The 72,089-nt window shown below is 38.5% G+C and overlaps 2 protein-coding genes and 1 long non-coding RNA gene across 5 annotated transcripts in view; 2 read left to right on the top strand and 1 right to left on the bottom strand.

Moving 5' to 3' along the window:
- The first annotated feature begins 3,170 nt into the window (after positions 1-3,170).
- On the top strand, positions 3,171-3,974 carry LOC125138554. The gene is made up of 4 exons (XR_007137773.1): positions 3,171-3,242; positions 3,352-3,442; positions 3,521-3,629; positions 3,780-3,974. It is a non-coding gene; the product is annotated as an uncharacterized LOC125138554 (long non-coding RNA).
- Positions 3,975-13,639: 9,665 nt separating this feature from the next.
- On the top strand, positions 13,640-50,898 carry LOC113645869 (anthrax toxin receptor 1-like). Of its 3 annotated transcripts, XR_007137767.1 has the most exons (20): positions 13,640-13,801; positions 14,022-14,179; positions 20,298-20,369; positions 21,004-21,075; positions 23,407-23,488; positions 23,708-23,741; positions 23,831-23,910; positions 25,233-25,301; positions 25,435-25,515; positions 26,028-26,088; positions 28,252-28,350; positions 31,375-31,444; positions 31,550-31,628; positions 32,068-32,163; positions 35,059-35,100; positions 38,330-38,425; positions 38,873-39,040; positions 42,205-42,348; positions 42,482-42,562; positions 48,906-48,946. XR_007137767.1 is itself a non-coding variant. In XM_027151801.2 (19 exons), the coding sequence occupies exons 1-19, from the start codon at positions 13,718-13,720 to the stop codon at positions 49,242-49,244; spliced, it is 1,863 nt and encodes a 620-aa protein (XP_027007602.2). In that variant the 5' UTR covers positions 13,644-13,717; the 3' UTR covers positions 49,245-50,898. The 3 variants fall into 3 exon arrangements, 2 of the variants coding, with proteins under 2 accessions (XP_027007603.2, XP_027007602.2); XM_027151801.2 differs by lacking the exon at positions 42,205-42,348 and having other exon boundaries at positions 13,644-13,801; positions 48,906-50,898; XM_027151802.2 differs by lacking the exon at positions 42,205-42,348 and having other exon boundaries at positions 13,641-14,179; positions 48,906-50,898.
- A 6,185-nt stretch (positions 50,899-57,083) lies between these two features.
- Positions 57,084-72,089, bottom strand: part of gfpt1 (glutamine--fructose-6-phosphate transaminase 1) — a 20,355-nt gene continuing 5,349 nt past the window's right edge. The window contains exons 6-19 of the mRNA XM_027151334.2: positions 70,821-70,955; positions 70,645-70,706; positions 70,424-70,503; positions 69,654-69,765; positions 68,757-68,920; positions 67,151-67,246; positions 66,953-67,050; positions 66,721-66,841; positions 66,257-66,414; positions 64,103-64,217; positions 61,492-61,619; positions 60,484-60,651; positions 59,567-59,728; positions 57,084-59,096 (exon numbers count right to left, since the gene is read on the bottom strand). Coding sequence (XP_027007135.1) covers positions 59,052-59,096; positions 59,567-59,728; positions 60,484-60,651; positions 61,492-61,619; positions 64,103-64,217; positions 66,257-66,414; positions 66,721-66,841; positions 66,953-67,050; positions 67,151-67,246; positions 68,757-68,920; positions 69,654-69,765; positions 70,424-70,503; positions 70,645-70,706; positions 70,821-70,955 — 1,644 coding nt within the window. The 3' untranslated portion in view covers positions 57,084-59,051. The remainder of the gene's footprint in view (positions 59,097-59,566; positions 59,729-60,483; positions 60,652-61,491; positions 61,620-64,102; positions 64,218-66,256; positions 66,415-66,720; positions 66,842-66,952; positions 67,051-67,150; positions 67,247-68,756; positions 68,921-69,653; positions 69,766-70,423; positions 70,504-70,644; positions 70,707-70,820; positions 70,956-72,089) is intronic.

The raw sequence follows: 72,089 nt of genomic DNA on the forward strand, positions 1-72,089 counted from the left end.
CCGTTCCTCCCAGCGTATGGCTCAATACGCTGGGGGTCACTAGTTTTCCGACAGCCCAGAGGGTTCTCTAACTGGTTCCCCCCATGAGTATCCGGACCAGTATCACAGTACCGAGCAATATGCCCAGGTCGGTTACATTTAATACAAATTGGTCTACCATCCGGTGCAAGCTTAAATCGATTGTTCTGACCAGAAGGTTTACTAATAGCAGGAGCGAGGTGCTTTACCAACAAGTCCAACTGTGCCTGTTGTTTCAGGACTATATTCTTAAGTTCTATCAACTCTGTAGAAGACTGAACACAAAGAGCCTCACATCTAGGTGTAACATGTGTCTCGTAAGTATATGGGGTAGAGCGTACCTGCTTGTCTCTGTTAGGTTGCCTTTCGCCAACCCACTGGACAGCCTCCCGTCGTACTTCTAAAAGTGACATAGTCTCTCTACTTCGTACCAACCTTTTCAGCTCCCTGCGAAGCATAGAGTCACGCACATTTTCACAAAACTGATCTCTAACAACAGTCTCGGTATTGGGTATAGCACCTGGCTTGCACTGCTCTACCCGTTCCATTAGAGCCAACAGGGCATGTGAAAACTCGTATAATGATTCCCCATCCCTCTGCTTTCGATCAAAAAACCTTTGCTAAAAACCTATGATTTTGAACATCTATACACTTCTTTTAAAACCTCAAAAATTTGTTCAGAATTTTCCCTCACTCCCTGAGGCCGATATTTAATTTCATTACGGGCCTCTCCTTCTAGATGATCCAAAAGAAAGAGAGCTTTGTCCCATTCAATACAACTCTGAGCCTCCTCTATCCATTCTTCAACAGACAATGCCCCAACAGCTGAAAATCCAGAAAACTTTGAGCATTTACGTTCTCTGGGAAAATACACAGCTTGTTCTCTGCGTGATGAAGAAACATCCCCCCCACTAGCTTGTCCTTCCCCCACATTCCCACCTTGACTTGGCCCCAAGAGTCTTTGATTTTCCGACGTAAGCTGCTCCACTTGAGCACGTAGTCGTCGCAGCTCCTCTTCCATTTTGAAGGCTTGCCGAGCGACCAGACGGTGATGCAGAAGAGGAGGCTGATCTTTCTAGCCGCTGTTCTCTAGCTTATAAAAAAAAAATCTAAAAAACAAAAAGCAAACAACTGAACTGCTCCCAAAAACACAAATCTGCAAAATAATCGCAGCCCTGCTCACAGCGCCAAAATGTAGCAACCCGAATGCCCAGGGAACTCAGGTGCATACAAAGAAAATCCACCACAGTAAGCATAAAATAGAAAACACATTAAACTTTATTTAACAGAACATAAAAATAATTTGGGTCGTTCACCCTGACCGGACACAGTCCCCCAGAGCAGCCTCCTTCAGATGGTATACTCAGCAGACAAAAGATAATAGAGCTTCCTACAGGGAAGAGTAGTTTCACTGCAAACTGTATGAGCACAGCAATCTCCGCCCCATAAACCCACCACAAATCATTAATAATGCACCCTCAATATCAATACATCACACAATTAAGCACACAAAACCTGTTGGGGCTCTATCAATCCCCGTCTCTGATTCCCCACAAATTGGTGGGAAGCTACCCAAGGGGTATACCCAAAAGGGTACAGGAAGACACAGAAAATCAAATGTACTTAAAAAGAGAAAGGAAAAATAAAAATAAAAACAAAATCCCCTAGCCAACCATTAAACCAAATTACACAAACTTAATAATTCGAAAAGAAACAAAACACCAGCTGGCTAGGGATTTAACATACATTCACCACAGGGAGCAGTCAATTGTACAAAAAAGAAAACCCAAAAGAGAACAGCGACTAGTCACTATCATCCAACAACCTATAACAAAATAGGTCATTTAATTATTACCAGTCACACTCTAATAAACAAACCAAATAAAAATTAAACGTACCTTAACGAAACGAAACCAACCAGCCAACTGCACGGTGGTCCCGAACATCAAACCCACATTCTAAATAAATTAAATCATTTGCATACATCACTTATAACCAAACACACAAACAAAGCAAATAAAAACAAACAAAACATACCTTGGCAAAACAAATCCACAATGATCCTGAGTTTCAAACTATCACATGCTAAAAACAGTAAAATACTTATACCGGGGGAAATATACCGGGACTCACGGTCCCACACAGCTACAAGCCGAGCACTGGGCAATTGCTAACAGGACCCTTCACTTTCGCCTGTCCTTTAAATAAGCGTGGCTTATTGGCAATCCGTAATAGGGTTAGAGACCCCGCCCCTCTTTGTTACCTTGCTACATAAAGCCATTGAAGTACTTTGTAATGAAGTACAATGTACTGTTACTCTGTTAAATACATTGCTTCACAAAGACTATAATACACTTGAGCTACAAGTCAAATCAAGGAGCTTTTATTGTCATTTCAACCATATATAATTGTTGCAGTACACAGTGAAATGAGACAACGTTTCTCCAGGATTGTGGTGCTGCATGAAAGCAAAGACAGAGCTAAGGACGTAGTAAGTACGTCTTAGCCATATAAAGTGCAATTGTGCAAAGTGGGGCAAAATTGCAGCCCAATACAAATAAGACAAACTAGACAGTGCAGGACAAAGGACAGTGCAGACAAAAAATTACAAGACAAGACAAGAAAGACAATACACAGAACAGCGAATGCTGAACTAAAGTCTATGAACAGCATTCGTACATAAGTGTCTTTATTGTCCAGGTGGGTGAGGGCTAAATAAAGGGCTGTGGCAATAACATCGTCCGTGGAGCGGTTTGGACAATATGCAAACTGTAGGGGGTCCAGTGAGGGTGGTAACTGGGTCTTGATGTGCCTCATAACGAGCTTCTTGAAGCACTTCATAACGATGGGTTTGAGTGCGACAGGACGAGAGTCATTGAGGCAGGAAACTGTACATTTTTCTCAGCATGGAGTATGGCTTGGGGATGTCACATCTCAGAGTAATGCATGTGCTGTAGGCCGCCTTGTTTCAAATGATAAAGGATAGTGTTCCCACCAAGCCCCATCCACCTAGTTCCCTTTTTCTAAACAATTTAATTGGGCAAACATGTGGTTTATTACCAGTATAGACAAACAAAGACCAACTCCTTATATAAACATTATAATTAGACTAACAAAGTCATATTAACATATGCATGTCACAGCCCCCTTTTCTGCTGTATATAAAGACAGATTTCAGTTGCAGATTTTGGAGTATCGGATCATCCAGACTTAACTTCGAAACAGTGAGTGTGCATTCCAACATTATTGGGATTGTTTGTGATTCTGCTCTATATATATTTACATGTCATGCTGATATAATTATTTACTTTATTTACTTGTTTTGTTGGACAGTCCATGATGAAGAAGGCCATGCTTTTGTGTTTTGTCCTGTTTGCGGTCATTTCTGTGACCGCCGCTGCTCAATGCACGCAACAGCGAACAGGTAAATAAACACATGTAGATGTCATGCTGTGCTCATGTCTGTTCATACTGAGATGCCATAATGTTTTTCTTTTTTCAGCTCTCATTTGTGCCGATGAAAAGAAAGTGTACAGTCCTGGACAGAAGTGGGTGAACAGCAAATGTCAGTTTTGCACATGCATGCCTGGAACTATGAAATGCTGTATGGGGTAATTAAACACAACAGACATTATACAAGCACAGGATGACCATTTCTAGTATATTGTATAACTGTTTTAAACACACAATTATCTACAAATCCTCTGACATTCTCTTTTTTGTTAAGTTCTTTGTCTGTTTTCTCATATATTTATTTACAGAACACGAGATGCAGCTGGAAAGTGCAAGAAACCTGAATAGCAGCACCGCTGGAAAATAAATCCAGAAATTTACAATGACGGATTTGAGTCTCCATGTTGTTCAACTGTGATTAATCAAATGATGAGACTCATTTTATACAATGTCATGAAATAAATAATGAAGATAAATAAAGCAACAATGCATTATGCAAATTATGCAGTTTTTTTGTTTTCTTTTTGGGCAGCAGCAGCTACCTATAATTTATTAATAAAATGAAAGGAAACGCACATTAGAAGACATTAAAAGAACAAAAATCCTGATTGGGATAATAAATGACATTAAAGATGAGGGGAAAAGGCGTCGACTTCTACGGTGAAGGGAAGCACACACAGACTCAAAACACTTCACTACAACTAGCTAGGAGCACAATTTTGCAGTCTAACGTCTGTATTATTTAAAGGGTGTGATTTCAAACTGATGTTTCATGGGTGCTGTGGTGTAGTGGTGAATCCTGGGAAGTGGAATCCAAGGTGGAAACTGGCAGTGACATGACATTTTCATGTCCATAAATGTTATCCAGCCTTGTTTTTTTAAAGTATAAGAAAACATTAAATAAAATAATTAAAATTATGTAAATTTTTATAGATGCTCTATCACTTGATCTGCCTGCTAGTGATGCTAGTGAAATGTCTTCTGTGCATACAGTACATAGAGTCTGAGTGTGCTGTATATTTTAAGTGATAAAAACTAAAAAAACACCCACATGCAGACAACCCCATTTTCCTTTCATTTAACAAACCTCAGTCATTGCCCAAGAACTAGTGAATGAAAGACAAAGCAGTAACAAAAGAAAAACAAGATACATACACAACAAATGCTACAGCATATTTTGAGATTCTGAAGATACTATTCCAGCAAAACCATGCGCAAGAGTTCAGAAAAGAAACTCAGTGTTTACTCAGTTTACTTAAATTTATCTTAAATGTAATTTAATTTCTGACAGATAAACTATTTAAGCTAGCAGATTATTATACCAATGATTGAAAAATAACTTTGACGCTTGTTGGCTGTCAAACTCTAGGTCAGAATTAAACCTTGCCTTTATCTTTGGTATTCTTGAAATGGTTCGACAGTCTATTTTTAGTTCAACAGTCAAACTTTACTTGCACAGCAGTCACATAAACGATATCTTTCAATCAAGTGTAAGGCCTCATCACAATACAGAGATAGTGCTGCTTAAAGTGGTAAATGATCAACAACTAACTGCGCTCTGATTACGATTGTACTGTATCTCTTGCTTGTATTGCTTCATCTTAGTATAGTTTGGCTGTCATGGGTACCAATGTTCATCTAAATATATTAGAAAAGTTTGGGGTTATACAAACTACATTATTAGACAAGTATTACCCATTCACCAGTGGACAGCTTTACTACGATACAGAAAAAATTGAAGATTAATATTTCTTCTGCAATCATGAAAGACCCTGATGATCTTACCGAAGATGTCAAAATCTTACACAATACAAAATGTTATTCATGTATTATGTTTTTATCATTACAGTGATGTCCGTAATCATTTTAATAGAAACATGCTCAACAATCAGGAGCAGGTATTGTAATAAATCTGCTGGATAACCAGCTCTGAGCTGAAGGATATCTAGGTGACAGCCTATGAAATACTGGAGGCTTATCACAGGAGGATGAGAAGAATCTGGTTTTGTAAGGTGAAATATTATTTCCTATATTTCATGGTCCTTGTGCCATTATAATTATGATGAGAGTGTTGAAGAGACATCTGGGCAAGGTACACACATGGCCAATTTAGAGACATCAACAAGCTCACAGCAAATATCTTTCGACTGGTTCAAAATCAAATAATATACAGAGTATACAGAGGAAACCCCTGAAGCACAGGGAAATCAAACAAACTCTGCATACATAGGGTGAAGGTGAGAATCCCAACACTAGAGGTGCAAGGCAAATATGCTATCAAATAAATTACTGTGCCTTCTGGATAAAATATATAAATATATGTTTATCATCATTATGTGGATTTAAGGATAAATGTTTATGAATATTCAGGAAATAATTATCTGTCCACCCTGAATAGTTGGTATGTTTACATTAAACCTATGCATTTCTTTACTGGGAAAGATTTTCAGAATGAAGTTCTGTGTTCTAAAGTAATTGAAATACTTTGTAATGAAGTACGATGTACTCTGTTACTCTGTTTAGTACATTACTTCACAAAGACTATAATACACATGAGGGTCAAGTCAATTCAAGAAGCTTTTATTGTCATTTCAACCATATATAGCTGTAGGCACAGCGTCTGATTCCTCATTGTCTTCTTCTAGTCACTCATATTTAAGTCATTCAACTCTTAAACCAAGTCTTCAACCTTTTGTATTTTTACATAGATTTTTCTTTGTCTTTTTGTCTTATGTTTCTTTGTCCCAGGTTGGTGGAGAGCTCCTGCCTCAAGTGGAGGAGTTTAAGTATCTTGGGGTCTCGTTCACGAGTGAGGGAAGGATGGAGTGGAAGATCGACAGGCGGATCGGTGCAGTGATGTGGTCGATATACCGGTCTGTTGTGGTGAAGAACAAGCTGAGCCGCAAGGGGAAGCTCTCTATTTATCAGTCGATCTACGTTCCTACCCTCACTTATGGTCATGAGCTTTGGGTCATGACCGAAAGGACAAGATACAGGCGGCCGAAATGAGTTTCCTCCGCAGGGTGGCTGGGCGCTCCCTTAGAGATAGTGTGAGGAGCTTGGTCACTCGGGAGGAGCTCAGAGTAGAGTCGCTGCTCCTCCACATCGAGAGGAGTCAGCTGAGGTGGCTCGGGCATATGTTTCGGATGCCTCCTGGATGCCTCCCTGGGGAGGTATTCCGGGCCTGTCCAACCCGGAGGAGGCCCCGGGGAAGACCTAGGACACGCTGGAGGGACATTACTTTTAATACATACTGCAACTGAAATTCAAACAACGTTAATGTTAGGAAAATATACTTATTATCTCAAGCTCACATAATAGTGATATTGTACCAAGGTTCACATACCACAGTTAATTAATTGAGAGAAGAGGAGCATTTTTCTTTAATCTCAGAGCCTTTGCAGTGTAATCTGGAGAACATGTTAATTTACAGTCTGATGGTGAACTCTTGGGACTGTGTTGTACAGTGTGACAAATACCATCAGTTTCAACCTTACGAGGACTTTGAAGAGAAAAACCTCTTAATCAATACACAAAACAACCTTCATAATAACCTCTGAATTCAAATACTACAAATGTCATAAAACATTTCAGTTAAAATAGCATATGCAGAAATTGTCTTCTTCTTGGTCATGTAAAACAAATTAAATGGAAATTGTACCTACAAAGACCCACCCACAACCCACTCCCGTTTTCTAGCCAGTTTAATTTGGCATACATGGTATGTTACCAGTATAGACAAACAAAGACCAACTCCTTATATAAACATTATAATTAGACTAACAAAGTCATATTAACATGCATGTTACAGCCCCCTATTCTGCTGTATATAAAGACAGATTTCAGTTGCAGACTTTGGAGTATCGGATCATCCAGACTTAACTTCGAAACAGTGAGTGTGCATTCCAACATTATTGGGATTGTTTGTGATTCTGATCTATATATATTTACATGTCATGCTGATATTTATTTACTTTATTTACTTGTTTTGTTGGACAGTCCATGATGAAGAAGGCCATGCTCTTGTGTTTTGTCCTGTTTGCAGTCATTTCTGTGACCAACGCTGCAGGTAAATAAACACATGTAGATGTCATGCTGTGATCATGTCTGTTCATATTGAGCTGCCATAACTTCTTTCTTTTTTCAGTTTTCTTCGCTTGTCGTGATAGTATTGATAATAAAGTGTACGGTCCTGGACAAACCTGGGTGAACAGCAAATGTCACTTTTGCAAATGCCAGCCTGGTCCTAAGTCCTGCTCTATGGGGTAATTAAACACAACAGTGATAATACAAGCACAGGATGACCATTTCTAGTATATTGTATAATTGTTTTAAACACACAATCATCTACAAATCCTCTGACATTCTCTTTTGTGTTAAATTGTTTGTCTGTTTTCTCATATATTTATATTCAGAACAAGAGATGCAGCAGGAAATTGCAAACGAACTTGAATAGCAGCACAGCTGGAAAATAAATCCAGAAATTTACAATGACGGATTTGAGTCTTCATGTTGTTCAACTGTGATTAATCAAATGATGAAACTCATTTTATACAATGTCATGAAATAAATAATGAAGATAAATAAAGCAACAATGTTTTTTGCAAATTATGCAGTTTTTTGTTTTCTTTTCAGCAGCAGCAGCTACCTATAATTTATTAATAATATTATTATAAAATGAAAGGAAAAGCACATTAGAAGACATTAAAAGAACAAAAATCCTGATTGGGATAATAAATGACATTAAGGATGAGGAAAAAAGGCGTCGACTTCTACGGTGAAGGGAAGCACACGCAGACACAAAACACTTCACTACAACTAGCTAGGAGCACAATTTTGCAGTATAAAGTCTGTATTATTTAAAGGGAGTGATTTCAAACTGGTGTTTCATGGGTGCTGTGGTGTAGTGGTGAATCCCGGGAAGTGGAGTCCAGGTGGTAATCGGCAGTGACGACATTTTCATGCCTATAAAAGTTATCTAGCCTTTGTTTTTTAAAGTATAAGAAAACATTAAATAAAATAAAATTATGTAATTTTTTATAGATGCTCTATCACTTGATCTGCCTGCTAGTGATGCTAGTGAAATGTCTTCTGTGCATACAGTATGTAGAGTCTGAGTTGGAAGGGTGTTTTTGTATTTAGATCCCAAACTTTGAAATAACCTTCCAGGCAGTTTTTAGGGCTCAGACACACTTTCCCAGTTTAAATGTAAATTAAAATGCTATGTGCAAGCATACAAGCATACATATAACACTTCCCATAATCCTGTGCTCTAGTACATGCACATTATCATCTAGTGCGTGCAAATGTTATCAACAGCAGTTACTCTCTTCCTACCCATCCCGAGGCATCCAGAAATTGTACCAGCTCTGATTGTCTTCCATGTTATGAAGATTTTGGACCTTCACTGAGATGAGGCCAACCATGTGAGGATCCTGAGACATTTAGAGATGTACCAGCTCCAGAGAGACAAACAGTGGAGAGGGATTAACATACAGTAGCTACTCTTCATAATATTAGCAAGCACTAGATGATAATGTGCATGTGGTCAGATGTATTAAAGCACAATATTATGGAAAATATTAAGTGTACGCCTGACTAAAGAGATAAGATTTTAATCTACATTTAAACTGGGAAAGTGTGTCTGAGCCCCAAACACTATCAGGAAGACTTTTCCAAAGTTTGGGAGCTAAATACAAAAACGCTCTACGACCTTTAGTAGACTTAGATATTCTGGGAACTACCAGACGTCCTGAGTTTTGTGATCTCGGAGACCATGAAGGATTGTAACATAAGTAGCAGCAGTTTGTAATCATTTCTATACAGTATATACCAGGTAGCCATGGTAAAGAGGATAAAATTGGGGTTATATGATAATATTTTCTTGTCCTGGTTAGAACTCTGGCAGCTGCATTTTGGACTAACTGTAGCCTATTTATTAAAGATGCAGGACAACCACCTAGTAATGCATTACAGTAGACAAGTCTAGAGGGCATGAATGCATGAACTAACATCTCAGCATCAGTCTCTGGAGTATTAGTCGTTTCCGGACTGCAGTTTCCATAATCCCCGCACCAGGGCTAATTACGCCGCCAGCTGTTTCTGATTTCCAACGCTATGTAAGCTGAACTTGAACTTTACCCCAGTGCGAAGTCTCGATCAGCCATTGCGGTCATTCTGAGCATTTACCTGTTTGTCTCTAGTTTCTGTCTTTGGTTTATTGATTGTTTGCCGCCTGCCCTGACCTTCTGCCCTGACCTTCTGCCTGCCTATATTGTGTTTGCCTTCTTTGACCTGTGCCTGTTGTTTACGAGATTGGTCATTATAAGCTGCAAATGGATCATCAGCCTTACGATGCGTCATTACATCAGCTAAAGATAGGATGTTTCTTAGCTTGCCAATATTTCTAAGGTGGAAGAAGGCTGGTTTTGCAATTTGGGTGATATGATTTTCAAAAGACAAGTTTACATCCTCTAAATGGAAGTTGAAGTGTCAGAGCTTCTATGTACTGGTTTTTGGACCGATAAGTTTTTGGACCGATAAGTAGCATTTCTGTCTTATCAGAGAAAATTACATGTCATGTTAATCTTGATTTTTTTGTATTATATTAATCTTTATATTTACCTTTTGTTTCATGTTTATGTTCTGTAAAGCTGCTTTGTGACATTGTCTATTGTTAAAAGTGCTATACAAATACATTTGTATTTGGTTCAAAATCAAATAATATACAGAGTATACAGAAGAAACCCCTGAAGCACAGGGATATGAAACAGACTCTGCATACATAGGGTGGAGGCAGGAATCCCAACAATAAAGGTGCAAGGCAAATATGCTATCCAATAAGCTACTGTGCCTTCTGGGTAAAATATATAAATATGTGTCAATCCTTATCATGTGCATATAAGCATGAATATTTATGAATATTTGGGAAATAATTTGTCTATAACAAAACTAGTTAAAAGCAGAATAGTTGGTATATTTACATTAGACCTATGCATTTGCTTATACTGTGTAAGATTTTCAGAATAAAGTTCTGTGTTCTAAAGGTTTGGAAGGGAACCGATCCTCATTTGGGTGACACTCTACAGTAAATAATGTCCTTTCTACAACAGTTTATAATAGAGCCTATGATGACCTGTTAGTTCCTTAGGAGCTTTTGGTTGCACTGAGTTCAGCACAGACCTGATTATAAAGACCAGACCATACAACATTGGTTCCAAAGAAGGCATGACAGTCTCTGGGTGGCTTCATCCACAACAATCCCATGAGACACTGGCTGACCATGCAGATTAATGCCTGGCTGCCTGCTGAAGGACTGCTGGAACAGACGTACCAGAAAGGACATGCTCAGCTAAGCTAAATCTCGACATATACTGCGGGGAAAGGGTATCTGCATTTTTGTTATTGCGGCCCAACCTATACTCGATTTCAAAATTAAAGGCCAGGTGGATATAACTAAGTGGGCTGTTATCAGTGAAAACCACACACTTATGACCCAACAAATCTTCACAAAAAATTCTTGGTCATGGCCCACTTGAGTGCCAAAAACTCCAACTTCATGAAGCTATAGTCATGGTCATGTTGTGCTCAGTGGGCCATAGGCTGCTGACATAAGCCATGGGTTTAATTCTACCACCCTGCTCCTAGGAAGGAACATCTCTGAGACCCTTGGTAACTCACATCCACCTTCAGAATGAAAAGGAAGGTGAAATCAGCATAGGCCAACACCAACCGCCGGTAATAGCTAGCAAACCCAAGAAAAGACCAGGGTTCTGACACATGGCAAGGACGCTGCCACTTAGTAAAGGCTTCAATCTTTGAGGGGTCAGTTGAGACCCCCTCTTTGGAGATAACATGACCCAAGTAACTAACCTTCTGTTGGAAAAACACACACTTCTCCAACTTCACCTTAAGCCCCGCTGACTGCAACCGAATTAAGACCACTTCCAGCCACTGAAGATGCTGTGTAACAGAGGTAGAAATCACAATATCATCGAGCTACAGTAGATGCCACTTCTCTGCGACTTTTGCTGTAATAGGCCTCACCTCCTGAACACCCGGAAATAAAGTAACCACCTGAACTTTATGAACCCAGGCCAATACAAGTATAAAGCATGTCTGTGGTCCCAACATTAACTACCGGAACATAGGTTGTACCTCGGACAACCTATGACCAGGCATGAGGTGGCCACCAATCCATCCTCTGGTGGCTCAAATATCATGGCTGAATCAGCAAGCCAGTTAGAGCTTACCGGCAACAAATTTCATCACCCCACCGGGTATACACACCAGTACCACCTACCATCACCATGCCAACACGAACTCCCTGAGGTCTAACAGCTGATTGATGACACTTATCTAGAGCCTTCTTAACCAAACCAGGAGCCTGGGACACAACTGCCAACTTAAAAAGGGAGTTGCAATAAGTATCAAACAGTTCCTGGTAACAATATGACCAATAACATTCATCCCAAAAACACCTGGAGTACAGGATAAAACTTCTGGGGGTCCTTTACAACCAAAATCCCACATCAGGGAATCTGGCATAATTTTTTAACACAACACCACATGCAACTCCAAGAATTTCCAAGCCATTGGCAGCACAAAGTTGCAGCCACTGACATGTGTAGAGGATTGGGACCCAAGTTTCAAACTGCTCTAAAAATAAACTTATGGTTGACACCAAAGACGTAGTATCAAACAGGGAACCATGGCTCCACCAATCAACACTGGCCGACTGGTGGACAGGCCAACATTAAGCTTGACAACTTACCCATCTGTGAGCCAGTCATTACCCCACCTGAACCGTGGCTAAAGGGCTCAGTGGGCTTTAGGTTTCCAGCGGCTGTAAAGAGCATGGCACCCTGGCAACCTTATGGGACAGAACGGTAACAGAACTGGCACGAGCATGAAACCTAACCCGTTCACCCTTACTCTCTAGTGAAATGACCTGGCTGTTGACATCAATGACAAAGTACCGATTTCTTACATGAAGGCCGACTATATGCTTTAGGGCCCTGCAAAGACGCCACTGTCCGAGAGAGTTGGTTAAACTGTTCCCCCAGATAGACCTTCCCTTTCCCACCGGTTGGCCTCCCCTCGCACTGTCAGCAAGGTAGCTGTGGGTTGTTGAGGGACAATCTGCTTCAGCTCCCTACGGAGTGCACCATCTAACACATGCTCAAACTGGTCACGAAGCAAGCCCTCTGCGTTGGACATAACATCAGGTGCTCCACTGTTTTACATGCTTCATCAAAGCCGTAGTGGCCAAGGAAAACTAATGTAAACCCTCTCCTTAATGAGCATAATCCAGATAGAGTTACGGCACTGGAAAAAAATGGTGTTCTACCGACAAACATAAAATAGCATACCAGTTAAGTAACGTCGCGCCACTATCGGAACCCAACTCCCCCAGAAGAGGTTATGTCATGACATAATTCTATACAACAATAAAGCAATAATGGATTACAGAAATCCCGCAAAGATTTTTTTATTTGTTTGAAAGTCCGTATTTTTTAAAGGACAATTGTGATTTCGAACTGGTGTTTCATGAGTCATGAGAAGTGCAGTTCAAGGTGGAAACCAACAGCGACGTGAAATTTTTACAATTATACATTTTTAAAAAAGTTATTCAGGTTTTTTCTTATGCAGATATATACCAACCTCATTAGGGAAAAAGTAACAAGGTGTATGTGCTTCATGATTTTAAACTTGTACAGGAAATTTCTTTGGAATGGTTGAAAATGATTTTATATATACTGATAATTTTTAGTCCGACCAAACGGTTTTTGTTTATACACACACACACACACACACACACACACACACACACACACACACACACACACACAGAGAGAGAGAGAGAGAGAGAGAGAGAGAGAGAGAGAGAGAGAGAGAGAGAGAGAGAGAGAGAGAGAGAGAGAGAGAGAGAGTCAGCCATTGCTGCTCTCTGGCATTAGGTGGCACTAGCACTACACACCCAGTACATTTTCACTCTTATAGACAAACTTTTTTTTCTATCTGTTTTGGAAAGAAGATGGAAAATGTGGGGATACTGACTGAAAGACAGTGATGAACAATCATACACACACTCCCACCTCGTCCTCTCTCTCTCTCTCTCTCTCTCTCTCTCTCTCTCTCTCTCTCTCTCTCTCTCTCTCTCTCATTCCTACTAATGCTGAATGCTGAGAAACTGGGTCAGTGAGGTGCTTGATTCCGTCCAGTACATGTCTGTGTTTATTTGTGCATGCAAAAAAGTTTTTTTTTTTCCTTTTTTAAAACAACCGGTTATCTTAGCTCACATTCCTGGACCACATTCCTGCATCATCTGGTAAATTGTCGTTGTGCTTTTGTTTTGTTTTGTTTTGTTTTGTTTTTTATCCATTACTTAAGCATCCTTAATTGCTTCTGGAACTTTAAAGACACGCAAAACTATTCCCAGGATGGTTTGACCCAATCTCAGGTTGCAGTGTGGAGTACCTGCAGTGAAAAAGACATCATTCTCAGACTTATGCTTCAAGATTTCCTTTCTTTTGTTTTGTCATATCAAGACCATGGCTCACACTAAGTGGAAGATATGGTGGATAGAGTTGTTGCTGTGTTTCTTGCTGGTGTGGATTGCTGATGGGAATGTGGGTTTATCTCCAGATGAAGGAGTAGCAACACCGTCCTGCTATGGAGGTTTTGACCTCTACTTCGTCTTGGATAAGTAAGTTTTCTTTGCAACTCAAATAATGATAGACGATTAAAGGAAAGCCAAGCAGAATCCTGATGATCTGATGAATGCTGGGATCTTTTTTCCAAATCTCCCTCCATCTTTCTTTCTATCTTTCTTTCTTTCTTTCTTTCTTTCTTTCTTTCTTAATTTCCTTCTTTCTTTCTCAATTACTTTCTTTCTTTACAGTCTCCCTCCACTCTTTCTTTCTTTCTTTCTTTCTTTCTTTCTTTCTTTCTTTCTTTCTTTCTTTCTTTCTTTCTTTCTTAATTTCCTTCTTTCTCAATTACTTTCTTTCTTTACAGTCTCCCTCCACTCTTTCTTTCTTTCTTTCTTTCTTTCTTTCTTTCTTTCTTTCTTTCTTTCTTTCTTTCTTTCTTTCTTTCTTTACAGTCTCCCTCCATCCATCCTTTCGTTCTTTCTTTTTCTTTCTTCCTTTCTTAAGAATATATTGTGACTGAACTCCTACTTCATGGTTGAGATCAGCAGTGATTAGGAGTAATCAGTAAATGTAGGAGGAGTTTGGTGTCAAAGGAAAGCTGAATTGCTGGTAGCTAATATGGTTGCGGGTCATGGTTGTTGTTGAGTAGGTTGGTGGTTCAAGCCCCAGCACCACCAAGCTGTCACTGTTGGATAAAAGATGAAGGCTTCTTCTTAAAAATGCATTTTGTTATTCTCACCTGATGAAACAATTACTTCCTGTTAACCACTTCCTCTTTGCCATATTTACTGCATCCTAAAACTGTGATGCCTTGTATGAGACAGTGCAGTCATACTGAATTCTACGTGCCAGTGCCCGCTATAGCTTACAATAAAAAATATCAACTTTCCATGCAATGACATGCACTTACAGCAAGGGTTTTAAATCCTCTTGGATCCAGGGGTCTCATAATGAGCATTGTTTATTCATTTCTAATCAATAATCATAAATATAATACATTTGATATGTGGTTTATGATTCCTTAAAACCAATAAAAAATGTACTGACCCACAGGCTACGCTTCATGGATCTCATTTCCATCTTCTGATCCAATAAAGGTTCTTTGTCATGACATATGGCTCTATGAAGGACCTTAAACATCCTTACAATAATTAATATCCAAATATATATATATATATATATATATATATATATATATATATATATATATATATATATATATATATATATATATATATATAATTTTCCATTCTTTCTATTGGAGAAAAGTTTCTTCAGATAATAAAATTCAGACAATAAAATTCTTTATGGCACTATGAAAAACTGGTTCTTTTAAGCACCATTCATTGAAAAACTCTTTGGGGAACCAAACCTGTTTCTTCTTAGGTGTCTTTATGAAAAGCCCCTTTTTTGGTTCTTCCTGGCAGCTTCATTTTTAAGGGAATGGGGTTAATACTACAAAGCTCCAGGATCCAAGGTTCAATTCTGGGTATACCTCCATTTTCCTCCCACCTCACCAACACAAATAATTTACATTTACATTTACAGCATTTGGCAGAAACCCTTATCCAGAGTGACGTACAAAATTTCTTTGAAGTCTTTATCAATGAATACTTTATCTCTGGTTCACTGGGTTACAGATTTAGGATGCCATCAACCTATATCTTATAACCAGGGTTTTATTTTTATTAATATACACATAAACTATTGATGGACTGCTGTATTCCTGGTTCATTCCTAGGATCCACTGCAACTTTGACCATGATTAAGTTTGCTGCTGCTGCTTCTTCGGATGCTGCTGCTGCTGCTGCTGCTGATGATGATGATGATGATGATGATGATGATGATGATGATGATCTATGCTATGCATATCGCCCTTACTCTTTCTGATTCTTGATGTTACTCAGCATGACAAGCATACAGTTGCTAGGGAAATTAAAGGATCAAAACTATACATAAGAGTTACAGGAAGAAAGTTAACCAATATTTGTTTGGCCAAACCTTTACACCCAAGAGTTAAATTGGTGGTGCTTCTCCAACTTTGCTTGACATGAATATACTATAATCTAAATTTGCATTTCTTTGGTGAATCAATTCAACTGAAATTTATTTGTATAGTACTTTTAACAGTAGAATTGTACAATTACATAAAGTTAAAAAGTATGAAATATCTTGGACAGGTGTTCGGTAATAAAGAGTGGGTAATAAAATGTACAGTCCTGGGATGAGCAAACAACAGACTTTATGATTACAGCAGCATTTTTTTTTAGTATAGTCTTGTCCAGTGTTTAACACATCTTTGCCAGAAAAAAATGTCACTAACAAACTAACAAACCTACTGCAAACCAAATTGCGGTCTGTTATGTAAGACTTATAATATAGGATTAAATTTTAATTAATGTTGAAAACCGAATATAGAAATAAATATCATTTATTTATTTAACAACTCTTCTGTTCCTGGTGATGAACAAACCAACCGCTTTAGGTAATCCATGGAAGAATGAAGAACAATCTGTATTTTAGCTATGCATGCTGTTTAACGTTTAGTGCTCTTATTCTATGTGAATATTAAGAAAACATCATCAAAGGGTTGCAATGCCTTTGGACTAGTATATAAAAAAACTTTTACAAAAAGTAAAAGCCTTATTACTTCCCAATAGACAAAAATGTTATTCTTTCTTTTTCCTTTCTCTTTATTTTACACACTCCCTCTTCATCATGCTAACTAAGAAAATATTTACTAGCCTATTCATTTGAAAAATACTGGATTTAGTCAGATTTAATAACACATTTTTGCGTTAAAGCTTTGAATTATCCTGCTGAGATAACATCTTGATTTCATTATAAGGTTGATTGTTAATTGTATAAGAACGTTAAGAAACCAAAGGATTAGTGCAGGGGTCCGAGCCAGGACCAGAGACAGGCTGAATTAATGGATAGACAAATGGAACAGCATCTGGTTATAATTGCAGTAGCTGCTTGGAGGCAGTCAACGTTTTACGCTGCAACGCTTTTGGTTCTGTATCAGACATAAGTGGATCGCATTTCAACCAGATATTCGTAAAAAAAAAAAACAGTATTAGCAGTATTGTTTTGTTGTTTCTGAGGTAAGCGCATGCTCACAACTCGCGCCACTTATCTGCATGGTAAAAAAATACATTTGACGAATTTTGTAGGCCAAACATATACTGTATAACACATATTATTGAAGTCCTTACCTCGCCTTTAAGCAAAATAATTAAAAAATATATATACATTTTGTATCATATTTGTAAAGTCATGGAATTTTACCTGTCTTTTTTTTTTTTTTTACTGAGCACAAACTTATCATTGTATTTGAAACATTTCAAAGATTTATTTTGGTTTGGTTCTTTTTTTGTCCAGATAGGAACCTTTATACAACCTTTTTATTTCACCTTATGGAAGGCAAAAACAGTTTTTGTCCTTTTTTAGGCACGGATGGACTTTACAATCCTACAGTAGAGATGTGGGATGTAGATAAATGTCCCAAATTGATGTAGAGGTACAGCTGGTGTTATAGGGATATTATACTGTAAATGTTGTTAAATTGAATCTGATTGGTCAGAAGATGGTGATTCATTTTCTATAATAGTGGCTCTGACAGCTCTCTGGTTTACTTCACATGTTTATATTAAAGTGCTTGTTGTAATCTCATTGTTTCTATACATATTTATGAACAGTACTGAGTGTAATTGTCCAAACCATGACTTAGTTTAAATCGTTATACTGTAATTAGCTCAACAGTTACAATGAAAGGACTGAAGTTCATTAAACACTACACTTGCATGTCATACTGTATATATGTTGATGCGGTGTATGCTGCTGCATCACAACTCCACTGTTTCTGAGCCTGAGTACAAATTTGAGTACAAAAAAAGTTATTTTTTCTCCATGTTGTTTTGCTGTGAGTTCTGGGCTCCTTGTAGAGGAGTTGTTGTTTGGAATGGGCCTTAAATGAGAGAGAGAGAGAGAGAGAGAGAGAGAGAGAGAGAGAGAGAGAGAGAGAGAGAGAGAGAGAGAGAGAGAGAGAGAGATAAAAACTTGTGTTTGTGTGTGTGCATGCATGTGTGTGTGTGTGTGTGTGTGTGTGTGTGTGTGCATGCATGTGTGTGTGCATGCGTGTGTGTGCATGCATGTGTGTTTGTGTGTGTGTCTCTGTCTGTCAAAGCCTCTGTGTCCCATTAACAGCAGCTCTGTATCTCCACCTAGCACCTGGTGTTCCTGTTGTATCCACTACCACCCTGACATTAATAAAGCACTAGAAGATCAATGAATGAATGAATGAATAAATGAATGGTCGGATGAATGAATGAAAAACGTGGCCATTTAGAAAACAAGCACCATGTAACAATATGTTCCGCAGTAGCATTTTCAGGAAAATGCTCCAAAACTTCAAAAACATTGAAAACTACTGTATACTCTTCATACTATGTTTTTGACACCCAGTTCTTCACCAGATCTCACAGAGGTCAACACTATATCAATTACGTTACATAACGTTAAAAATAGTCCAGTTTTTTGCTTCTTTATGGCAGATATATAAACTTATACACATACTTTAGCTTGGTTATGTTTCACATAATCTGGACATACTGAATGCTTTCTTTTGTCCAGTTGTGACTGACAACTTGTTTGTGTTCATCTTTACACTTGCATTTATTTCTCATTCTCTTTTCTCCTAGTTTTCATTTCTACTTTTCTTGAGCCCGTTTCACCATGAGATCCAGATGTTCCAAAGTGTTGGCCCTTTTTTTGGCAGCTGGCTCTGCATAGGGACGCAGTTGTATCTTAGTAACAAAGGAAAACAGCAGAATGAGTTGGTGCATCTGTTTGTAACCATTTTGTCACTTTTTCTGACCACACCAGTTTTTTTCTAAACTTTGACTTGTGAGCACTTTATGTCTTTGCTGGTTATTTTAGATGGAGAAACAGAAAGGAATATTAAACTCTGTAGATTCTTATGGACCCGAAATGCTTGAGAAAAAAAAAAACACCTTTTAAGTGTGTATATTTGTGTAATAATTTTTTATTGATGAACAGCACAAACCCGTTGATTGAGATCATACGTTATCCTTCTGTCTACCATTAAGACCAGCTGATAGAACATGTAATTTATCTTATAAAAAATAAAGTAAATAAAAATGTCCTCTCTGACCCAGCCTGAGAAGTCATTCATGCCTGGGAAATCATGACATGACTCAGTCGAATAGGTAAAGCACTCTTCTTGGGATAAATTCGATGCTATGAAGACATTTCACATTAGATGTCACTTGGACAGATGCCAAGAGACACATCAGGACTAAATGTCATGTCATGTCACGTGTGTGTCTTATACTGTATGTTGAATGTATCACATTTTATCTTCACATCTGGATCAGAGATCGGTCCATTCATCAGACTGGTTTCTGTAATTTCTAAAAGGAAAAAAAAAAACATGAACCACAATAATGAGATCATGAGCTCATGGCAATTATCTTTTTTTTTTTTTTTCTTTTCATTAAGTGACTTTTTGCTCAGACACTTCAGCCACACAAACATTCACCATGGTACAGCCAGAAGGCTGAGCTTTGGGTTTAAGCATATGGTTGCATTATAGCACATGCTCTTTGAATCATTTTAAAAGGTTTTTTTTTTAAAAGAAAAACATTTTTTTTTGCTGTGGGAGACATGCTTGGTGCAAAAATAAATGGCCCAATAGGTTTGGAGCCATTTTTTTGTTTTTAATAAGAAAACTGATTACTTTCATCAATGCAATTCAGTGGGGATTTAGAAATTTCCAGAGGACTTGAATTCGATAAAATTTTAGTTGTATAGCACATTAGACTTACAATAGACTTTGTCTTAAAGCAGCTTGACAGAAATATAAAACGTCAGAATTTAAAATGCCTGAATTTCAAATTAAATTTATATTTAACCCAAAAGGGAAAAAAATACCAGTTGTTTCATATCAAAGCTAGAAAAGATGTCTAATTAATGACTCTGTAAAAATGAGACTAGAATATACAATAAGACTAATTTAGTCCCTGTCTTATTTATTATTATTATTACATACTCATGATTTGATACAATGTCTTTGAATATACTGTGATATTTTTTTATGTGACACTACTACATATGCTACTCTAACACTGTGTCTGGTCCTTTATGCAGGTCTGGAAGTGTGCAGCATCACTGGACTGAGATCTATAATTTTGTTGCACATCTGGCTTATAAGTTCATTAGGTAAGATGATTTAAACTCACAAAGATGCTTAAGAATAAGTGGGAATTCTTATTGGAGTAAAATCGACATAGAGGGAAAACAACAGGAAAGTATTGGAGGCAAAGGAGCAAGGATTGGCTGGGTGGTCTGGAAGGGAGGGGGTATATACTGTAAGCTCTCACCTTGTCAATCACAGTGATACTAGCCCATCATGAGTATCCGTGGAAGGGGACAGACTAGAGTTTCCGCAGAGAGTGTTTCACTGCCCTGTGTTGTGATACAGCAGTTTGAAAAGATGCAGATGGTTGCGTTCAGGTGTCTTGGTTGGTAACAGTAACATGATAGAGAAGAGCTGGATGGTGGGTGGGAACTGGCAGATGAAATATTGTTGTATATAATATAATACTGATATATAAATAAAACGAATACAATATTTTAATGCCCAACCTTCCTTAAATGCCAGGGTTCTTGTTGATTTTGTTGTTGTTGTGGTTGATTGTTTTGTTACTCTAATGTTGAATGTTATGTAACTCTCACATGCTACCAATAAAAAACGCAAATAAGTAAATTGTGTTACAATTTATGTGAAACACCGTTTCACATATGAATCATGTAGTTACATTAGGCAAGTAATTCATTTGCTTATTTCCCTCAGCCCACAGCTTCGAATGTCCTTCATCGTATTTTCCACAGAGGGCCGGATTCTCATGCGGCTAACGGAGGACAGGTGAGTGAACGCGCTACTGTGAGATTTTCTAGGGTTAACTTGCTAATCTTGCTAGTTCCTACAGGACATCACACTGGATAATGAAGTAGTGAACTTTTAAATGTCCCAGAGATGCTGTAATGGGTGAAACATAAGTAACACCAAGACTTATCAAGGCACTCTGTTTTATATTAGATGACATTGGCAACCATATTGATTATAATAACAAGAAGAAGAAGAAGAAGAAGAAGAAGAAGAAGAAGAAGAAGAGGGGGGGGGGCACGGTGGCTTAGTGGTTAGCACGTTCGCCTCACACCTCCAGGGTTTTTGGGTTCGAATTCCCACCTCCGCCTTGTGTGTGGAGTTTGCATGTTCTCCCCTTGCCTCGGGGGTTTCCTCCGGGTACTCCGGTTTCCTCCCCCGGTCCAAAGACATGCATGGTAGGTTGATTGGCATCTCTGGAAAATTGTCCGTAATGTGTGAGTGTGTGAGTGAATGAGAGTGTGTGTGTGTGTGCCCTGCGATGGGTTGGCACTCCGTCCAGGGTGTATCTTGCCTCAATGCAGGATGACGCCTGAGATAGGCACAGGCTCCCCGTGACCCGAGAAGTTCGGATAAGCGGTAGAAAATGGATGAAGAAGAAGAAGAAGAAGAAGAAGAAGAAGAAGAAGAAGAAGAGAAGGAAGAAGAGAAGGGGGAGGAGGAGGAGGAGGAGGAAATCTTCTCTGTGACAAAATCTATTGTTAAATGCATTATTTTTAAACTGAATTGAATTTAGTATTGAAATGAAATGTAACTTAACTCATGTTTCCAAACTAAATATGTCATTGTTGGAGCTTAGACTCCATAAATACTGATAGCAAAGTATCAGGTTGAAAATAAGCATTAAACACATAAGAAATTTTACATGATTACCGCTGGCCAAGAAAATGCTGCATGTATAATTTTATAAATAGATAATGATTCATGTTCAAGATACAATAGAACAACTGCTCTAAAAATAGTCTTGCCAAGTTTTTAGCATATATTTCCCTGTATGGCAAAGATAGTCTTTTTTTAAAAACGATGGATATGCTCATAATCATAAAGATTTTTTTATTTGTCCTGGAAAAGTAAGAGATATTTACTGGCTTCCTCGCTTCCAGTTTCATACATGCCTGATTTCCTGACCATCTGCCTCTCTAAATTTTAACGCCAACACCAGCGAACAGCAGTAGCAGCAGCAGACTTTCTTAGCTGCAGACACCATTATTCACTTGCTTAAAAGCTAAGAATAAAAAACACATTAATTTGACAGACAGCAGTTGATCCGCTAAAGGTTATTTAATGAGATCCATGAGAGATTTCTTTCTCCAAATCCGGCTTAACTTCCGAGATGACTTCTGAGCTTATCTGAGCCAAGCTAACGTGGCTAATGGAGCTCACATTTTTGAGATTATCAAACCATAGATAAGCCGAATGTATTGTGACATTGTGACTCTTCTCAGAAAGGAGACAAGAGATGATGATTATTTATGATTACTGTACAAACTGAACACAGATATCACGAGGTCTCCTAATTCTTTGGAAACAAAAAGAATAAAATAAAACAGGGTTCCTTCCATGGCTAGTTCATCCTCACGGGGAAGCGATAGTTTAGTGGTTAATTCATTGGCCTGCTGAATGGAAGGTTAGGAGTCCAAATCCTGGGACCACCAAGCTGCCACTGCTGGGCCTTTGCAAAAGGCTCTTAACCCTCAACTGCTTTGTTGAATAAATGTGAGAAATGCAAGACACTGTGGATAAGGCTACCAAAGTCCAACCCTTTCCTTCCTCCACAATTTAAAACTCCTTGCCTCTTCCACCCTCTTATTAAGTCCCTAATTATTCCCACCCCAACAATTCCCCCAATCAACAACGATTCATTTTTATCAGCACCACAATATATATAAAAATATGAAGAAAGCCTTTCGAGTGTGTTTTCAAAATGACGATATGATGTCACAGGAGGATCGAAGACTTTCAGAGACTCTATCTGATTACTGATTGACTCGATTAGACCCGCGTCTGTTTCACTGTGACACGTAGCCGTTAGGCGGCTTTTCAACGAACTGAAATTTCTGAAGAAATCCGAAATAGCCATCAAGGTACCGCAGATGGGTTTTGGACATTTTTATAACAGAAACGTCAAGCATACTATTGGGTAGATTTAGTAAATAGTAAACTTTAAGCATCATACACAAAGTTTCCAGATGAACAAGCGTTTTTTTTTTTTAATGTCATATTGTATTATAGTGCATTGATTCTATTTGTAATTTACTCTGGACAGAATTTTATTCCCATCACATTTACTGTGGCTTATTTTTCTGGCAGAGACAAAATTCGCACAGGTTTGGAGGAGCTCCAGAGAGTTCTACCTGGAGGAGATACTTTCATGCACGAGGGTATTCAAAGAGTGAGTCAATGTTGACAACCATGATAGTCAATCGATGTTGTATCTCTAGCACTTTTAAACATTTTAGCACATTAGTTGACAACATATATGAATTTTAGGCATCTTTTTTTTTTTTTTTTTTTTTGTAATTCTTCCCATAAATCATTTACTTCTCACTACTACATCTTTGACATGATTACTTCATGGCAACTTTAATCTTACATTACCTCCATCTTCTAGGCGAGTGAACAGATTTACTATGGGAACACAGAGGGTACGTTTAAAAATCCCCATTCTAGCATCTGCATGTGAACTACTTACTAATGTCATGAAACTGATCTCGGTGCTGTCGTTATTAAACAGGATACCGGACAGCGAGTGTCATCATCGCACTCACAGATGGAGAATTGCATGAGGATCTTTTTTACTATGCTGAAAGAGAGGTAGGCAAAAAAGGAATAAAAATAAAAACACCAGTTCTTGTTGGCATAGAAATCCTTCTTTAACGGACTTTTTTTTTTCTACCTGCCTGGAGCACAGACTCATCTTTCCAACAAACACACATAAGGAAAGAAAATAATGAAAACGAAAAGAATAAATCAGTTCTGATCTAAACACCAATACACCTGTCATTCGTCTCCAGCTCAACACTTTGAAGCCTTTGTTTTAAAAGGAGATAAAAAAAAAGAGAGTCTCGTCGATTTACGTTCCATCCGTCTGCCAAGTTTGCGGTGGAATAAAAGAGCTACTTATTGCACATCTGCACAGGCAGAAATTTATCTCAATGGTACCAGTTTAGTGTGCAACTCAAAACAGTTATATTCAAGACTCATATCAAAAGAATTCACATCACAAGGAACTTAATTTTTAAGAAATTGCTAATATAGCGTATCCTTGTTTATGTCTTATAAATGTGGAGGTCCAGCTATCATGGGAAAACTACTGTAGCAGATATAATATAATATAATATAATATAATATAATATAATATAATATAATATAATATAATATAATATAATGAAAATTTATGATTAACGATGTTCTGAATACTTTTCAGCATCTCAAAGGACTAAACATGGACTAAAGTCTAAAAAGGAACAAATGATTAGTTCCAATTTAATATTAACTAACTAATTAACTATTAGTTAGTTCATTAACTAACACTGCGTACCATAATTATGCTACTTAACTAATTGAACAAGGTAAAAATTTATAATGTATAACAAATACTGCAACTCTATAATGTGAAAGAGTAAAATTTAATTTGTATTTAATTAAACAACATACATTGTATACACAATGGGAATCGTTAAAAGCGCTTTAGAAAGAAATTGAATTGAACTGAATCATATTCACGTCCTGCAGCTGATCTTCAGTTCACAAGATCATCACTTTAGAAACTAATACCACAAGATCATTTACGAGTTAAAAATTTTTTAGAACCAATAATTTAATTTATATTGTTTTGTCAGGTCTTGAGCAGAGGCCTTGCCCCGGCTACTAAACTACTCACAAATATTGTGAAGTCTTGCCAACTGTTAAATGTGTGTAAGTCCTTTTGTGTGATTTGACCTGTTCCTAGTTCTTTCCCATCGTTTACATGATTTTCACAAGATATTGATCCGACCCTTGCTCCTTGGATTATGTATTGGTCAGTTGACCAAAAATACAAGAAACTCCTCAAAGCCTTGTGTGTTACATGTACATTATATATGTTTTTGTTTTCCCTGATCTTACTTTCTACTTATTTTTGTGTTGCATGTCAGGCCAATCGTTCCCGCAGCCTGGGTGCTTCGGTCTATTGTGTAGGGGTGAAGGACTTCAATGAAACACAGGTGTGTATTGCTTTTCCATGTTTTAAGTAGATACGATTCGGAAATTGAACTCCTGAAAACACAAGCCATGTGGAAGTACTGCTTGTTTTGAGTGTTGCTGTACGACATGACTGTATTTGTCATTTTATTACAGCTCGCCAAGATTGCAGACAGCAAAGATCATGTTTTCCCAGTGAATGGTGGGTTTGAGGCTTTGCAGAGTGTGATCGATTCGGTAAGGGTTTCTGTGCTGCATTACTCGCCATGTACAATTGTATGAGCTAAGACCTACGCTTCTGATTAGCTGAACTGGGAAGTTTCTACCAAACGTTTCCAAATCAATTCTGAAGGCACTGGCCGCGGACATGTGAACGTTTTTGTGCATTTAATTGCACTTATTGCAACCTGTTACATCCAACGTTATAATAATCAAAGTCTGACAAGGAATAATTATACAAAAAATCACAGAAAATGATAACTTAAAAAGGATATTTTTTAGGTTTCTGACGCATTAATAGAGTTTATTAATGGTTTATAAGGAAACAATACTGACTTGCCACATACTGTCACATGCATGAACTCAGAAGCTAGGATGTAAAGGTTACAATATATGAGAAAAATTAAATGAAGGGGTTTTAGAAATGGGTGTAAATATATATCCAGGCTGCTAAAAAGAAGCTCATTGTCTGCAATTCATCTTGATGAAATTAAAATTCCACTCTCTACTTCTGTCTGTGTATTCACTAGATCCTTAAAAGATCTTGCATCGAGATTCTTGCAGCAGAACCTTCCAGTATCTGTGCCGGAGGTGAGTGTCTCTCTGTCCAACCTCCATTCATCCAGCTATGCTTTGAAAACCAGACACGTCATATTAAGACATGCATCATGACTCTGACGTTATTCGGTTCTGTTTTCAGTAAGTGGTTTAATCCAGTGCTTACTGGCACATCAAACATGAATCGCTAGCAATGCAACATGTCTCACTGAAAGACATTTGTAACTTCGCAGAAATCCACTGAAATCACAAAACCACATTTTCAGTAGTCTAAAATGAAAAGCTAAAGAAGAAGATGCATGTCTGTAGTTGAATTGTAAACACCAACATAGAAAAAGGAAAGATACATATTACATAAGTATATACTTATACTTATTATTTACTGTCTTGAAACATTCATTCATTCATTCATTCATTCATCTTCTACCGCTTATCCAAACTTCTCGGGTCACGGGGAGCCTGTGCCTCAGGTGTCATCGGGCATCAAGCCAGGATACACCCTGGACGGTGTGCCAACCCATCGCAGGGCACACACACACACACACACTCTCATTCACTCACACACTCACACACTACAGACAATTTTCCAGAGATGCCAATCAACCTACCATACATGTCTTTGGACCGAGGGAGGAAACCAGAGTACCTGGAGGAAACCCCCGAGGCACGGGGAGAACATGCAAACCCCACACACACACAAGGCGGAGGCGGGAATCGAACCCCCAACCCTGGAGGTGTGAGGCGAACGTGCTAACCACTAAGCCACCGTGTCCCCCCAGTCAGTGTATTAAATAGTTAATTTTTTTCAACAAACCACAAGGAATGTACATTCAATTCTTGAACAGTGTGATGGTTCTATTTCTCCTGTTAATTAATGAGTACAAAAACCCAGCTGACACATGGCTGAGGTCATGACGTGACAAAGACGGTGTGAAATTTAGGTCACTCAAAATGAAACACCAAAATCTGAACTGTCACAGTCACTGTTCTGGCAGTAATAGCACAGATAGAAGTTCCTGTATGATTCGTCACAGTGTTTATGGCTGTTGCAGATGATGAGCGCTGGTGAAGAATGTGCTTAGTTTATGGGTTGAACTCTTGAAAGCGAGCTTGCAGGATGAAAGAAGCCCCGAAGACCATTTTGTTTCAAGTTAGCAGAATAATGCTGACTACAAAGAACACGAGGGTCGGTGAAAAACCGAACCGAGGATCAATCAGAGACAGCTGGATGGAGTGAGCTGAAAGCGAAGTGATTTTTATAGATGGATTATTGGATTCCGGATGTCAGTGCTATAATGCAGGGGTTTTTTTTGTAGCGTTTTGGGCCAAGATAAGAAACTAAATCAAAAACAAAATCCCCAAATGGAACTGAATAGTCAGCATTATGGAGAGCCGCTGCTATCACTCCTTTTTGATAATGCTTTGTAAATTGCGCCCTTTTCAAGGATTTGTGTTGTTTGGCTTTGGTTATGTTGAATGTTACGTCGTCTTCAGCTGAACTACAAACTTCGCCTACCGCAAAGTGCCTCTCAAAAGTGTTTGGTGAAAAAGACTGTTTTTCAAAACCACTATGGTCAGGATGGTAAAGTTTCAGGGGTTCATACTTATGTTTCTGACCTTGAAGAATGCTGGAAATTTGGAGTGAAACCCAACACACATGCTTAAGTGCTAAAGTCCCAGGCCATTACTGGCAGCAGGTCAGGCAGAGCACAAAATAAATTATATATATATATATATATATATATATATATATATATATATATATATATATATATATATATATATATATATAATACATACATTTCACATCATTGTACATTTTAAATTCTGCTAAAATACCAATTAACACTTTTGAGTGACCATCTTTTTATTTTGTAAGCTGTTGCACATTTCTGTTGCAGTGGGCAAGCAAGAGACATATTGTGGTCAAAACAGGAAACAGTAATAGAAGTTTATTGGGGCAGAAATCATAGCGGACAGGATCGTTAATGACAGGGTTGCCAAGGTCCTGGTTTTCACCCCATATTAGGCTAACCTGTAAACTCTGGATCGTTAGCATCCTTCTTTAATTAACTGCCTTCATTCTTTACAAAACAAGAACAGAAATATCAGCTTTTACTAACAGCTTGCTTTATTTTTATTCTCATGTAAAATACAATTTCTAAAAAAAAAACAATTAATCTCCTTCTTCTACAGAGTCATTCCAGGTTGTCGTGAGGGGAAATGGCTTCCTTCATGCCAGGAATGTGGATAAAGTCTTGTGCAGCTTCAGAATTAATGACACCCTCACAAGGAGTAAGTTGGCTCATTCTGTGTATTCCTACTGTAAAATTATAAATTTGTGTGCTAATAATTCTAATAATAATGATAGTATTTATAATAAATGACAACATGATAGATAAATAAATCAATAGTGTTTATTACAAAATTACACCAAAAACTTACAGTAAAATAGCTTCTTTTAATGACTCTAAATATGTCTCATACAATTATGCACCTATTTAACACTGTGGTTTTTTTGTTTTTTTTTACATTATAATCCTGAATTAATTGGAGTGTTATAAGGTTTAAAATGGGTGAAGAGTAGTTTCGAAAATGTTTAAACATGTGATCTTGCTATAATATAAGGGAATGTATTCCACATGTATAGTTCCTCACCATTCTCTAAGGTTAAATGTCCTTGGTACAAATTATATATAATTAATTAAAACACATTTTAGTATAAATTACAAATGCTCTTTGTTGAAAACATTGTTTTATCCAAGTTATAGGCTTGGTTTTGGTTAAAATCTGAGGAAATACGTTTCACTTTAAGAATTCCTCATGAAATTACATTAAAACCTAAAAATAAACCATTACATAAAAATCACATAATTTAAATTGTATGACTAATTTAAAAATAATTTGGTACCATTTTATTCATAGCTAGCACTTTTTTATGTTGTAATGTTTTTTTTTTTATTTTAGTTTTATTTTATATATTTTTGCTGATGGTTCCACCTATTTAACATTGACATATAAAATCACCAAAACAAACACACCCCTAACCCAAACGGGTCCCACCCCTGTATCGATAGCTCCGCCCACACATACATACGTAACCCAGGCGACTAACAGAAAGAAATGTGTCTTTATCATAGCTGAAGGGAAGAACGATACGATTGTAGATAAACAAACAAGCAAAAATGACACACAAGCATAATCATGTAAAGGACAAAGACATATATTAGTTCTGTGTAACAAAGCAAAACCAACGTTACTCACCTATCGAGAAGGAAAAAAGCGCCTCGGCGTCTTAAGTAAAGTCGGCCACATATTCACAGGTCGGAGTTTCCCGAGTCGATAACTCCTGAGCTAAACGCTGTTACTACACAAAACGCGGTTGTAGCTGCCTCTCTACATAACTACGATAGAAAAGAGGTGTTATTTGTGTAGTAACAGCGTTTAGCTCAGGAGTTATTGACTCGGGAAACTCCAACCTGTGAATATGTGGCCGACTTCCTGCTCCTTCAGTTCCCTCCAGCGCGGGAAAGCTGATCCTATATTAACACGTCCTACTTCTTGCCTTATCGTAAGTCTTTCTTCTCTTCCTTTCTTTGTTTTTATCCTCCATGTCAATGTTAAAACCGCTTTCTGCTAATGTCACACATGCGCACTGAACACTCTCTCTGCCGCATATCGACAAGCCCCGCCCCTTTCTGCTCATTGGCTACACGTTTGTTTTGTTTTTTGTTTAATTTTCGGCCCGACTCAGTTTTCTGAAGCATTTCTCAAAAATTGGAGACCCTGCCCTTAAGTGAAACGCCTTATGCACTACACAGTAGCTTGTGATACGCTTATGTTTTGAATTAAATTTATACAGTAAATTTAGCACTCTAAATGCATTTTGCTTTCCAGGTGTACTATATCTAACCATGGTTTAATGTTTCAAAAGATCCCACAAGCTTATCTGTATTAGATTCAAAGGTGAAGTTTGTATTTCACACATGCAATAATGTCCATTAAGAGTAATTTAATGTGTAAGCAGTGTTGTGGCTTTTCATGAATTCATTCTCCACTTCTTTAATGGAAGGAGATAACTCTCTCTCCACATACATGATATGAAACCAAGCCAGGGATGCTGCTAATTTTAAAACAACACAGTTTTGTCATCGAAAATGTTCACAAAAACTCTATTGATCAATGCCATCATAAAAATTCTAATCATTGCTCAAAAAGCTGAAGTTTTTCAGTAAACAAACTGTGGTGAAATTTTGCATAGTCAGGCATTTTTAATCATTTATCTACCAAGCTTGTGCACATGTTTTTACTCAACGATATAATAAGACTTCCCCTCCTGCGCTGTGAGTAAACAATTCAATAAAGCAGAGCAACTTGGAACAGGATTTTGTGCTAAACCATTCTGGCATTGCATCAAAGTTAACCAATGACATGATTGAATCCTCTTGAAACCAGACTTGAATAAATATTCTGCATAAATATATGTTTTTAGAACTTGATACACAGACCCCACCCCCCACCCCCACCAACACAGTCTTTCTGAGGTTAAAATTCACTTATAAACAAGTTTCATCTTTAAGAATTTTATATGAAATGACATTAAAAATAAAACATCATATAAAATCACATCATTTTATAATTACGAACGATTTAAAAATGATGTGATACATTTTCATTCATGGCTAGTGATTTTTATGTTGTAGTCTTATTTTATTATTTTTTTCTATTATTATTATTTTTGCTAATGCTCCCATAAGAAATTCTGGCATTGAATCAAAGTTACCCAATGACATGATGAAATCCTTGAAACCAGACCACATTATGCATAAAAATGTCTTTATGGGACTTGATACACAGACCCCCCACAAATACAATATTTCCCTTTACCCAGTTCATATATGTGACTGAGGTTCTGACCTAAAGAATCGAATATCTTACAAAGTTTGTCTTGGCCCTCGCGATCCTCCGTATCTCTGAAAGCGAGACAGTTCCTCCTCTTTCTCTCTGGAGTGTTTTATCCGGTCTGATCGTTCAGAAGAGACGAGCAATGTGTCATTTCCTCAGAGGTGTGGTATGTCAAACTACAGCCAGAATAAACAGTCATGTCCTGGGCTACAAAAGCAGGGGACTCATTTTCCATTATGGTTCCTCAAGCTGATACTGTAGGTACACAACAACTGCTGCAGTTATTTTGGTTCATACAGTACAACTAGATAATCAGTAGCATCATGCCCAAAGGTTCCATATGAGCAATTTATATTGTTGTCATATTTAATTTAAGTTCTGAACACTTATTGTTCTGCTACATGTATTTTCCAGTGGTAAAGCCATTGGTAGTAGAAGACACGTACCTACTGTGTCCTGCGCCGGTACTTAGAGAAGAGGGAACGTAAGTCATTTTCCACAAAATCCAAGAAAGTAAGATTTATTATGATTTGATTAACACCAGAAAAAATGACTCTCCAGAGAAATTTGTCTGTGTGTGTTATTGTAGGGCGGCTTCCCTTTATGTGAGCATGAACGAAGGCCTCAGTTTCATCTCCAGCTCTGTGACGATCACCACAGTGAGCTGTGTAAGTCATTTTACTAACATCTTTTTTCAGTGTCTGTGGGTATCTTTCAACAAATTTTTTTTTTTATGGACTTCAAAACTTTTTGTTTCAAAAAACCACCAGATAGAAATCAACAATAACAAATAAATGGGTCCCTGACATTTAAAACGTTTGTAAATCAGCACATATTCATATATTTTTGTTGAAGCCAAAAAATAAAGAACTCCAAATGTTTCCAGTAAGCTCATGAACTCTGCTAAGTCACTGATTTTATAACCAGCTCATTTAACAATTAAATGCTTCTGCAATTATTTTCAGAATAATGTTGCTTCTAAGCTAATCATCTTTTAGATAGACTTCTATTTTTTGCTCAAATCAAAATCGGCTATAGCTTTTTAAACTCTCTGCTCCTGAACTACTAACTTTCACTAAGATTGATGTCCATCTTTTGTCTTTACAGTCTGATGGTACAATCCTGGCTGTAGCTCTGCTGATTCTGATGCTCTTGTTGGTGCTGGCTCTTCTCTGGTGGTTCTGGCCTCTTTGCTGCACTGTGGTACGGTGTCTTGACTGTCGTACTTGCTTTTCTAAATTGAGTTGTTTACTCCAGACATTGTTTTCTGACCAGAGACTGTGATTCATTGAAACCTGCAAGAATATCCTCTGTCTATGAGGACCATTGGGTCATTGGCTGCCTCAAAAAACTTTACCACCCAAAGCCAAAACAGGGAAATAAATTCAACCCAAAATTCCTCATTGCACATCTTTACCTTTCCATTTAATGTGGGAGAAATGATGAAACCAGAAATTTGAAATAAGGCTCATACTAAACAAACAAAAGGATAATAAGACTTCACAAAGAATATAGGACTCAGTGAGGTATAAACGGAGAAACGGATCAAAAGCTATTGTAACAAGCAAATGATGGAAATTTTGGACCAATACAAAAACAAACATGAGCAAGTGCTGCCAGTCACCAAGGGAACCGTGACACAACGATAGGGATTCCATGACACTTCAATTAAATTTTCATAACTGTATTGTTATTTTTATAATGTGTGTTTTAGGTAAGCAATAACCTAATTTGGTAAACTTTAATGATTGCCCTCTGATTGTTTCCCACTATACAAACCTATGCATGTCCCAGTGCAGGAGTGTTTCTCAACCAGTTGTCTTGGGAATGTATGGGAAACCCCCAGGAGGAGCTGGCAGAAGGAAAATGAAAGAATGAGTGCTTGAATCAATGAATTAATAGGATGATTAGTTACAATCCTGCAGTTGCAGTGTTTACAATGCAGAAGCTAAAGACACTAATGAGGTGGATGATTGCAGCGCCAAAGTACAAAGTACCCCAAGTACCCCAAGCCCTGGTAAACATATAAACATTCAGATCAGGATGGCTTCAATCAATAACCTGGACAATCTTTTAATTTATTGTACCACACAGTACCCCATGTGTCCCCCAATCAATGTCGAGACCCTTACCAAGACTTCGGTAAGATCTGTAAAAGATCTTTGTAGTAAATGCTCTAAATACACTAAACAACAAGTTTATGTACATCATGCTAGATGTTTAATACATAACTCAGTGGTTAAGCCAATGGCCTACTGCTCTGAAAGGTGTGTGTTTAAATCCCAACACTACCAAGCTGGGCCCTTTAGCAAGGTTCTTAACCTACAAATGCTCAGTTGTATAAGTGAGATAAATGTAGGTTATACTGGATGAGGCTGTCTGCCAAGTGTTGTAAATGTTGTGAAGTAAATGTTTTGCCATGGCACAAGGCCCGAACTCTACTAACCTGAATTTCCCTGAGTCTCAGCATGTGAAATGAAATTTAATTTTATGCCCTATTACCATTAAATGGTCTGGTAAGATGACACCGAATCTCAATTCTTATTTAGTAGACCCATAAAATGACAGCCTTTTGTGACTATTTCTGGTGTTTTGTGGATTCCTTTTCACCTTTGAATGGTCATTAAGATCAACGTCAAAGATAATGTGGATCTGCTTTTGCTATTTTAGGAGTAAGGAAGATATAGTTTGTAAAATTTTCTGACTTTGCTCATGTACTCCTAAATAAGATAAATAATTTTGCAATGAGATTTGTTTATATTCCAAAGAAATGTGGTTTTCAGAGCATGTCTAGAGAACATATACTGTAGATGTTGTACTTGAAATCACATTCTGAAAACTTTAATCCATTCAAAATCACGGATGAGGTCACAAAAGTTTGGAATGCATGTTTGGAAAGATAAGCTGTGCTGAGAAAGTGCTCAGTCCCATGGTAGAACAACTTGGCCATTAGCTGCGTGTTTTTTAGAGCAAAGTTCACGTAAGGCCATAGAAACAAGAAGCCACATGTTGAATTCCCAAAGCTGCTTCCAAACCAGCAAAACACATTCCTTGTAAGACACTGATCAGTTTCTCTCTCTCCATATTTACATGAGCTCATCTCCACTTACTTAAAGTAATCTTTGTATTTTTATGGCAGTGTTTTTCTGCCACTAGAATCCTTTCCATTTCGTTTGAAGTGAACGTGATTGCCTAGCACTGTTACGGAAAGTTGTGTTTTGGTTTTTTGGAAGGATTGGAAGGAAAATATTTCTTAGTCCGTTTTCACGTTCGTGGATATTTATTTCATTGGCAAGCCCCAGTTGGCTCAGATGCCCTGCAGAACTTTACCATTAGCTGACTGTGTAACTCCAGAGACATCACAATGTGGATAAGAAGGGCTTTGAAGTTGCAAAAACGCACACGCTGGCGCTTAAAATAGGCTTTCTTTTAAGATTGAAGTCTCTGCATGTCCACAATAAGTCCAGCATTTGTAAAATAAACATTTCAATTAGTCAAAATAGCTTGGCTTCAAAGCCCAGTGTAAAAGAAAAAACAACAACAACACAGACCAAACGCGTTTATATCACCATAACATGTTATTGAAAATACGTCTGGTTCTCCGAAGTGTTGCTCAAGTGGGATTCTCTGAAAGCCTCCAAAACAAAAGCAGACTAAATTGACCCACACAGGTATCATGTGATTTGATCACAACAGAGTGTGTGTGGAAGAGTTTAATCAAATCCTCTCTCCTCTCTCCTCACTTCTCTCTCCTCTCCTCCCTTCTTTATTCTCCCTCCCCTTCCTTCACCAGGTCCACCGATCTGGCCTACAGATTTTTTTTGGGTTACTCTAAGTTGCTTGTAAATATCCTGAAAAAAAAACATGAGGAAAGGAATTCTTTAGCCATGTGTTTTGTGCTTGGTCCGGTTTTCTGGCACATACTGAACCCATTACTTTTGACATGTTGGTGCAAATGATATAAAATGTGTTTTTCCTTCAGGGGAACATGTGGCCTGACACGGCAGTGCAAGACAATTCACGTGAGCTTGTTTATCTATTTCACCTCTCATTCCTTGCACTTATTTCCTGTCTTCTACCAATTCTCTGTTTCTGTAGATCATCCATGAACCACCACCACCCCCAAAAGATGACAGTTCGGTAAGTCCCTTATAATCAGTCTCTGTTTTTCTGTTTATTTGCTATGTTTTTTTATTTTTTTTTAGATAATCTATTCTGAACCCTTGATTTTGATTGGTCTGAAGGTGTGTATAACAATAAATAGACCCTAAGCCTGATAATAAAGAATTAATAAACCAAATGTGTTGGTATTTAACAAATAATATATCATAATTGTTGATAAGGAAAGTCTTTCTGATTTCTCTGTAACGTAAGTTATGAAATTATTTATTTGTTGTTTTTTGTTCTGCCCTTTTCTCAAACACCTTGCATGTATTAGCAGTCAGATAATGCCTTCCAAATACAAACAGGAACAAGGAATCGTTTTAAGGTTTACTGGTGTCCAGGGATTAATGAACAAAATAAATAAAAATAAAATAACAAATACAAAATACAGATTTTTAAGTGTGCAGCCAACAAACATTCACATAAACACAACAAAGGCTCTTTACATTGAGTAATCAGCATTCATAATCAGAAATAGATTAATTCTCAAAATTCAAGGATTAAATGAACACCTGGCATTATTTACACACCAAAAGTACCTTCAAAACAACTTGAATCCAGGAGCAATAGCAGCCATGATGACCTGCTCATCCCTGCTGCTACGACACCAGGCTCTGGTTGTTTTTTAGTCTGATTAGATTCACAATAGTGAGGGAAATAAATAGTACTACTGTATCACCAGAGTCTCTTGGACAAACATTAAAAGTGAAAGGATCGTAAGATGATCATAAGAACATTGTTTAGTATCCAGCTTGGCCTGTGTAAGCATAAACATTCGAAGAATACAAATATATTTCGTACAATATCCACTTACCCGTAGCCCCAAATATTAAGCTTAGTCTGGCGATCGGGGTTTAGTGCAGTGCTGGTTCATGCCTGGTTTTAATCACATTTCTGCACGAATAATAAAGCATGACATTTAGATAACTACTGATTTGTCCTGGAACTCCACACGTTAAAAAATCTTGGAAAAGTTTTTGCTAATTCATCCTCTACTAAGGCAGTCACATTACAATGATGTTCTGCAGTGTGTTTTGTTCAAACAGGTAGATGATTAGAAATATATTTGATATATTTTTGGACCAGGAACACGTTTAGGCAGAGCTAGTACTGTAATGCTTAAGTATTGAATAAGATTTTATATCCACTAAAGATGCATGAAACCTCTTGCTTAAGCCATAAGTTAAAAATATTCATTGTTATTCACAGCAGTTTATAATAATCAGTCTTAAGATCAGCCAATATTGGAATCAAAGGGTGAATTTGAGTGAATGTTCCTCTCGGATTTACTGACGTACAGTATTTTGTGTTTGATGTTGACAAATTGTCATAAAACTCAATCCAGCATTTCTCGAGCTGCCTAACAACTTTGCATAGTAACATGTTTCAGCTGTCACTCAGAGCCATGATGAATAAATGTAAGCTCTTCCAGTAATCATTTTTCCTCACAGTTCAATAACAAACAAGTTATTTGATTCTCCTGTGAAAGGTTTTAATTAAGAAAGCCCAGCATGTGGTTTGGAGGTTCGTTGAACAAAGACTCAGATGAAACAAATCAAAGATTTTCATCAAGATTTTTATGAGATTCCTTGGACGGAGATGAACACAAGATGAAGTTGTTACAGAGGATTGTCGCAGCTACATGTTTATTTTGGTTCTTTCTGTTATGCTGATGTTTATACAGTATGAATATAATTTCAGACTTAGAAGTTATTTTTAATGCTAAGGTAATTAGTAATAGATTACCCCGAAATTCTTTCTTCGTATATCCCAGCAATAGAAGATCAGACATGATGCAGCAGCACTGGGGTAGGAAGGGTTAAGGGCCTCTCTCAGGGGCCCAAAGGGGCAGCTTGGTGGTGTTGGGGCTTGACTACCAACCTACCAATCAACAACCCAGAGCATTAACCACTTGAGCCACCAATAACACGAACCAAGAATACTAGATCCTTGTTGGAATGAATTGATTCATTTTCTGTAACAAAGACACTTCAGCCTACAAGAGACTTGTTTCACATGTTTATTTTAAGACATACATATCTTAATATTATTATTTTTTATTAAAAAAAAAACAACTTACACAAAGACTTATACGGTGGATCCTACACATAAACATGTTTAAAAAACTTTTTTAATTGTTGAAGTTTCATGTATAACCTTTAAGGCAGGAACCTCTAGAGTCCAGTGTTTTTGAGGCTTTCAGATACAGGGAAGTTTATGCATTCAGGTTTCTCACTAACGTGACATGCTGCATTTATTTTATGTGAGGGAATGACTGTTAACAGCTGTTCTGACATAAGTGATAACAAGAACTAACTGCTACATTAAATGTAACTAGAAGAATAAAAAGTGTCAGTAATTACCAGGGTATAAGAGGAATGAAACACTTTAAGGATGTACTGTTATTGGAAATGCGGCAACGTCAGGGTGGTAACGCTAACTCCGCTTCTCTCAGAGCTTAGTCCTCTACAAAAACTAGCAAAATAAATGTTCTAGTAAAAAGCACTGATATTTTGGAAGGTTGCATTAACATACAATCTAACTTTATTAGTCCTGTTCTGTGATGGATCGGTTCAGTCTTTGTTACAGATCTGTAATACGAGGACTTTTTTAAAATGCTGCAAGATAGAAGATTGTTCGAAGTCTGGGGATAGATCGTCATGATAGGTGAGGGAATGCAAAAAATGGCAAAGCTTCGTGAAACAATGGAAAAAAATCGCTCATTAAAAAGATTTAATGTTGGTAGTTGATAGATGCTGGTGATAATGATCCAAAAGCCATTCATCCGAATGAATTACGATAAGATGTGAAGATTGGTGGGCAGGTGAAGGCCATCAAGGGAGTAAAGGGTTAAATCGTGAAAAGGTTGAAATTTCATATGAGGCACAAATAGAGGAATGAAGGCTCTGGAAAAAATGAAGTCATGACTTGGGCGAGTCACGTCAAGTTGCATTTACTGCATCAGGGAGGGAGAGCAGCAGCCCATGTGGCTCGGCCTCCGAATAAGGGGCTAACAAATGAAAATGTCAAAGAGAAAGAGTCACACCTCATTTCTGGCAACATGCTGGGGCCATTTGGATAAAGAGCACAAAAAACAAGAACCCAGCCCTATAAAATTCCATGCTGCCATAAAAGTGACTCCATTGTCTTCAAATTGTTTTGCACAAGCAATAAGTTTTGGATTGTTGACTACTTATTTTTGAAGGATGAAGAGGATGACGGAGCACCAAAGAAGAAATGGCCAACAGTGGATGCTTCCTACTATGGAGGGCGTGGAGTTGGGGGTATTAAAAGGATGGAGGTGAGGACACATGTTAATCATATCGGGGTGTACATACTTTTGTGTCTTTTGGAAACAAAACTGATCAAAAACAAGACCAGATCCTGCAGTTATAAAATTCCAGAATTAGTTATAACTATTACAGAAATAAAACTTCTATTTATAATGTTGTACAGTAAGCAAACATTACTTCAAACAGACTGTCTAAAATATCCAGCTGTTTTCACCCAGATGTTTGATCAAACTACAGCCCAAGAAAAACTTACGTACGAAACCCACACATCATTTAACGTAATGCTAAACGGCCAGACTGCGGAACGCTGTTACATCATAAAGTGGACTTTCTTTAGTAAGCAAATATTTTTTTCGTCCAGCCATCAATCACTTTTGATCCTGATGAGTAAGTAAGTGGGTTTCCACAGAAATACCAGAGGTCAGAAGAAAATAAGTAGGATGCTTGTTTTTCAGGTACGCTGGGGTGAAAAGGGATCAACTGAAGAAGGCGCTAAACTGGAAAAGGCTAAGAATGCCAGGGTAAAGATGCCAGAACAAGACTTTGAAGCTCCTCAGACCCGGGTTCTGAACAATGGCATGTACACACTTCCAGGCCCTCGCAAGTGGTATTCTCCGATTAAGGTGAGCATCATGTACTGTAGCATTGCTTTCTCACAACTCTAGGGTTTGATCTGAGATTGGCCTGTGTGGTGTTTTCCATGATGTAAGTGTCCTCCAGGTTCTTCGGGTTCCTCCACCTTCACAAAAGAGGCTTGGAGGTGAATTTGGTGACACATCCTTACCTAGTACGATTGGAATTCACTCAAATCTGTATAGTTGGTTTAGGATCCTGCTTGCGGTTGTTCTGCATTTCCTTCAGCAGTTGGCTTTTGTTCACTGTTTGAACTGGTGGCCCCTGTTTGACAAATATGTGATCAAATCATACACAACATTGCTGACAGGATGACATAAATATTTGGATGTAGACAGCTGATCTTGTGAAAGTAGTTGCAACAATTTAGGTTTCTTCTGAATTTTCTGTTTTTTCTTAGAAAAAAAACAAAAACAAAATCATATAAACTTCTCGTAAGTAATCACATGATTCATGAGTGAATTTACACAATCTGTTTAGATACTTCACATGTGTTTTTATTTGTTTTTATATTCATCATTTATATTATATATTTGTTTTTTCACATGATGTGCCATTTATTTTTCCAAATCTGATTTTTTTCAAATATGTTTAATCCTCTTTACCAGTCCTCTGGCGAAAATGATTTATGGTACATTATTAATCAGTATAAACAAATTATTTTCTGGACGCAAGTCAACCTAAAATGAGTCAGGACTTATTTCAGTGTGGGATGTGTGTGTTTCCTTCTGTTGATAACCAAACACAGAATTTTAGTGGTCGAATGCACTAATAAACAGTTACAATGAAGACAGAAACATTTGTGAATGTGGGGAAAAACAAACCTCTTTTTTTTCTTTTAAATTGTATGAATGTATTCCTGGAGAGCACGGTGTCTTAGTGGTTAGCACGTTCGCCTCACACCTCCAGGATCGGGGTTCGATTCTTCGCCTTGTGTGTGTGGAGTTTGCATGTTCTCCCCGTGCCTCGGGGGTTTCCTCCGGGTACTCCGGTTTCCTCCCCCGGTCCAAAGACATGCATGGTAGGTTGATTGGCATTTCTGGAAAATTGTCTGTAGTGTGTGAGTGTGTGTGTGAATCTGAGAGTGTGTGTGTGTGCGCCCTGTGATGGGTTGGCACTCCGTCCAGGGTGTATCCTGCCTCGATGCCCGATGACGCCTGAGATAGGCACAGGCTCCCTGTGACCCAAGGTAGTTCGGATAAGCGGTAGAAAATGTGTGAGTGAGTGAATGTATTCCCCCTGATAGACGAGGTAAAAAACACCAATACTTTCTACTACTGTCTACTTTCATATAAGCTTCATGTTAACATCCAGTGTAGATTGGGACAGGACAAAGACATTGAATGATGAACTTGGACACAACAAAGCATTGATTAATATATGTTTTACATGTTTAAGTTCACATGTGTGAGTTCAGTAGCATATTGGTGCTCCCCTGATCACTCCCTAAAACTTGTACCATACGAGAAACAGAAACCGGGCAGGAAAATTCACTACTGACCCTTCGTACACTGGACACAACCTCTTTCAGCTACTCCCTTCTAGCAGGCACTACAGAACTTTTTCTTTCCCCAGGCAATCACCCTCATTAACCCTCACTTCATAATAAGTACTATAATAAGTACTGCTTCATCTATGGGCCTTTTTGTCTCTGATCTGATAGCTATCTGATTTGTTAAAACTGTTCCATTTACTTTACGCCACATAAATGCGTCTCGGCGAATCGGATATCAATCCGATCTTTCTCCTCCCGCCCAAAATGCAAATATATTTTATACTCATTTCCTGGGTAATTGAAATGGAACACGCTTTGGTGTATGTGGTTCTACAAAAAACAGCAATTACTGTTTGCTGCATTTTCGCTGGTGGCAGCAGTGCGTTTTAAGACCAAACGAGACTCCTGGGTGAAAGATCTGAGCCAGCGCTGGTGGGAAAACATTTGTTTCTGGCGCGATGCACGACTCGCGAGTCACCTGCGAGTGATGTACTTCCGTTTGGGAGGAGTACAGTGCTGACTTATGTGGCTTGAACAACCACATTCATTTACACTTGTCCAGTTTCATCTGAAACGCGTCCCAGACCACCTTCTGAAGGGGTTTGTACCATCGGATTTATATCCGTCTCGAAAACGTTTCGGAGGGCATTTAGACCTGGTCTTTTTACCATCGGATAGCTATCTGATCACAGAAAACACATGAAGTGACCAGGTGTAAAAAAACCCTAAAAGTACTGCATTATCAGAACTGTCAGTCATCACATCATCCGTATATGTTACACTCACTATTGCTGCTGTACATTGTACAAAAGTTATAAAGTAAACTCTACCATCCCCTCTCACACTGATCGGTCATATACTCTGTATTTCTATTTAATACTCGTTCTGTATATATTGTCTATATTATTTCACATTATCTGTATCGGCTTGTATAGTCTGTTTTGTCTTGTCTGTTTTTGTCGTGTTTTGTATAGTCCAAGCTACTGTAAATGTATAGTGTTAATTATGTCTGTCCTTTTTTTAGAGTCACCAACAGCTGGAACCAAATTTCTTGTGTGTGTCTACACACTTGACCAATAAACATTATTCTGTTTGTGATTGATTCTGATTCCGATATAACAACTTCTCACACGGAATCTCATATTACTCATACAAATCGCACAGAAAAACATGGTCCTGTGTGAAATGTATGGGATTTTTCATGACTATAAGAAGTCACGGAAAGGACCTGGGTCTTAGTTAACTAAACAATTTTTCATAGCTGTACCAAAAACCTTTCACCTTTATGATGCATGACCTAAGCTGCACATGTGGCAAAGAGAATTTGCCCTGAATGTGGAGCTTCTTGTTCCATATGCATGCTGCCAGCTGGTGGGGGTCTGTAATGGAGAGCAGGCACACTGAGCTTGAACGTCCAGGAGAGCAAAGCAGCAGAACCAGAGCCCTGGTGCTCTGTGAAAGAATGGAAAAGTTTTAAATAAATAAATAAATAAATAAATAAATAAATAAATAAATAAATAAATAAATAAATAAATAAAAGAAAAAAGGTTTACTGTATCTATTACCTGCTAATAACTTAGTTGATGATTCTGCTGTTCAACCTCTTTGTTATTCTATTTTTTTCTCCTTTCCTCTTCTATCTTTTACTAAATATTTCAGCTATGAGTTTGAGTATTTTGCCATCACGCAGAAGGTCTAACCAAAGAAAGAAAAGAAATAGTTTGGATTCTCTCTATTGTGAGTTAGCATTGGAACATTGTTAAGCTGATACAAGGACATATGGAATAATTTGTCCTACATCTGGTATGTAGTGGTTGTGTTTCTGTTTTGTATGTTGACTTAAATTTGGTGGAAATAAAGTATATCAGCTGGCATGTATCTCAACTGGGACAATCCTTATGACTTACCACAGATGCTGTCTGTGTTTTTTTTTCAGGGTAAACTGGATGCCTTGTGGGTTCTGATGAAGAAAGGCTATGACAGAGTGTCTATCATGAGACCACAACCAGGAGACAAGGTAAGAACTGGAAAAAAAAATGCAAATGAAAATGGAGAAAGGTCTAAAAATAATTTACTGATAAAATTCTAAAAAAATATCTGCTGTAGTGGGGGGGGGCACAGTTGCTTAGTGGTTAGCATGTTCGCCTCACACCTCCAGGGTTGGGGGTTCGATTCCCGCCTCAGCCTTGTGTGTGTGGAGTTTGCATGTTCTCCCCGTGCCTCGGGGGTTTCCTCCGGGTACTCCGGTTTCCTCCCCCAGTCCAAAGACATGCATGGTAGGTTGATTGGCATCTCTGGAAAATTGTCCGTAGTGTGTGAGTGTGTGAGTGAATGAGAGTGCGTGTGCCCTGCGATGGGTTGGCACTCCATCCAGGGTGTATCCTGCCTCGATGCCCGATGACGCCTGAGTCACAGGCTCCCCGTGACCCGAGAAGTTCGAATAAGCGGTAAAAAATTAATAAATGAATGAATCTGCTGTAGTGGTACAAAGAAGGTCCTGATATATAACATATTCATATATCATGCCTTGCATCCAGACCAGAAGTACAATAGTACAGTACATAGGGAAAAAGTATTTGCCCGAGAACATAACCATGTGGATTATTTTTTTAGCCAGTGATTATTTTTTTGCATACATAGAGATTTCCGTATTTTTATTTAAACACTTGTAGTGATTTGACAGATTGGATCTATAACAAAGATCCATAACAAATTAAGATCTATGCAAAAAAAAAAAATCTACATCTCGTTATACTGTACTTCATTGAAACCCACAGTTTCCTACACAAAATGCAATTAATACTAGAATCTCTTTAGATTCTGTCTCAGCAAAAGGGAAAAAGTTTTTTAAGACGGTTAATCTGATCATTCTGGCTTTTACGCTATAAAACTGTCAGTCACATCTATAAGACTTGGCTTCATTAAGCTTTTGTGGGGCCGGATGAAAGCCGAGGAACTCAGCAACATCCTACGGCTAGAGAGGAAATTAATACCAGATTCTCTTGACACAGAAACACTCACATAGGATCATAGGACAGATCTAAGAGCTTATCAATGCACTGAGCTTACACGACATACATATTCTTCACGGTTACACAGCATGCTGACAAATGGTGGTTGGAAATGAAAACTGGGTCAGATGTTAATGCTGACTTGTAATTATAGGCTTTAGAAACGATGTTCATGTGGGCTGTACATTTAATGCCCTGTTAATATTCTCCCCGTGCCTCGGGGGTTTCCTCCGGGTACTCCGGTTTCCTCCCCCAGTCCAAAGACATGCATGGTAGGTTGATTGGCATCTCTGGAAAATTGTCCGTAGTGTGTGAGTGTGTGAGTGAATGAGAGTGTGTGTGTGCCCTGTGATGGGTTGGCACTCATCCAGGGTGTATCCTGCCTCGATGCCCGATGACGCCTGAGATAGGCACAGGCTCCCCGTGACCCGAGGTAGTTCGGATAAGCGGTAGAAAATGAATAAATGAATGAATGAATGCATTTCCTCTTAAAATTAAAGAGAAGATCCGAGTAAAGATAAAAGTTATTCATAAAGCATCTTAACCCTTAAAAGGGCTCTTTAAGGACAAAATGTCTTAGGAGTAGTGAGAGGTTTCTTTAGCAGAGAAGAAAATGGCCGAAAGGTGACGAGGGAAGAGAAATGGATCGCAGACAATATTTAATATTGATAGTGAGATTAATAAAACGATACAGATTAGATCATGTAGGGATTATTTTTGTGACCAATCATAATAGAGATTACATCTCTATAACATCTGAAATATACCAGGGCGATGATATAATTTGTACCTAGTTCTGCGTTAAGCCCCGCCTCCTCTCTATGATAAGTTATTGTATTTTCCTTGCCCAGAGTTGCTCTGAGATTGGCCCTGAATCACAATTAAGATTCCTAGTTAGAAATGTTTATGCTAAATTAGGAGGCCCAGGTTTGTGAGCCACTAGAAAGCAAAAGGGCGGAGCTTCTGTGGGTTTATGTATAGAGAAGAGCGTAAATAGCGCCTTCGTCCTACTGTGATGCAGCAGCTGGCTTCAGGTGTCTTGGGTCAGTTAACATTCATGGCATTGTACAGACGCAAAAACCTATGTTTTTTTTCTCATTCGTACGTCTGAGAAGTTAAGGGTTAAGAGCCTTGTTCAGGGACCCAGCAGTGGCAAATTGGTGGTCCTTAGATTTGAACTCACAATCTTTCAATCAACAACATCCTAACCATCAGGAAGCCGTCTTATCCACTGACACGTCTTAGTGTTTGCTGTAATACACATTGCATGTGCTTCCAAAGTTACATTATTAAAAATGACATGGACTAAATGCTAAATGCTATAAATATAAATATGTTTAGCCTCAAATGACCCAATAAAGAGTTTAAAGGAGGGATATGCGTAGGATTGTTCTCAGTACTTGTTTTTGCCTGGATTGTTCTTAAACATATCTCAATCCTTACTCACCAACAAGACAAAATTTATCCTCAATGGACCATCACATGCCAAGACACTCAGCCCAGTCCAACATACAGAAAGAAACTTTGGCATCCATTAAAGACATGGTTCATTTGTTGGGAATATGTATTTTTGCTCGTATAACATGTCTGGCTCTGAGCTTGAAATTAGCAGTCAGATAAAGACGCAGATCACACCGTTAAGCTTTATATTAAAGACACAGAATGTCTTCCAAAATGTGTGCATCAGTTTCCACTCTGCAATTTGGACCTGTATAGAGTTGAGGAGAAATTAGAACCCCATAACAGGCTCGGGCCATGTCATTTGGCATCAGACGAACATATCAATGGTTACATTGTGCAATCTCAAAAGAGCATGGCATTATAAAGAAAACCACAATAAGCTAACTTAGATCCAATTTGCATTTAATTATCAGTGAAGATTCTGCATAACCAAGGAAACCAATGCTAATCGCTAATACTGCGCAATGCAGTAATATGCTACTAAGTGATTACTTAAATATGGCTGGGAGCAACACAAAAATCACCAGGCACCAGTTTATACAACGAGACACTCCCTTTTTGCTGTCATTATTATTGCAAAATATGCACCCACCCTTATTATTTTCTCTCGCGAGCCAGTGCTCGGTTTCATATCCTGCTCACAGATTGAGCCCTGCAGTGAGTCATGCTTGGCTTTACTTATACTTATCCAGAGCCATTTTTTTGTTACAAAGCAATTCCACTGAGATTTCCAAATTTCATGCTCATATTTGCATTGGACTTCATGCCTGATTGCATCTTTTGGGATTTACAGTGTAGCTGTAAGGTACCGAAGCATTAAAGCCAAAAGACTTTTTTTTTAAACAGAACATGCTGAATTAATTTGAATTTGGTGGAGTCTAAATTTTCATCTCATCCAGCCAGATTTTGATCCTGGTTTCTATGCTATAATTTCTGTATTGTTTCCAGGATCATAAACTTTATTTTCACCATTATAACGTAAGCGATAACAAGAATTAGTCCCACAAATGTTCCATAACTTTAAAATTACTCTTGATGAAAAAAATGGATGAAAAAAAACAAACTTGGAAACGTAATCATGGGTGTTAGAGGATTAAAACACTCCAGGCCACACCGGTAAGGAAAACAAATCAGCTTTGAGGTGGTAACATTACCTTTGCTTAGTGTTGCGCCACATAACATCACATCACTGTAGATTATTTACCTATAACAGCATGTCTGCGAGTGTTTTATCCATTACACATACCGTATACTTGCATATGTTAAATGCCTCTTATGGCTCAGGTTGTGTTTGTGTGTTTGAGTGAGGAATGATGGTCTGTTGCTCCCTTGGAGCTTCAGAGGTTAAATTATGAAACAGGGATCGACATCGAGGCTAGAAACAGCTGTGAGCTTTTAAACACACACACACACACACACACACACACACACACACACACACACACACACACACACAAAAACAGATGTTCTGTGAGGCGTGTGTTCTGTGTTGGCATTTGGATTTTTGCCTAAACACAGAGTGCACAAAGTTGAAGCACTTCATTCAAGTACTGTCCAGGAAAACCATTACAGAAGTCCAACTTGAGAGCTTTGGTGTAGTCTAGTTGTGTTTAATCTTCTGTGAGGAGGGATTCAGCTGTGTGGTATTGGTGTTTGAAAGATTAATACACACTTTCTGCTAGTTAGCTGCAAGAAATGTATATTTCCCTGTAGAAATTGGCTCAATATGAATACCTTGTTCAGACTGTAAAACGAATGCCTAGTCAGCAGTCTAAAGGAATCAGCCTCTTTTTTTTTTCTTCTTCTTCTTGGAATCAGATCCCTAAAGATTGTCTATAAATCATCAAGCCTGACCCAGATTCTGAAGATCAGCGTGCGGTTGTGTATCTGGGTCGGTTTACACAAAACAGCTGTGCTCGTGCATGGATTTGGACGCGTACCGAGGTTATCGTCTAATTTCTGAAGAAAGCTGCCTTGTGAACTTGTCCATATGGCTGTCTCAGCCATGCATGCGTATATATATACACACAAGAGTTTTACTGTACGTCAGCTGTTCCTGAATGTGACATTTTTAGTTTATTATATCTGGGAGGAATAGTAAAAAAAAAAAAAAACTCGTCGCTGCTTCGTTGTGGTCATTTTTAAAGAGTTTTAGTGCTAATGATAATTTAAAAAAAATGTTTTTTTGCCTGTTGATATGTTGAAAAAAAAAAAAGGAAGTACGTAGATGCGTGTCCTGTTAAGAGTAAATATATAAATAAAACTGTTTGGAATGTAACTGTACTGCAGTAACAGTATTTCAGTAATGTTTCGTTTTATTTAGTATTGAAAAAAGTAAATTGTTTTATTTTGTTTTACATTGTGTGTAAATTGTTTTATGAAATAAAAGGAACGGCTCCCGTAAATTTAATAGCGGCTCTTCGGCGACGTTAATAAGCTATTTCCGTCTTAAGACAAATAAGCAGAGTATTCTACTTTTTTATTTGTATTTATTTATTTGTTGTTTTTTTAAAGAAATACATTTCAGTATTGCGTGTGAGCTGCTTTCGTGTCATTTCGCTTTTGGATTCGTGCAATATGCTTTTATTTAGTTTAGCTTTCCATTTCTGTTTGTTTGTTTCTGTTTCGTTTTGTCTCCACCCATGTCCTGGCATTGCAACCCTATGGTGTTCACCTGTTCTGTGTTAACTCTTTGATTGGTTTGTCTGTGTTATAGCCTGCTGCTTCTTTGTCTCATGCAAAATCTTACCGTGCATTCCTGCCGTTCAGAATAAGCCGTGATACCGTACCGATTGGGTTTCTAGTGTTTACGTGTGTATCGATTCCCCTCCCACACGTTTTCTCCAGCTTATGATTGTCACAGTAATTAGATTAGGCTCTGCTCTTAATCTCTACTTCACTTCGGTTTCATCGCCTGTTCGTTTCAGTCGGTTAAAAACGATAAAAGAAGGTCTCTGTGGAAGGTAAGGTTTTCATCATGATCCTCACAGGGACTGGAAGATGAAAACAGAGGAAGGTACACGTCCCTCGATATTATATAACTCGTGAAATGAACCAGAGAGGAATTTAGGATTCAGAAACAGTATGATGAAGGGAAATTGTGAGTGTGTGAGTGAGAGCCAGAGAGAAAAAAACCCTTGGCCTGAAGGTTGGAAAATGGAACAGAGCCTCAAACGAAATGCGAATATACTGTAGGAGATGTAGTGCAAAGTGCTGGACAGAATTCCTTCTCTTAATTACTACTACTCTTTGCATCATTAGCATCTAGTCAAGTTTGTGATGAGTTTGAGTTAAAGCTTTGAAACTTTTTTTTCTGCGTTCCTGCTCTCCATAAACGTCTTCATTATCTTCCAGGAAGCTGTGCTCTGTAATTTGCCTTCAGTGTTTCGGGAAATCAACAAGCCACCTCTTCCTCTCGGTGTGATTAAAACCAAGCTTAGGTCTGGCATTTGCAGCGTAATTAGTGTCAGCAGCGCAGCAGGAGGCTCTATTTCAACTTCTACTTCTACTGCACTGGCATAGCTTGAGGCTAACAACAACAACAATCTCAGTGTTTTCTACTCTTATATCACTCGTTTGGACTCGATGTCTTACTGTGAAGTGTGAATGTCAGAGGCCTCGTGAGAGTGCTGGCAATTGACATGAAGTCACTTGGATCAGAAAATTTTTGGATTAGAAATCTCAGTAATAAAAAAGGGATTTCTTTTCCAAAAACGTGTTTATTTGTTTTTGTCGAAAAATCTGGCATGAACGAGATTATTATTAACATGTGATCTTAAAAAAGACATTAACCAAAAAAAAATACAAACACATAAAGCCTCATGAAATGTGTGCTTGTGTGTTCTTTGACATTGCATCTTTTAACAAAATGATGCGTTTTTCTTACAGGGTCGCTGTATGAACATCACCCGTATCAAGTCAAGCTCGTCTCCACATTATCCAGCATATAACCGCCACACCCCGATCTACACACCACAGCAAAGCTGCACCACTCCTCCTCCTCAGAGCCAGCTTCCTCCAGTCTCCATCACGCCATCTCCACCCATCACGCCTCCTCCATCATACACCCCTACGTCAGCCTGGTCCACGTCGTCGGCGCCTGTTTTCTTTGCTTCACCTCCTTCTCCTCCAGCCTCACCTACAGGACCGCTGCCTCCTCCCCCACTAGCCCCACCTCCATGCCGCGTCCCTCCTCCTGACCGCCCTCCACCACGCCCTTCCCTCTAGGGCTATGTTTGTGAGCGTGGAAGCGAATTCAGGAAGTCGGTGGGAGACTCAATTCATTCTCCTTTACCTTCTGTGTGGCCTTTGACAATAAAAAATTAATGACTGGCCCACCAGTGGGAACAAACACAAGGGGACAGACTACGTCTTCAATTTCAGCTAGGAAACTACAGGAACCACAAAACAGACCAAAGCAATATTACAGACCACACTGAACACCACGCACAAGTCATCAAAGCAAGCTTTCACAACGGGCCACTGTTACTCAACCCCACGTGTCTAAACGACAAAATGGACATACATCTGAAGCCATCTGCAGTTTGAAAAAAAAAAAAAAAACGGAGCAGTGAATGATCCATTTAAGGATTCTATTTAATGGGAAAAGTTGCAATAACTGCATGGTTTGTTGATTCATACAGCTAATACACATTCATGAGACGTTTATATAAGATCAGTCCTACAAATAAAACATTATCCAGTCTCTAAATCTAGAGAAACTTCTGCCAGAATCCTGAGTGTGACAAATGTGACACTATTTAGTGTTATTCACTCGCATATGCAGTTTGGATATTAGAAAGGAAGGAAGGAAGGAAGGCAAGAAAGAAACATAAAATCTAGCAAAGAAAGAAAGAAAGAAACTATATCCGATCTAGCTAAGAAAGAAATGTTTCTTTAGGACTTTTAGCTTAGGATTTATTTCACGAAGGTTTTGCACATTTTTACACACAATCCTTTAGTAAACAAGTCGCTCAGGCATTCAGTAATAATATCCACATCTGTAAATGTAATATACTTTGATATTCTAGCTGTAGGTTCATTGTTGTATGACTTTTTTCCCCCTCACATTTTCTATGTTAGGTATTCGCCTGTGCAATAGTGTTTTTAGTCCCAGAACTGTTGAGTATTACGTGCTGGAGTTTATTTCTTGGCCTGTCAGTGCACACTTGATAAGATGTACAAGTGCACAGCCACCTTATCACATACTTTTATACATGTTGTGTATAAATATACATATCTGTTGCCTTTTTTTTCCCTTGGTGTATTGATGTTGGGTCATTTTATCAAATATGTGTGTCCTAAACTGTGATCTTTGCATCATGTGTAAGAGGAGTAGAATACAGTAAGCTTCTAAACTCCAGAAGAACTGATGGAAATCCTTGTTGTTGCCAGTGAGACACCTTCCAGCGGTGTGTCTGGTCTGAATGATGTTTTATATACGCTGTCACTGTGTTATGATCATTTTGGGCTGTGCTTTCATCACATTTGGGTCTTAAATTATTACAAAACTTGTTCTAGGACTAATGTGCAAGACTAATATAGTACACACACTTCGATGACTGATACCCAAGTACTCAAAGTTTTTTTTTTTTCCATATTTGGTTCTGTATCAGTGATAAATAAGAGCTTGCTTTGTTCTCTGTGTGTGTTCGGCGAGCGCTACGGTTGAATTTAAGAAGGACGGGAAAGAAAAACCTCATAACGGCGAGCAGAAATGACAGGATCGTTTTCAGAAGCAGACGTGAAGTGAGGCTTAGTGCAGGGACACAAATACTGAAAATGTATCAGCTGTTAAATTTGTCTAGGTGTGTACATACTGTTTCTGCAATAGCGCTCGTTCTTATGTGTCTCGCTTTTTCTAAATGCATTTGTTAAACTGGTCTCGTGTCTTATATCTCTTATCTCTCAGAGATAGCTCTAAAAAAAACACAGTATCTATAAGACAAGCAAGCGAAGCTTCTTTCTTTCTTTATTTCCTACTATCTTTCTTTCCTTTCTTTTACTATCAGAGACAGACACAACACATCCCCCAGTGTTTCCAGAGGTGGTCCATGTTTAAATTTAAACCTGTTTTAGGCCACGCCCACTTTGTAAATCCGTAAAACGTAAACCCCAAATCGTTTGGGTTTGCTCTTGGCTCGTAGGATGGAGGATCCACAATCTGGCTAAGAATCTAGTTAAGAAATAAGGAATGAAAAAAAGGAAGGAAGGAAGGAAGGAAGGAATATAATCTAGCTAAGAAAGAAGGAAGGAAGGAAGGAATATAATCTAGCTAAGAAAGAAGGAAGGAAGGAAGGAATATAATCTAGCTAAGAAAGAAGGAAGGAAGGAATATAATCTAGCTAAGAAAGAAGGAAGGAAGGAAGGAATATAATCTAGCTAAGAAAGAAGGAAGGAAGGAAGGAATATAATCTAGCTAAGAAAGAAGGAAGGAAGGAATATAATCTAGCTAAGAAAGAAGGAAGGAAGGAAGGAATATAATCTAGCTAAGAAGGAAGGAAGGAAGGAATATAATCTAGCTAAGAAAGAAGGAAGGAAGGAAGGAATATAATCTAGCTAAGAAAGAAGGAAGGAAGGAATACAATCTAGCTAAGAAAGAAAGAAGGAATTAATATAATCTAGCTAGGAAGGAAGGAAGGAAGGAATATAATCTAGCTAAGAAAGAAGGAAGGAAGGAAGGAATACAATCTAGCTAAGAAAGAAAGAAGGAATTAATATAATCTAGCTAAGAAGGAAGGAAGGAAGGAAGGAAGAAAAGAATATAATCTAGCTAAAAAAGAAGGAAGGAAGGAATATAATATAGCTAAGAAAAAGAAGGAAGGAAGGAATATAATCTAGCTAAGAAAGAATGAAGGAAGGAAAGAATATAATCTAGCTAAGAAGGAAAGAAGGCAGGAAGGAAGGCATATAATCTGACTGAGAAAGAAAGAAAGAAAGAAAGAAAGAAAGAAAACAGGGTTTGTGATTTGTTCTGTCAGCGTTGAGATTTTGTTTGCAGAGGCAGACGTGTGACCTGATCTCCAGCACTACAGTGGCAGCCTCCAGCCCTCAGCAACCTGGAAGGATTTAATAAACTTTTGGAGACCTTTCCTGCAGCTGGTGTCAGTCCGCTCCCTTACACAATTCAGATTACACAACATTCTTGTTGTATCAGCTCAGACTGACCAGTCTGTGACTACGCTGGTGAGCTTAAACACCGATACTTGAGTCATATTCTAGCAATGCCTCTAACCCCAGTGTGTAACACATGCTGAAGAAAAGCATCACACTGCAACACCGAGGAGGATAATAACACCATGACTGGAGCTGAGACAGGTTAGAGCTCCAATTATGCATTCGGATGTACATGCATTGTGGGCGTGGCCTAAATCTGCCTCCACATTGGGAAGAAAACAGTGGGAGTAATGATGTGTAGAGTCTCTGAAAAGAAAAGAAAAAGAAAGAAAGAAAGAAAGAAAGATGCACGCTTCTAGTCTCAGTCAGTTGCAATGTGAAACATTCTGACAGGCTGATTTGTGCAGAGATACAAAATCTGTATCTGCACCTGTTTAAAGCAAATTATCTGTTCATTCCAAACGATGTCTTCGTCCTGGTTCAAACCCCACCAGAGCGACTTAAGCTCAACACAACAAACACTCAACCCAAACAACCAGAACAGAGATTAAAACCATGGAGTCGAGTCTGAAGATCACTTCATGCTTTAGTCAGCTTCAGCTCAGCTTGAGCCAACATTTCCCCCAAACTTCCTCATAAACGTTGTCGTAACCTTTCACAGAACCTCATTAAGTATTTTTGTTGTTCTTCGGTTGTTATTCCGGTTAATTCCGACTACATAAGCCAAACTCTGCCTGTTTTCCTGTCTGAAAAGATTGGACTGGACTCTTCAGCCCATTAGGAAGCACTTTATGAGGGAGACGTGTGAGTGTTAGAGACAGGAAATGGACTCAGTGAGCACATCAAGGAGCCTCCATCGGCCTACAAAAATCAAACTGATTTACACTGGAAGTCGTAAACAAGAGTTCTAGGAGGAATTTGCATTAATCCAACAACTGCTAAAGCAAAAGAAGAAGAAAAAAAAAGAAAGACCAAAACATAATCTAACTGAGAAAGAAAGAAAGAACTAATGTGTCCATCAAAAACTAAAAGAAAATGAAGTAAGAAAAAAAGGAGTGACAAAAAGTCAAGTCAGAGTTTCTGATATTACACAGATGGTGGTGTGTGGCTTTACGCCACATGCGAGCTGCAAGGAGTTCTCTCTCTCTCTCTCTCTGTCTGTCTGTCTCTCTGTGTGTTTCTGTCTGTCTGTCTGTCTCTCTCTCTGCCTGTCTCTGTCTCTTTCTCTCTCAATACAACAGCTTCTCAACACAGGAAATACTGAAAGAGATACAGGGATGTGTGTTCAGGATAGAAGGATTTTTACGACTCACTTAGTAATGTGCTGGGAAGTCATCAAAATAAAAAGACTAGAAGAAGCTCACGGCAAAAGAAGGACGTTCCCTACAGCGACACGCTCTCGCTAGTTACTGATAGATTTCATTAGCAAGGTTCAGTGCTAACAAAAGACAGCTAAGGTAAGTGACATGAGCGAAGTGCTGGATTACTGAGAGCATTGTAATCAAAAATGTAATTATGAAATGAAAGAAAGAATGAATAAAAAGAAAGAAAAAGAAAGAAAGAAAGAAAATCATAATCTAGCTAAGAAAGAAACAAAAGAAACAAAAAAGAAAGACAGAAAGTGATAAAGAAAGAAAGAAAGAATCAAAATCTAGCTGAGAAAGAAAAACAAAAGAAACAAAAGACACAGAAAGCGATAAAGAAAGAAAGAAAAGAAAGAAAAAAAATCATAATCTAGCTAAGAAAGAAAAACGAAAGAAACAAAAAAGAAAGAAAGAAAGCAATAAAGAAAGAAAGCAAGAAAATCATAATCTAGCTAAGAAAGAAAAACAAAAGAAACAAGAGACAGAAAGCGATAAAGAAAGAAAGAAAGAAAGAAAGAATAAAAAGAAAGAAAGAAAATCAATCTAGCTAAGAGAAAAATGAAAGAAACAAAAGAAACAAAAAAGAAAGAAAGAAAAAGAAAAAGCAATAAAGAAAGAAAAAGAAAGCGATAAAGAAAGAAAAAAGAAAGAAATAAAAGGAAAGAAAGAAGGGAAGAAAGAAAGAAGGAAGGAAGGGAAGAAGGGAAGAAAGAAGGAAGGAAAGAAAGAAAGATCTTGCTAACACAGAATGAAGACTGTGTAATGTTCTAGAAAACGTCATCTTTGCACTGAGTTACTGTACAGCGGTCATGTGGTTGTCTGGGTTTTCTCTCTAAACCTCTGGAGTTCTTTGTTAGTCATCAGATTGTCACAGCAGTCATTTCTTTTGTGTAAATTCGGTCTGAAAGAAAAAGCCACAAACTTCTTGAGTCACCCAGAAATGAGTGTTGAACTCTGTGAACCCTGGATGAAGCTCTTCACAGCTGTTCTACCATCACTGTGTGGTGTGTGATGGACACTGTGAACACCAAGACGTGGCAGTGTTCACCGTGTATTCCGTCATCACTGAACATACACTGATCAGTCTTTAGGATATGCGTCTCATTTGGAGGAACCAGACACTTAAAATAAAAAAAAAAGAGTTCAAGGAGTTCATTGTGTAATTAACATTCGTTCTACTTGGAACAGATGGAGCTGCTTGAAAATCTCTCTCCAGTGGTGATGGAGAAACAGAGCCTTCAGACTCCACTTTAATGGAGCTCTTGTGTAGTGAAAAAATGATGGGATTTTCTCCACTCAGAAGGACACACATGAAAAAATTGTGATTGTGACCTTATGATGTCCCTTCAAAGTGGACAATCTAATAGGTGGCAGATTTCTTCCAAATAAAACCCAGGATGCTGGTGAGAGAGAAAATGAACAGATAAGTAACGATGGAAGGAAAAGACATGAGGGAGAGAGAGAGAGAGAGAGAGAGAGAGAGAGAGAGAGAGAGCTAAGTAATGATGGAAGGAAAAAGAAAAGAGAGAGAGAATGAACAGCTGAGTAATGAAGGAAGATAAAGAAAGAAAAGATAGGGAGAGAAAAACAGCTATAAAGAAAGGAAAAGAAATAAGAGAGGCAGAGAGAGACAGACAGAGGCTGACAGAGAGGCAGAGAGAGAGAGAGAGAGGGAGAGAGAGACATACAGACAGACAGAGATGCAGAGAGAGAGAGAAACATACAGACAGACAGAGAGGCAAAGAGAGAGAGAGACAGACAGACAGGCAAAGAGAGAGAGAGAACTCCTTGCAGCTCACATGTGGCATAGAGAGAGAGAGAGAGAGAGAGAGAGAGAGAGAGAGAGAGAGAGAGAGAGAGAGAGAGAGAGAGAGAGAGAGAGAGAAGGGGGGGAAACAAACAACTAAGTTACAAAGGAAGAAAAATGAAAAGAGACAGACGGACAGACAGAAATTTTCCAGTTATTATGATTATCTGCCCCTGAGTACCACCTGGGTAACTTCCCACCACATAGCCAGTGTCCCCAGGAGAGGCTGCAGATCCAGCGGCTGAAAGAACAACAGTGTCCCACAGCCAAAGGAGAGAGAAGGCTATTCTAATAGAGCAGACTACATCTGGAATGAGATGTTAAACAAGGTGTCATTAGTCAAGTGCTGGTGTGTTTTGTACATTACATAACCAAATATTAGCTTATTCCTAGTGATGCAATAGACCACAACAGCATGTCAGCTACTCTGACTAATGCATTCTAGGGAAAAGCTTTGAGAAGAAAAACAGTCGTCAGCAGCCTCGACAACACGAGCGAACCGAAATGTCGAACACTGTTTAGCAGTCGCTCTCCAGTTTCTGCAGAACAGGACAGTAAATCTCGGAGTGTTTGCATGGCTGTCAAAATGTTAAGACCGACTACGGCCTTTAAGTGCTTCGCTCGAGTAAAGCATGGCGACTAGCTTAGGAAAAAAACAGTAGTTCATTGAGCTTTTCAGAACAAAGAGATGTTTATTGGCCTCGAAAAGCATTTTTACTGAGGAACCGTACTGTATGTAAGGTCTCGGTGCCAAAGTGATCCAAGTATCGAGTATCCGGCAGGCAACATAACTTTGTGATAGTGCTTTAAAAAACAATAACTAATTCTTCCGGCCATCATGTCTACACTGACCTGCCGCACATCAGGTGAACAGGTCATCAAAGTCTCGGCACACGCACAAGAAATAGTTCCCAGAAAGAGTATGACGTTAAAAGAAGCTCTTCGAGTTACTCACTGGTATAGAAAACAATAAAAGACAAAGTGCTGCAGAAAGCTTACTGTATAACTGAAACCATTCTTTTTCTTGGAAGTCAGAAAGCAGCAGCTTCTCCAAAGGTCATAAAATTCAGGTTTCTTCCATAATGTGCAAAAAGAAAAACACCCACTACAAAAAAAAAAGCACTGCCACTTTTTCCCCTCTGACAAGCAGGGAGACTGCATTAGATGTGCAGAAGCCTTGTTTGAGATTTATGAAACCTTTTATACATAATTTATACAAGTCGGAGATGTTCCTCAAGGGTTCTGTAGATGTTAGTGGTTCTAGCTGTGAAAGAGAAACCCATTGGGTGTTGTTTTAACTGTCAAATAAATTTATGTGCAGACTTACTTATAAATACTGTATAATTCAGATATTCGACACTTGAGCCCATTACTGAAACCTGTATGATACTATTTCGAATCCAAAAAAAGCCAATAAAACCTCTCTGATCGATGGGCTTTCGATTCTCAGAGTAGAAGTTAGAATTATTTATGAAGCTTCTTTTTATTTTTCAGTTATTAAGATTTGGATTAAACCCATTCAAGTGACCAGTATAAAATAAGATTGATCGATTACAAGTTTGAAGGAAATATAACCACCTCCATATTGGTGATTTCCATCAGGAAGGAAGGAAGAGAGGGAGGAAGGGATGACAAGAAAGGGAGGAAGGGAGGGAAGGAGGAAGGAAGGAAGGAAGGAAGGTGAGGGAGAGAAGAAGGAAGGATTGTAGGATGGGGGTGGGAAGGAAAATGATAAAAAAAAATAGATGTGCTAACAGAACAGACACGAGAACAATTAAATAATTGTTGACTATTTTATTGCAACTACTCGGGTTTTAGATAAAATCCCATAACCACATTCAAAACACAATGGACGATACAGCGCCTTCATTTTATTCAGGAAATAAGGCTCTAAAACTCAGAAGAGAGTTACAAGAGACTCAGCAGCATATATTAATAATGATTATTCGATATTTTGGCTCTAAACATATAAATGTACGACGGGATTATGTCGAAAAAACACATCCTCACCCTCAACCTGACTGCTAATAACGGGCTCAAATAACCAGGCAGAGTCGAACAGAAGGGAATCGAGATAATAATCAATAAATAAAAAAAGGTCTGGTAGTACTTTGGATTTAAACCCGCACGATCCTTCTAAACAAATCACTCAAGAAAGCCATTATTTATTTATTAATAATTATTGTTGTTGTTGTTCTTCTTCTTATTATTATTATTATTACTACTATGATTTCGAGACCCCGAAAGGAGACAATTCTAAATAACAAGATGAGATTTTTACATTTAGGTATACAGGCAATACAAATAATAAAGAATATACCAGTAAAAAAAAGGAAAAGAAAAAAAAACCTTTAATAAAGAGCAATTTATTTAATGTTTTTAATAAAGAAAAAAAAAACAGAAAAAAAGAGCAAGTATAAAGCGGATGGTCCCTGGTAACATTCAAAAGAGGAGGAAGGTGGCATGGTGTGGAGTAGCTGTGTACACAAATAAAAAAAAAGAAGAAGATAAAAGGTTAGAAAGAAAAAGAAAGGAAGAACAAATTTACATCATGTTTTCTGTGTTTTTCTGCTTCCACTTGCTGTAAACTTCTTCAAAGTAAAAAAAAAAAAATAGCTGGAGACTAATTATGAATCTCACTTCATCAGTCTTGAGTTTGTAAAGTAACATCAGACTGCAAAGCTTATCCTCCCCCATCCGGGTGGAGAAACAAGCCGGCTGTTACAAAGTGCTGACGCCGGAGACTCCTTCCATACGTGTTCAATAAATGTCTCCGTATAGGAAGTGAACAGAGATGTTACATGCGTATATATCAGTAGACTTACACTGTGAAGTCCCTGTGATTGAGCTGCTACTATAGAAATGAAACCAAAAGACAAACTGGAACTGATCTGCTGTTATAGAAAACAACCCACGCCGTCAGAGCAGATCGTTCTGCAGCAACGACGTGCTTAATAAAGCTTCATAGCCCAAACCAGACCAGATCAGAGGCAACATCAGAAACATTAGGAAGTAACTCGTGTAACAACGCCGAAGATAAAATTCAAGTAAATACAAAAATCAAAAGTAAAAAAAAATTCCCTGCAGTCAGGACTTCAGTAACTAGTGCCAACGTGTGCCAGGAAAGGCACTGATAAGTACTGCGATTAAAATATTTGGATTCCCCACGTCGAGGACGTGTTTACTTTGTGTTCGAATTTTGATCTAAAGTTTATGAACATAACTTCGATTGTACATCAACATCAAACTGCACTCACTGGAGATATAAGTTAAATCTTTGCACGCAACAAAGCAGCAAATGTAACAGTTTCTATCTTCCGCAATGAAACGAACCCCAAATTATGCTTCATGGGATCAACATTACACAGCATCAATATTTCAAATTGGTTTCATCTAAAGAATTTGGGAACGACTGGTACATACGGACTAGCGATACTAGTTATATACATAATATAACGGTTTCTTTATTTTGCCTTTGGATCGATTTTCCGTCACGATAAAAACTGAACAATGAAGCCAACCATCACAGAAGAGGAAGTGTGTTAAAGACAGTGACTCCACACCCTGCCACCACCAACGAAAAGGACGTTACAATCGACAGCTGCTACACCTCACATGGAGGTTCAGAAAGGAACAAGGTAAAAAGAGTTTAAGAAAGAAATTTTGTTTTCTATATGTACGCGTGTGTGTGTGTGTTTGTTTGTTTGTTTAAAGGTCACACTTTAAAGCTGTTGATACACAAGGGCTTTATTCCACCGTCACTGACTTTGCCAAGTTCCTTGGGCAATCCACCTGCATTAAGAAAACAAATGGAAACATAAAATAATTAAGGTTGAACTCAAGAAATATCTGTAAATGGTTGGTGTGGCGGTTTGGAAAAACCCATCAGATGGTGATGTAGCTAAATTGTGGTTTTTAAAATAAATAAATAAATAAAATCCATTGCAAAAAATGGTGTCAGACGATTTATTTTTTCTGCCAGCGTTATAATTTGATCCGTCCTAATATCTTTGTAAAATTTATTTTACTAAGTTAATCTTTCTACACAGATCATGTAGCATAAGGAGCGAGTTTAACAAACACGGTAATGACGGTCACTGCTTAAAGATGTCCAAAACCTCATTAACTCCGTGTGATTTCCTCACATGGCGAATGTTAGTGTTTAAACTTGATCAGGTTTTATTTTTGCTTCGAACCAATGAACTAAATTTGATCAATTAAATTTTATTTAGTTAATAAATTGTGTTTGCGTGTTTTCTTACATCGTATCCTCTGAGCACAGCCAGGTGGAAAGACAGCAGCTGGAGCGGGATGACACTGAGGATCCCCTGCAGGCAGTCCACGCAGTGCGGCACTTTAATAGTGCGGCACGAGTTCTTTGCCGTCTCGTAGTCGTCCTTGTCGCAGATCACTATGGGACGACCCTGAAGGCACGACACCACACAATTTACACTCACGCAGGCAATCGAGCAAAGAAAAGGAGTCTTAATAAAAATGAGCACAAACCTTAAAAAAAGTATGAATAAATAAATGAAATAAAATTATGCTTTACAGAATGTCAATAATCTGTGCATCTTCACTTCATTACTTATCTGTTCATTTTCTTTCTTATCCTTCCTTCATTACTGAGCTGTTCATTTTCTCTCTTTTCATTTTCCTTCCTTTGTAACTTAGCTGTTTGTTTCCCCCCTTCTCTCTCTCTCTTTATGCCACATGCAAGCTGCAAGGAGTTATCTCTCTCTCTCTGTCTCTCTCTCTCATTTCTTTTCCCTTCTTTATGACTCAGCTGTTTTTCTCTCCATCTCTTTTCTTTCTTTATCTTCCTTCATTACTCAGCTGTTCATTCTCTCTATCTCTTTTCTTTTTTCCTTCCATCATTACTTAGCTCTTCACAGTCTCAGTCTCTCTCTCTCAGGAAAACAGTGAATGAAATATCTGTTGTAAGATCACTTCTACTCCTAGGGGTGTGTAAACTTTTGCACGTAACAGTGTAGATGTACTACATAACCGCCGATGTGTATTTTTTTAATTTTAGGATGTTTTTATATCCAAGTGTGGACCAACTGGATATAAATTTATTAATGTTGTTCTGTTTGTCTGTCTATCTTGACAATGATAGTAAAACAAGTGCATGTGTGTGTGTGTGTGTGTGTGTGTGTGTACGCATGTATATACAAACCTGTCTTGCCACCACTTGCTGCAGAGCGTTTTGGCACTTGACGTACGTGTGATCCCTCATGATGATCATTATAACAGGCATGAGTTTATCCACCAGAGCCAGAGGGCCATGCTTCAGCTCTCCTGCCAGGATCCCTTCCGAGTGCATGTAGGTGATCTCTTTAATTTTCTGAAACAAACGCACAGACACACACACACACACACACACACCAGGTGTTAGTGCAACACAAGCACAGTTAGGTTCAGGTCTACACTCACAGCCTAGTCTAGCTAACATGCGTATGCTATAAAAAATAAACCCTCTTACGGACAAGAACAGAAGCAATATGCGCTCTCTCAAAGCGAAGAGGAAAAAGAAATGTAAGTGAGATTCTTAACTGGCATTACGAACTATTTTTGCCCTTTTAAAAGGTTTGTTTAAACAAAGTCCCAGGCCGCATGAAACTAAGCACAGTTTCCAGCTCACTTTCAGAACCCAAACACACAGAAGGTTTAACAGGTCTGAATTGGTGTGTTGTGCAACTTTAAAAGGACAGCGATGTCACACAAGAGGAGAATCACGAGTTGTTTCTGGGCTGCAGGACGCATTTTTGTGGGATGATCTGCCTAATGAGTGCATGCACAGTGCTCTACTTCACTGCAGACTCTTCTCTGTGGTGTAACAAACACACTCAGCTGCATTTCTACATTAAAATAATAATAATAATAATACTAAAGTAACCTGCATGACTGACTCTTGATTGAAGGTCTGAGCTTCTCTCTATTCGTGTAACGTCACAACTGAAACTACTTATGTGCTGCACGTCATAACCTTGCTGTTTGGGAAAGTTTGCCAGGAGGGAATTAAGGAAGTCGTCGGTATTCTGGGTTAGCGTGAGAACGATAAGCCGATAGCTGGCTCATCGATGCTGAAGGAGTATGAAAGCTTTCATAAAGGAGAAGCGGATGTGTGGAGGATAAATGGTGAAAGGGAGAGGGAAATGAGGAAAAGCTGCAGTCTCGGTCTCACCAGCGCCCCTTCCAGGCAGGTGGCGTAGTGATAGCCTCGGCCCATGATGAGCACGCTCTTCTGCTGGTACAGCTCGGCGGCCAGCTTCTGGATCTCCTCATCCAGCCCCAGCACGTCCTTTATCAGGTCTACACAGAGAAAGTGAGAGGATTTAAAAAAAAAAAAAAAGTCTGTTGTTTTCAAATAGAATAAAGAACTAAACGAATGCATGAATAAATTAATGCATGAATCAACTGATCCAAAGAAAGTTCCATATAAATTTCATATATACACGTTTCTTTATTTATCCCTTGCGGGAATATAAAAGTCACCCCTGTGATAGAGAAAATGAAGACTGTATAAACACAGCAAATTAAAATGAAAAATTTAAATAAATCTTTCCAGGAAGACAGAGAGAAAACGACTGTGACGAGAAGAAGAGAAAACAAACTGAACAATAATAAACAGATGCAGAAGAATTTCTTAATAAAGAATAATATATGATTGTTCATGGGCAAATAAATAAATAAACAAACAAATAAATAAGATTAAAATACAATATGTTTGTGAGGACAGAGATGGAGAGAGAGAGAGAGAGAGAGAGAGAGATCATTACTATAGCAACCAATATACAGTATATATGCCAGCAAATGTGACTACATTTAAATTTAAACAAATAAATAAGATTTAATGTGGCACTTGCTCCTAAAAACCGTGTGAGGCTCGTTTTCCTGCTCCATTGGTGGAAACACAAAACCTCACACAATGGCACAAAAATAACACCAGCTGAAAATTCCCATGATCTCCTCATGAATTTTCCCTATTAGAAAGAATGAATGCTGCAACTTGCCAATGCCAATAACTAGGTAAAAATAATAATAATAATACTAATAATAAACTATGCTGCTTTTTTTTCTCATCCCTTTTGTCTAACGGTAATGTGGAATGTATGTGTACCCACTGAGCCACAAAGCCTGGATGATACTCAAACAATCAAGGCAATAGTGGTGCCATCAAGTGGTGCCAAAATAAACAAACTATAACAATAATAAAAAGCCAACAGGAAATATTTTGTTTGATGTCCTCTCTGTCTCACACACACACACACACACATTATTGACAGCGTCAGCAGTTTTGAGCCTAATGAGGAGGGGGAGCTACAGTGTAGGAGGGACACAGCACTGCCAACACATGTCTGACACAGAGAGAGAGAGAGAGAGAGAGAGTGTGCGCCCACGCAAGAGAGAGAGAGAGAGTGTGCATGCGCAAGAGAGAGAGAGAGAAAGATAGAGAGAGATAGAGATAAAGCGTGCGTGCACAAGAGAGAGAGAGGGCATTGAAGTCTTCCCATCAGTTACTTGTGGTCCAGTAGAGGATTCCAACAGTATTGGTCAGAGCCACACACACACACACACACACACACACACACACACACACACACACACACACACACACACACACACACACACACACACACACACACACACACACACACACACACCTCCCTGAGGACACATACAAGCATGAGGTCAGTCCTGATATCTCCATAACCAAAAGGAAATCGCTTGTTTTGCTCTTGTATTTTTTTTTATTACATTTTTCTGGAATAAAAGCCAAATGTCGTCAAATTCAATCATCACATAGTCATGGAATACAAAATCCATGGAGAAATGTAACTCTCATAAAAATCTAAACAACTGCATAGAAACACACACACACACACATGCTTGCCTGCACTCGAGTACAATATCACGACGCCCATGCTAAATGTTCTATATGCTATGTGCTATACTTTAAAGACAGCAGGCTGGGGTGATACATTTTCAATCAAATGTTAGAGTTTACAGGAAGTTGGTGGAGAAAAAACACAGTAGGACTGTGAAGTGAAGCCAACCTTCCTAATGGCATGTGAAAGACAAACAGCAGTTCACCAACAGCTGTAGTCAGGTTCAAGGAACTTATTTGTAAAGAAGATGGTTATTATACAGAGACATCCGCCAGGTCACACTCGTACACAAAGAGGGACAAAAAACAAAACTGTGGGCAGACAAACACTGTGACTTAACATGACATACGAGAAATGACTCTTGGTTTCAGGGCCCAACGAAGACTCTTGGCCTCAGGGATTAATGAAGACTCTTGGCCTCAGGGATTAATGAAGACTCTTGGCCTCAGGGATTAATGAAGACTCTTGGCCTCAGGGATTAATGAAGACCACTGGCTTGTTCATTAGACATTTACATCTACAAAAGTCTCTGTGAAAACGTCTATTGTTAAAGCACTACATGAGATCTTATGAGGTTGATTTTGAAAGGAAAATAATCTCATTTGTGCTGTACAAGTGATCAGCTACATATACACACTCCTGAGTAAGTAAGCACAAAGCTCAGGAGTGAGGTGGCTTACCCCTCTGGCTGACCTCTCACAAGCCTGCATGGATTCTGTACCAGTGGCTTTTGCTGATACCTTTTACTTTCCAAAAGTCAGCGTGATTCTGAAAACTTAAACATAAATCTCAAATACACCATGTTCAGAGAGAGAGAGAGAGAGAGAGAGAGAGAGAGAAAGAGAGAAAGAGAGAGAGAGAGAGAGAGAGAGAGAGAGAGAGAGAGAGAGAGCGCACAATATTTACCTGGCAGCACTCTGAGTCCCTGAATGATCTCTCTCCTCCGGGGCTGCATGGAGATTCTGTCAGAGCACATGAGCAGGGCGAACATGATGAGGGCCACAAACTGACTGGTGTACGCCTGCAAAACATACACACAAACTGAGTAAGTAAATATATTCACACACAACATGGTTCCTACATGCCTCCTGAACAAAAACAACACAAAGACATGCACACACAAAGACACACAGACAGAGAAACACTCACACACACAGACAGAGAAACACTCACACACACACTGAGAAACACGCGCGCACACAGACACACGCGCACACACAGACACACGCGCACACACAGACACACGCGCACACACAGACACACGCGCACACACAGACACACGCAATGACACTCACACAAAAAGAATCACACAATGACACACACACAGAGACCGTCACACACAGACACCCAAACACACAGACACACACCGTCACACACACGTTTAATACTGTATACAGTAAATTTGTATGAAGAGGTGGAAGTTGCTGATACCACTTTAACAGTTAAAAGGAAATCACACAGTACAAAATCCTCAAGACTTCCTTACAACAGAAAACTTAACAACACAACACTGAAATCTCCTCCCATAAATGTTCTCCATCCATCCATCCATGGCTCAATCCTACATGAAAGCGTCCTACACACTTCCTGAATTTCATTTACAATGACATGCCTGTAGATTTCCAGGAAAACATTTTTTATATATTACTCTCATGTTGAGATTCTTGACTGTGGAAATCAAACCTATAGTACAGATACAAGAAGAAATCAAGATGAAGCTTTTCCCCCCAAGACACCTTTGAACAGCTCTTCAAGCCCACAGAAAATACGACTTGGTCATCATCTTCCTCCTACTAATCTCCTCTTTATCTTTGGTCCTTGGAGCCCTTCCTTTGATCTCTCATGCAGAAACAGATATTTTTTACACTCTTTTGCCTTTTACAATAACAACTTGGCTACTGATTATAAACACAAATATGCCCAAAGGAAAGGAAAGGGAAAAACAAAACACTGCAGATGGTAAAATGGGTCAGGGAAAACTTTTTATAACAACAAATTTTCCCCTCACCAAATACGAGGAACCACGAAGGAACTCGTTTTACGCCACAACCCATGGAGAACAAGCATCAGCCTAGCTTTCACGACCTCAATCTGGCAACCCGATTAACTCCGAGTTCGGGGTGGGAGGATAAAGGAAGAACGGATGTATGAATTTATACTCTCACTGAAAGGGAGATGAGAAAGTCAGAGTGCTGTTTTGTATGCAATCCTCAGACCTCCAGCTGGAGGAGGCGGCACTTAAATGACAGATGACTCTTACGGATTTGTTGCTTTCACACCACTTGTGAGAAAGTCGCTGCCGTTTTAGAACTGAAAATTATCTTGGTATGTAATTATGTGGGATTCCTGATCAAAACTTTTATTCTAATCTGATTAAGGAACAGTTTCTCACTTTTCGTCAATATATATATTATTGACTGCACCTAACAGCTATAAAGTAAATGCTAGAATAATTTTGCAGGTATGTTTGACGACACAGAGAAAACAAACAAATGAATAAACAAACAAACAAACAAATCAATAAGTTTAATGTAAATCAACAGAGAACCTTAAATTTAAGACTTCTTCAGTTCCACGTGTTACATTTACTAAGTGCCTTTAATTCTCTGGCGTGGCCTCGTATCTGCTCTCTAACACGCGCTCGTTATACATATGAGCGCTTATAAAATGCTTCCCATGTGTGTATTAGGTGATTTCATATTCTGGCAGCTGCCCGACAGCTCGGGTCCTGAATAACCCTCCTTTTTTTTTTTTTTTTTTACAAGCACTGAGAACACCTTGCTCACACCAAAACACCTGTCATGCACCTTATACTTGCAATAACGAGGCCAACCGATAAATCCTCAGCGACCGTAATGTGCGTGAATAGAACCGGATCGTTAGAATACATTTTATACCCACTTTATTTTATGCCTGCTTCTTTATTAGTTCATATTAAACACACGCTTGTTTTTCAGAACTGGATTTGTTTTTATAAATCTGCCTCGGCTTCATCCTAGCATGCGTGTGCTTGAAGTGTATATATAAAGAGTGTGTGTGGATGTATGTCAGTGTGTCAACCTTGGTGCTAGCCACTCCGATTTCAGGCCCAGCGTTGATGTGGACGCCGCAGTCGGTCTCACGGGAGATGGAGCTGCCCACGGTGTTGGTGATGCCCACGGTGAGGGCACCGTTCTCCTTACAGTACCTCAGTGCCATCAGGCTGTCTGCTGTCTCACCTGAACAACAATCACCATAGGATCAGTTCTATTATTATCTTGTTACTATATACTAACTAGCTAGCGCGCATGTTAAAAGACATTTAACATATAAAATAAAAATAATATAAGGACTATTTATACTAATGTGTTCTGTAGAAGGAAATTTTATACATCGATTAGCTCTGAATGCATGAACATTTAACAGAGATCGTTTTTCACTTGCGGACAGCACTGGAGGGTCAAAATTGAGAATGAAAATAATATAAATATATAAACATACATAATACATCATAAAGTTAATATAGGATTGTACATGTTTCTAACCTGACTGGCTAATGAAGAAGCACACGTCGTCCCGGAAGACGGGTGTGTTGCGATCCAGGAAGTCACTGGCCAGTTCCACCATGACAGGCAGCTCAGTTAACTCCTCTAACACCTGACGGGTCTGAGAGAAAAAAATATATAAATAATATAAGTAAATAAAGGAATGAGTAATTTTGTATGACAAGACTGAATATGTATACATACGCGTGTGTGTATGTGTGTGTGTACTCACTGCTACTCCTGCATGATAGCTGGTTCCACATGCAATAAGGATGAGTCTCCGACATCTCTGGATCTCCTTAATGTGATCTTTCAATCCTCCTAATGTCACTACACACACACACACACACACACACACACGTGTAAAACCGTCTCAGTCTGATAACAATACTAGCAAATCCATCCTTTACTCTAACTCGCACCGTCTCACCTGTATTGTCATCGAAGTTCACTCTGCCTCTCATGGTGTTCACGACAGACTCCGGCTGCTCGAAGATCTCCTTCTGCATATAAGAGCTGAAATTACCTGCACACAGGTGTAAACAGAAAGGAACAGGTAAGCCTAAGAATTATTAAAAAATAATAATAAAAGAAAATGCTGACTAAAGAATGAATGTTTTTTTCTTTACTGTCAAAGATAACCCAATGTTATATTTCATTGAGAAGATGACAAGCACTGAAATAAACCTTGTTGCTTTATGAATATTGTCCTAGTTACCATTTCGGTGAATTTAACAATATGCCTTTCACTCTCGTTATTCGATAGCTTTAGGAAATAGCACTTGATCCAGCACATGGATCACTTACTATTAGAATTTGTGCGTGGGATTCAATACTGTAAATATTTCTGCCATTCTGAGCTTTCGAATGAAAAAAATAACAGCTCACTTTAAGTTAATTCATTATAATTAGAAAGAAAAACACGCTTTGTGATTAGCAGCATGTTTTATTACGAGATTTTACGCATTTATGGCAGAAAATATACATTTTTAGCATTGTGGCTAGATCAAACTTTCAGACAGGGGCTCAGGGGAATACTGATCAACATCTTTCTATTTATCACATAATATTTTATTTTACTCCTTGCGCACATCTCACAACACTGAATACTTGTAAAAGAACACTGATGAAGGATCCCCTTCAGTCCATATAAACTGGACTCACAACCTGGCAGTCACACCTGATCTCTGAGCCAAAATATGATCTCGGTCTTTAATTAGTTGCGTTTCTTTTTTCCTTTTGTGGAAGAACCTAAGGACTCCAAAACAGAACAATAACAATGTGTATGTAACCGATCTGGTTCGGTTGTGCTTTGGTTTTAAAGCCATTTGGACGAGACTGTTTAAGAGCTCGTATACTCAGGCATGAGATTTCTCCCAGCTGCTATCTGGCCTGCTTAAAGCAGAAGTGTGACACTGAGGCGTAATAAAGAGGTCCGTTTTCTGCTCATTAAGACGGATTTGACGAAGACGAGTGGAAAGAGTTCAGGGTGAGAAATGACAAGCGCAGCCACGGATATGTAGGTCATGATCGCTTCTGGTGATAGAGAGAGGGAAGGTTGAGGTGGAAAAAGTTTAGTGCTGCCCTCTGGTGGTAAAGAATTTTCTGTTTCACCTCAGACATTTAAATGACCGTCGCTGCATCTCTAACAGAAGGTAGTCAAACGGCATTGTGGGTAAAGCGGATCGCTTCACAAGGATCTTTTATGACCAGGGAGAAAGTAACAAATACTTATCACCGAAGGGGTGCAGACAGAAAGCACTCACTCACCCACTAACCACCTTATTTTGTCAGTTACACGGTAGATTTTTTTGTACATTGTACAGAAGTGCATAGAATACAATTTAGTGTTTTACTGAATGCACCGAATCTTGAAAATATCGGAAGAATAAAATAAGGTCGTCTCGTGATAAGAAAATAATCGACTCTGAGGCCATGTGATGCCAGCAGGAAGTGGATTATTTTCTAGTAACAGCACAAAAACATGAGTATGGATTAGTATTCTGGCCCCAAGTGCCTGCACTGGCGTGTCTCACCCTTCATGATCTGCTGCAGCTCCATCTGCAGGGTCTGGATGGCGCGAGCCGGATGATCTCCCACTCTCCGTTTGATCCGGTGGATGGACAGACGACCTTCAGACACGGCAGCGATGTCGCCGTCTTCCAGGAAGATGACTCGGTTCGTGTGCTCGATCACAGCACTGTCCCAGATACAAAAAAAAGAAGAACAAAATAACTTGTTGAAAAAAGATAAACAGGATGATGAAACACACATAAAAAAAACATCTGTTTCTAATATAATCTTGCCAAATATTTTCAACAAGTATAATGCAATTATCCAGCCAGTTTGGGAATAAAATATTTTTTATTGCACTTTTATCCTTCCGTCAACAACATCTCCTTCATATAAACCTAACGAATAAATGTTTGACCCAAAACAAGACCGCTCAGTGAAGAACCTGAGCTGCAGGTCGGAACAATACACTTTACAGAGAAATATCACAGATTTCTTTTTAAAAAGGTTTCTAAACCGAACGGAAGTGGCTCAGTTTAAATTTGTCTACATTTTTTTTTTATTTAATGATTAATAATTTATTATTTTCAAAGCTCACTTCAAATTAGTTTGGCATTTTTTTATTCAGTTTTAAATCCCTTTTTTTTATTCATAGACTTGAAATCATATTTATTTATAACTCAAACACTGGCAGTTGTCAGCACACCTACACAGCAAAATTCAGATCACAGAAAAGCATCAGAACATGAGATCGTATCTGCCACGTAAAATAAAGTACTCTTATTAATTCCCCTTAAGATTTTGCTCCCATCGGAGGGGGTTTTGTTTATTAAAGACTGAACCCCATAAAGTGGCTTTGGTACTGATATTACTTCTGCTTTCTGAACTATAAGATGAGCGGTGAGGTGGGTGAGACAGACCTGGCATCGGAGGCGTAGTAGAACTCTACAGCTTTTTCCTCCACTGGGAACAGGCAGGTGTCCTGGTCCATCCTGGGTAGAGAACCACTGCAGCTTTTCTTGTCCTTATTAGCTGAAGGAAAGAGAGTTATACATTAAAAATGTTTAAAACACACACACACACAAACACACACACACAATATACTCTTGTGACTTCATAATCAAAACAGAACAATAAAAATATATGTAGTTGTGTAAGGATAAATCATTTGAAGGTGAGCTGTTACAGGAAAATAATCAACAACAGGGCTGTGATGTGGTTCCACACACTGTAAAACACAGTTACTGTTCCTTCGATATTTGTGTGTTCTACGTTTTACTGCACTGCAAAATCCCAACTATTACGATTTCTATTAATTAAAAAAAGACTAAACATACTATTTATTCGTTTAGAGTTACATTTAAGGTTGTGAAACACCTACAAAACAAGTAATAAAACAATAATCTCCTTGTCACACAGTGCTAAAACTTCCCTGTGACAAATCTCTGACACTGGAGACACTCTCATTAACTATTATATATTTCTTTTTCTTAAATAACTGAAATCTCTTGCTTAAGGGGCATTCATCATGCACATCCCAGCATATTCACTGTTAATATTGAAAAGATAACCCTTGTAGATCAGATTAGAATCGGAACTGTTACCCATCACGATTGTGAATTTACACAGTGGTCGATTACAACTGAGGTGAATCTGAGACTAATATGTATTCCTTGCATGTGACGATCACCTGAGCGGTAGAGGATGGGAATGTGATCCGTCGAGAGCTTGTGGTCGCTCTTTACACCCATCAGCAGTGGACTTCCTCTCCTGTAGGGACACATGAAGGTATACGTTGCATTATCCCATGGCTCATTCCCTTCATGTGTGAACATCACCGACAGCATTACTGTAACATTATACTTGAATCGATCGTGAGCACATGTCAAGAAATTCTCTTCAGTAATATACCTTGTTCCAACAGCCTCTCCTGGATAGTGTATGCTCTTGAACACCAGGGCGAAAGCTCCCTCCTGATCACACACACACACACACACACAATATATAATTTAAAATGAACTCAAATGGGCGTACAAGCACACACGCGTACCTTGTTATTATAAAAGGTGAAAGTTTTGAACGCTCACCAGCTGCTGGGTGACCTGCTCCACGAGCGTGGCGAAGCTGACCTCATCGTTCTCGCGGTTGTCGTACATGTACTTCACCAGCTTAGCGATGGACTCGGTGTCTGTCTCTGACTCAAACTCATAACCTTTACTCTCCTGAGAGGGGACGGAGAGATAAGAACACTCGCAGACAAAAAGAAAAAACTCCATAATGTGCAAGTGTGTGCACATTTTCTATATATAATTGGCTTGTAAAGCTGAATGCAAAAGTTTTTACACCCTTAATTTGAAGCTAAACCTAATCAAATTTTACAGATTTGGGTTAATTGAAAAATTGTCATTTTCAAAGTGTTTCATGAACTAGTCAAAAAATTAGGCTGTGCTTCTCAGAACCCAGTCTGAGAAACATTTCCTTAGTTATCAAAAATCACAAGTATCAGAGGGGCTTTTTTACACAGACAGGCTTTTTTGGTCACTTCATGTGTTTTCTGTGATCAGATAGACCAGGTCTAAATACCCTCCGAAACGTTTTCGAGACGGATATAAATCCGATGGCTCAAACCCCTTCAGGAGGTGGTCTGGGACGCATTTCAGATGAAACTGGACAGGTGTAAATGCATGTAGTTGTTCAAGCCACATACGTCAGCGCTATACTCCTCCCAAACGGAAGTACATCACTCGCGAGTGATCTTTCACCCAGGTGTCTCGTCGGGTCATAAAACGCGCTGCTGTCGCCAGCAAAAATGCAGCAAACAGTAGACGCTATTTTTTGTAGCGTAACCGTCATAACGAGTTTTTTCATCTTCTTTTTTATCGCATTCTGAAAACCGCGTGTTCCATTTCAATTACCCCGGAAATGAGGTAAAATATATTTGCGTTTTGGGCGGGAGTAGAAAGATCAGATCAATATCCGATTCGCCGAGAGGCGTTATGTGGCCTAATGTAAATGGAACAGTTTTAACAAATCAGATAGCAATCGGATCAGAGACAACACATGAAGTGACCGGGTGTAAAAAGGACCTTAATGTTGCAAATGTTTGTGTTAATATGTTATGGACTTTTACTCCAGTTGCCTTATAGGGCATTTTACAGTTTGGATTTTTTGTAGTATTAGTACTGGTCTTCTTGTGTACCTTAATTAGACTTAATTTTATTTATTAGTTTTTCTGATTCTTATTCATGAGACTGCTCGCAGCTCGAGTTTTAACTTTGGAAAAACTGCTGTAAATTACAGCTCAGGTGAACATACAGGTCGTGTTATAAAAGAGGCACGTTCACAATAAAGAAATA

Source organism: Tachysurus fulvidraco, chromosome 14 (assembly GCF_022655615.1).
Source record: "Tachysurus fulvidraco isolate hzauxx_2018 chromosome 14, HZAU_PFXX_2.0, whole genome shotgun sequence".
Lineage (NCBI taxonomy): Eukaryota > Metazoa > Chordata > Actinopteri > Siluriformes > Bagridae > Tachysurus > Tachysurus fulvidraco.

What these genes read in the sequence shown, in the direction of transcription:
- LOC113645869 (XM_027151801.2), top strand. Translation starts at nt 13,718, where the DNA reads ATGCAAAAAAGTTTTTTTTTTTCCTTTTTTAAAACAACCGGTTATCTT. An exon ending in GTACTTAGAGAAGAGGGAAC is followed by an intron (nt 31,445 to 31,549) that starts GTAAGTCATTTT and finishes GTGTTATTGTAG; the next exon opens with GGCGGCTTCCCTTTATGTGA. An exon ending in GGGGTATTAAAAGGATGGAG is followed by an intron (nt 38,426 to 38,872) that starts GTGAGGACACAT and finishes CTTGTTTTTCAG; the next exon opens with GTACGCTGGGGTGAAAAGGG.